Below are 63,948 nucleotides of genomic sequence, written 5' to 3' on the forward strand. Positions count from 1 at the left end.
CTGTCTACGGACGACGACGACGTGATATATAGCAATATACGAACGCAAATTTTTTGCGGTCGTATAAAAAGGGGTGAAAATTAAATGTTTACAGAATAACAGACCCCCACCCCCACACTCCAGACCCTTATAAATAAGTTTTAACCCAATTGTTACATGGTAATTTTTATGATTGTGAAAAAAAAAAAGTTAACAGATAACTCATTAAAGCATAATTTCACAAAGATGAATGAGATAAAATTCCACAGAAGTATTTGTGTGTGTCATTTTAACTCCAGTAGAAAACAGAAAGTCTTTTACAAATTATAAGGTACACAAAAACTTAATTGTTATAGTGAATATTAATATGACTTTATTATTTTTAAATAAGATGACAATAAACAAATGATTAAGAAATCAATTTAAAAATCTATGTTGAAATAGTCTACATTTATATAATTAACAAGATGTTTATCTGTTTTAAATAAATAAATCACTAAAGAATTTTTATATTTGACCATGGTAGTATCAAATTATGGCACAGGCCAATAACCTCAAATAAAATTAAAGTGTATAATCTTCAGAAGCTTTTATTTATTGTAATGCTTGTGTTTTAAATTGATGTTGACAAATTTATCTATTAGTTCCCAGAGTTTACAATTTTAACAGTTTGTCTAAATGAAATTAGTGTAGTTCAACACACTTGACTTATTTTTTTCATATTACTTATAATTGTTTCTCATATCTCGTATCTCGTTTCTCGTATCGCTGTATCTCGTATCTCGTATCTTGTATCTCTGTATTGCCTTTTACACCTTCCCGAACTTAATGCATTAATTCCCAGGGAAAGGCTATAGGGATAGCTTGAATAGGTCTTTCAAGCTTCATTAATATATGAAAAGGGTGGGAAATTTAAAACGGTCAGGGTTATTTCTAATTAAGTGTCTGATGCTAGTAGTATTTATCGTGTTGCGGTTAAAACCACATTTGTAAATGTGTCAGATGTTTCCGGCATTATTTGTAAATTTGCACCCATTTGACATCAAAAATAGACTGTAGGAATTCGCAAGTGTCGACAAGCTTTGTATTAAAAATGTTTTAAGAGGAAATGGCAATGTAGCGCAAATCAGATCATTATATAGGTGTAGGTCTCCATTTTGGTATATAAATATCTGGAAATATACATGGACATATATATCATGTTTAAACAAAAATATATATTAGGAAAGGGACAGGTTATAAGCAGATCCGGCTGGGTGGGGTTGGGGGTTGGGTGACCCGTCGCACCCCCCCCCCCCCCCCATTTCCTGAAGAAAAGGATTGATTATATAGGAAATCACTGAAGCATGACTACAGCCCCCCCCCCCTTTTTTAGGTCAGTCATTGCCCAAATCCCCTAATGAAAAGTTCTGGATCGCCACTGCAGGTATATGGAGTCTTAATGGCTGACATCTACCTCCAAATAAATGAACAAATTAAATTCAAGATTAAACGGCCTTTTGGGAATAACTCTTTTGAAATGCCTATTTATTTTGATATTTATAAACATCATATAATAATATTTCAATAAAATCTTACTCGCAATAGGGATTCCTTGAAAATAAAGAGAAATTGTCTTTTAAATGACAGCATGCAGAACATGTATCTATATACATGTATGTTTCTGTACGGCTTCGTTATCGTTCCGTAGCATACCACATCGTCTTGGTTATATGCATAATTGTGTAAATTATGTTTGCATTTTAACCCGTTTGGGTATTATGGTTTGCAAAAAAGATTATCAGCTAATTAAACTACTTATTTGGGTTTTTTGGGCCGCTAATTTGGGCTTAAAATTTATTTAAAAATTACCAACTTGACTGCCAAAAAAAATCTAAAAATGTATATATTATAGTCCAGGCAGGTTTCATATTAAAGAAAGCCCATAATCGAGTTCTTATCAATATTAAAGTCAAGCATCGAGTAAGAAAAGAGAAGATAAATGTTTAAGTATCGAGTTAACAAAGTAGGTTCACATTGTCGATCAGACTCAATCAACACTGATCGATGAAGCCACCAGAAGATTGATTTGACTCGTTCAACGAAAATTTTCGGGTGTCTATCTTGCTTGACACTGATTCAAATTTCTATGCGATAATCTTTGAAAGTCAATAAAATTCGAATAGGGATCAAGAAGTAGAATCCATGCACTAGATATTCGTCGGGAAATGTTAGTATATATATATAGAGAGAGATCAAGAAAGGTCATCATACAAATATTTGAGGTAAACGGACAGAAAGTCATAAATTTGATAGGACAAACTAACAGTCACACTTACAATCAGTCACGCCGTTGCCGAGGAGGCATTAATTTTTAACCTTGTCCGTTCGTACGTATACGTAAAAATGTACTAATCTTATCGGGGCCTTTAATAGCTGACTAGGCGGTATGGGCTTTGCTCATTGTTGAAGGTCGCATGATGACCTAAAGTTGTTAATGTCTGTGTCATTTTGGTCTCTTGTGGACAGTTGTCTCATAGGCAATCATACCACATCCTCTTTTTTATATTTAAAATACGTCCGTACGTTCAAAAAAATGTATCCGTTCTTTAACTTTAGTTTGCCTTAACCAAATGTAAGAATCTCACACACAATGCTTATCACCACATAACACATATCAAGTTTGAATTTTGGTCTCAATAATTTTCACCGTTCCAGAGTTATGCAAATATGCAAAATTGCTGAATATTTCGTCTCCTTTCTCTAACTCAAATTTGCCTCAACCAAATGTTATGAAGTTTAAAAATGCTTACTGCCACAAAACTCACATCAGGAACACACTTTTAATGTTCTTGATTTATGAGCCTTTATAACGTCTTATGCAAGCGGGGGGATTATCTGCATATGGCCCATGCACACATTCCCTATTAAATTTTTTTAATAAATGTTTTCTTTTTCAAAACAAAACTAAATTGTGACTATTTTGACAAGTGACTTTTTGTCCGTGACTTTTTGTCTAGTGACTTTCTGTTCTACATATTTTAATGGTCAGTACTTAATAAGCTTGACTTGATAAATAAATATATACGACGCTTGGAGCTCATGCCATTAATCTGCGTTTTATCTGTTTTCTAGATTTATTCGAACAATACTTCTTGATCACTGGCTGACTACTGCCACCATTACTATTAATAAATCCAAACCTGACCTTTATTCGACTCTACCAAACGCGATCGCCTTTTGATTCCTATACTTAACCATGCACATGCACGAGTACAAATGATCGCTACAAGACTCTATGAAAGATATCCACATAGATAGGAAGATGTGGTATGAGTGCCAATGAGACAACTCTGCATCCAAGTCACAATTTATAAAAGTAAACCATTATAGGTCAAGGTACGGTCTTCAACACGGGGCCTATGCCCACACCCAACAACAAGATATAAAGGTCGATAAAAATTACTGGTGTAAAACCATTCAAACGGGAAAAACCAACGGTCCAGGTCAGATCTATATAAAAACAAGAATGTGTCCTCAGTACACGAATGCCCCACTCGCACTATCATTTTCTATGTTCATTGGACCGTGAAATTGTAGTAAAATCTCTAATTTGGCATTAAAATTAGAAAGATCATATCACAAGGAACATGTGTACCAAGTTTGAAGTCGATTGGACTTCAACTTCATCAAAAACTACCTTGACCAAAAACTTTAACCTGAGGCGGGACAGACGGACGGACGAACGAACGAACGGACGGACGGACGAACGAACGGACGAACGAACGGACGAACGGACGCACAGACCAGAAAACATAATGCCCCTCTACTATCGTAGGTGGGGCATAAAAAACGATAAACGAGAAACACTCTTAATAAGCTTTCGATCGAGGTATAATATATATCTGTTATTAGGGGCTGAAGGGTCCTGCCAGTCCATTCCATTATTCAAAATATCCATTTCATTATTTAAAATTGGCTATTTTTCAATGTTCACGCGTAATTCGATATTTAAGTCCTTGGTTACTCCTGTAATATCCGTTGCAGAACATATTGACTATATACCTTTTGTTCCTCTTTTAATAAGCTTTCGATTGAGGTATAATATATATCTGTAATTAGGGGCTGAAGGGTCATAGCAGTCCATTCCATTATTCAAAATATCCATTTCATTATTCAAAATGGGCTAACATGTTTAACCCCGTCACATTATTTATGTACTTGTATGTGTCTGTCCCAAATCAGGAGCCTGTAATTTAGTGGTTGTCGTTTGTTTATGTGTTACATATTTGTTTTTCGTTCATTATTTTACATAAATAAGGCCGTTAGTTTTCTCGTTTGAATTGTTTTACAATGTCTTACTCGGGGCCTTAAATAGCTGACTATGCGGTATGGGCTTTGCTCATTGTTGAAGGCCGTACGGTGACCTATAGTTGTTAATGTCTGTGTCATTTTGGTCTTTTGTGGATATTTTTCTCATTGGCAATCATACCACATCTTCTTTTTTATATTTCCTCATTTTTACGTATGTTGTTGCATTTAGGTCCTCCGTAGAACCTCTTATGGTCATTGTAAATCAAAATATAGCTATAGTGTCAGTCAAATTTTTTTTATATTTATTTCACTATTCACCGCTTCGTTTTGAATAATGAAACATAAACCATTTCATTATTCATCATTAATTTTTTAATATAGTGAACTATGAATAATGGACGTACTTCAGCGCGGTTCATATATGATATATGGGTAGGCCCAAATTGAATGCTAACTTTTTTGGAATCTTTATAATGTTCATGTCGTGTTTTTGATACTTTTCGTATTTCATCGAGCACCCATAATATTTCATAATTGAAGGATGGCTAAAATATAGAAATAAGAAATATATTGTTTATTTTCAAATACCACAAATATCTGCCAAAGACCAAACGACGGGAAATTAAACAAACAAGTTGATAGACGGCCTTCAACAATGAGCAAAAGCCATAAAATGTAATAAATTGTTAGACAATTCAAACGAAGATCACCAACAGCCTTCGGTATGTTATGATAAAACATGATAAGACAGAAAGCAAAAAATCAGGTCCCTGAAAATTTGATTTTACCCTGAACACAGAGACTTTAATTTTACAGGTGACAAAATCACGTTGTTTTATACTTCGTGCTTAAGAAAAAAGATACATGCATGGCCCAGAAGCGGATTTAGAGGTTTTTTTTTAAGGTGGCAGCCCCCCCCCCCTCCCCCCAATTTTTGGTAAAACAAAAATGGTTGGTCAAACAGGGAATTGCCGTGGCATGATTGCAGCGGACCCCTCTTCGGCAGTCAGTGATCCTCCCACTTATAAAAAATTATAAATCCGCCACTGCATGCATGGTAAAACAGAAAATAAAAGTCAGGAATAAAAGACCAGTTTAAAAATCTTTGTTTTCTACTAACACTGGCTATATTTTAAAAAGAATATTAAAGATAATATCTTATTTGAAAACTATTTACTAGATAGTCTAGAGGATAGATTGATGTAGGTTTGTTTGAAATTGGTGAGAGAAAACAATGTTGCAGGGAGAATAAAGATTTTCATTGAACTATTTATTTCACTCTAAGTCTAAAGCCCTGATTTTACACATAATTTACAGTTTTATCTCAGCATGTTATCAGTAATCTGTTACATATATAAACTTTGTGGTCACACTTTCTCTATGGTTCACTAATTGTAACCAGATGTATGTTGACTAAGTAAACCTCAATGTTAAACTGTTTTTAACAGAAATTGTTTTGTATAATTGGTATGTCCCTGTCCTTCCACACGTTTCATTGTATTTTCTGCTCTCTCTGGTAAAAAATATGATGATTTTGAAAAAAAATCTGAGACTATTAGACCCCGTTTACACTGACAAATAAGATCGATCTTTGGTCCAGTGTAAACGAGTAAGATCGATCTTCAATCGGACTTAAAAAGTCTACCTCTAGGGGTGGTTTTAAAAAAATCGATCATATTTGAATCGATCTTTCTTTTTGTGTAAACGCTTAGATCGATCGCGATCGATCTTTTTTCAGGTGTTTGTTATATTAAGATAGGAAAATAAAAGTCAGACCGGTTCTTTTTATGTTGTAGTGTAAACGCACTGGATTAAATAAGATCGATCTTGCTTGTGCAATGTAAATGCGAACTGGTGTGAACGCGGCCCTTGTCTTTTTAAGATCGATTCAAATAAAGATCGATTCAGTTTCGTTGCCAGTGTAAACAGGGTCTTATACTAATAGTATAATAGTTCAGATAAAATTTATAATAAGAAAAAAATACAAGATTGATAATGAAAAAACGAATATTTATTTTACTACGATATACAACCTTCCCTGCATTTATCTGAAAGGATTTTAGTCCTCAACTTTATTTTCTATTCCTTGTATTTCTTAATCTAAAAAAAAAAACATACGATATAAAATGTATGGTAAAAAAAAAATTTAGATAAATTTCTCATTAACTTAATGACTTCCTATTTTTTAAAACTATTGTTGAAGTGAATTCAGGAAAAAACAAAGATGTACCATAAACAATTATTCCAGCATCGACAAAGGATCTATACATATATATATATATATATATTATTCTTATCATTTGTGTGCGTAAAAATTAACTCTTAAGTAGGCACGAGGTATGCATTGCCCTGCCTGTCTAGTTTGTTTAAATGATCAAACAAACTTTCAACTCCCTTTCACTATCAATTCCAAGTGTAATACGCAGCTGTATAGAAAACAAAAACTAACAGATCTTGGAAAAAGGGGGAGGGCTAAACAAAAATATTGTCCTTGATCTATGGATTCATTTTTTATTTATTTTAAATTTCAGATTTTGATTGAACTTAAACATACTTTGGAGTAAAGTAGTTTTGAGATTTTAGCTACCATTTATTTTACTTAAACTGCGGAGTCCTTGGGATTTTTCTGCTTGACAATTTCTTTTTGGCTTACGGTGATTCATCTTCTTGAATATTTTGTTTTCTTGGGAAAAAAGTTCTCCCTTGATGTCTTTAGAAAAGGTTTCAGGTCCAAAGATGCATTCAATTTCTCCTGATTATAATTTTGATAGACACCCTTGACCCTAAACAAGAAAATCTGGAATAGGTGCAAAATGAAGACTTGCTGACAAGAAACCTGTATTTGAAAGGCAATCTACTGTAACATTTTTTGCAAGTGTTTGAACGGTTTATTCAATTCCATTTCATTTTGAATATATTCATAAGTTAATATAAACTATACGAAGATTTCAATTGAACAATTTGTTTAACTTTAAAAATTATCAGAACTAATTAATCCATAAGTAAATTTGATAATTTCCAAGCTGGAAACGTTACAAGGTTTAAAGAAAATCCATAAAATAGGGTAACAAGAATTCTGATGATTTGTGACCATAACGAATCACCTTCACAATGTTATTCTATGAAACCCTACTATAGAAAATTCTAAAAGGTTCTATACGGGACTAGATACTAGCTTTTGATCATAAACAAGGTTCTATCCAAGTTTGGCAGAAATCAATGACAGTTTGAGAAGGTTATTATCATTTTTAAACCTTTTACCACAGAATGAATATTTGTGGAGGCCGCAGCCAACTACGACGGAATGTAGGATGGCTATGTATCTCTTTTGCGACAAAAGTTGCAGGCTCGACAAAAAGGGAGAAATATTAAAAACAAGAAAAATATCTGAAAAAAACTAAAGAAAATAAAACATAGTAAATTAACTAACATGAGATACAAAATTTCAAGGAATTCCATCAAGTAATATGGGAGAATATTACAGCACACACAACTATATAAATGTTAAAAAGTAAGCTTTGAAGTCCAAAGAGAATTTGAGCAAACTGGATTTTATGACAATATGCACATGTTGACTTTGTTTCATTTTAAGATAACAAATCCATATTTATTTAAGTACAAATGCAGTAACAGCAACACATGATTTACAGGTAAATTGTCGGTAGATCAAAGGATTTGGCATTCAAGAATAAACCGTTTGAACAACACATTAATGTGTCATTCCGCAGCTGACCATTTATTGGACTCCTTAATTCCTTTTTTTTTTGGCATTTCTAAAGATATCTTACATATGTCTTCCTATGTAAGTCAATAAAGGCATATTGCCAAATTCCATTTCTACAAATACTGAGGTAAATATGTCATTTGATAAAACTATAGGTATCATTTGCGCCAATAAAATAATTATCTAATTGCGCCAATTTTATATATTTTTATTTATATATAACAACTTAATGATTGACTAGGTACCAACAGCAAAAAATTCCTGACATTGTACACTGAAATTTCAAAAGCCTCGCATCCTAATAAAATTATACCGCTTTCTGGATCGTTACACAATACAAAGTCATCATCTTTGTTTGTAACAACACCAATATCATCCAATATTCTGTGAAATTCTATCTGCTTGATTTTTAGATTAAGCCGGACGCAGTTTTCTTCTCTCCCTATACATAGACTGACACACATATTTTAAATCTTTCTTTTCTAAATTTTCTTCTTCAATTTTGAAGATCTCTGAATTTATTATTTTTGAAGGTCGCTCTGACAACACATTGGTTGCTTTTCTTTTACACGCAGTTCTCAAAATTTGACGTTCTAATTCTGGACACTGATAATGAAAAAAATATATTTCTTTTTACAAATGAAAATATGGTATTTTATACTGCCAAAATCTGCTATGAAATTTTAATAATGCGAAAATGTATTTTATACTCGTGATAGTTGACTTGTATTTGCATTATAATTTTAAGAAAAATTGTTTTATAGTCTCTCAAAACTCTTTATAGAGTGGCTCTTGTTGTTAACTTGTGTTTTAAAAAGCTGTATATTTTATATGTAACAAGTGGCGAGACTTTAATAAAGTATTAGTCTTGTCTTGATATAGGTAAAACATGTACAGGTATGATATAGGTAAAATATATTAACAGGTAAATGTGGCGCAATTTCATTTCCTTTATTGGCGCAATTAATACCATCAAAATAAAAGAGAGTGGCGCAATTAATACCTTTTCAAAACTGCAATTGGCGCAAATTGATTCTGCCCATAAATCACATGGTGTAGCTTTTGGTGTCATTTCAACGTCGCGCACGCCCTTGTCAAAATCAATTTTATCAAAAGATAAACGAAAAATATTAATTACACCCCAAATGACTATCCCCCTTTCTCCCTTATAACAGTACAATGTGTTTATCAATTTCTTCTTTTCCAGCCTGCTCATTAATGCTTGACAATATCTGAACCTATGTCATTCTCCTTTCAAAAGTGTGTAATATTTGCTACTGTGCAAAACAATTAAAATTGCAATACCACATAATCCCTTTGCAGTTGACATAGAATAGATTAAAGTATAATTATAAATATTTTAATATATTTCTTTTTCCATATCAACTTCTGATATCAAACTTTCACATAGAATCGATTCTAAATTGGCTAGATTTGATTTAGTCAGTTCTATATAATATATAGAACAGTATTAAGAACTCTTTATCTTAAATGTAAATAAGTCTTATTAATAATAATATATACATATTGGGAAGCCAAGGTGGTCGAGTGGTATATATAGATATATACATATATACAACTCGTCTAAACATCAACCTAACAATGTTAGATCTGTAACTTTGCTTTCGCAAATTTTTTGTTCTTCCCTCGCCGGGATTCGAACCCATGCTACTGAGATATCGTGACACCAAATCGCCTGCACTGCAGCCGTCCCGCTAGACCACACGACCACCTGGGCTTCACAATGATAAAGCTTTCGGTGGCCGTGTGTTACCTTTCCTCGTCAGTTTTAATCTAGCGGCGTACTACAGTACATGATATAAGGCATAGATATGTTATTGTTACAGATATATAAGTACGTCTGAGTCAGTGACAGCTCTACAACAGATTTATCCATTGGATCACCAGCAATGATGGTGATACATGGCTGTGTACATTATTTTGGATCCTTTACTATAGATAATTGAGCTAATCTGTAACAATAACATCTCCATGCCTCATATACCATGTACTGTAGTACGCCGCTACATTAAAACTGACGAGGAAAGGTAACACACGGCCGCTGAAAGCTTTATTATTGTGAAGCCCAGGTGGTCGTGTGGTCTAGCGACACGGCTACAGTGCAGGCGATTTGGGCCACGATATGTCAGTAGCATGGGTTCGAATCCCGGCGATCCATGCTACTGAGATATCGTGGCACCAAATCGCGGGTGTTACCGGATGTTACCTTTCCTCGCCAGTTTTAATCTAGCATCGTACTACAGTACATGCTATAAAAGGCATAAAGATGTTATTTTTACAGATCAGCTAAATTATCTATATATATAGTGAAGGATCCTACAAATTAATGTAAGATACAGTCACAGAAATAATTATATTTACAAGTACGTCTGAACTAGTGACAATTTTACAACAGATGTATCTATCGGATCACCAGCAGTGATGGTGATACATGACTGTGTACATTCTGTATATACAACTCGTCTAAACATCAACCCAATAATGTTAGATCTGTAAATTTGCTTTCGCAATTTTTTTGTTCTTGTTATATATATATATATATATAGGGCAGAACAAACAAAAAATGCGAGAGTAAATTTACAGATCTAACAGTTCTACCTATTACAGTTTAATACAGTTCTATCTAAAACTGGTTCTGACAGTTCTACTAAGAACAGTTTTGGGGTAGAACTGTTCTAGGTAGAACTGTTCTAGGAGAGTTTACAACAGCTCTATGACAGATTATTCTGACAATTCTAACGAGAGATCATAAGTTATATCCACTGTATGATTCCAAAAGAAGATCCTGAATTTATTGTTTCATTTCTTTTTTTTTTTAAATCAGGTCGTCATTTTGCACTTTTTTTTTGAATGACTCAGAGGACATAAGAGAAAAAGGTAAGCACGTGTAACCTGCCCCAAACGTTAGATTGTGTTTACGATAGAAACAAAAAGAAAAAAAAATGTTAAAAAAACTTTACTTAATAAAACAGAATAAAAAAAGGTGGGTTACCCCAACCTTGATATCCTTTTCCCAGTCTAGGCGTATCAGTGCATGTTCATAGATCTCCGTTGTAGAAAAACATCTTCCTATATCTATTTGAAATACATCTAATTTGGGGTCCTCATTGCGGTCTGCTTTTAAATCATTTCGATTTCTTTCAGAAACAAATAGAATACAGAATTGTGAAAAATATAAAACTCAACTTTTGAACATGTTCAAGTTCAATATAACTACAGTCATTTTAAAAATGAATTATCTTAATTTAATTGTCATAGTGTTTCTGAAAAACTAATGCGCGCCAATGTAATTACGCAAACGTAAAAAAAAAACCAAGAAGTAATTGTAACAGGATGCTGTTACGAAGTCTCCCAAACAAAGCTCCCATAACTCGCCATTCCTATGGTACCATCCATTTACAAGTATTCAAACAGGAGGGGGTGGTAGTGAACACCAGGGACTTTACCTACATTTCATTATAGATTTGTTTTATCGTCCCATACAAGAATATATATGGTTTAGGGGTGGGGATCTCAATCATTTAAAAGTTGTGGGGTGGGGTGACCCCCATGGACTCTCCCTATACTTCATTTGATGTGCTTTATTCTTCCATTCAAGAATATATATGGTTTAGGGGTGGGGATCTTGACCGTTTACAAGTTTTCTATTAAGAGGGGGTGGGGTGACTCTCTAGGGACTTCCCTTTTATTTCATTTCACTTGTTTTATTGACCCCTACTAGAATATATATGGTTAAGGGGTGGGGATCTGGACTGTTACAAGATAATAGCACATTCTCAAATTGAACAGGGTGGGGATGACCCCAGGTACTTCCCTTTAATTTCATTTGATTTGTTTTATTGTCACATTCAAGAATGTATATGGTTTAGGGGTGGGGATCTGGACCGTTTACAAGTTCTCAAACAAGAGGGGGTGGGGTGACCCCCTAGGGACTTCTCTTTTATTTCATTGCATTTGTTTTATTGTTCCCTACAATGATATAGATGGTTAAGGGATGGGGATCTGGACCGTTTACTAGTTAATAGCACATTCTCAAATTGAATGGGGTGGGGGTGACCCACACATGACATTCCCATTAGTTTTATTTCATTTGTTTTATTGTCCTATTCAAGAATATATATATGGTTTAGGGGTGGGGATCTGGACCGTTTACAACATAATAGCACATTCTCAAATTGAATGGGGTGGGGTGACCCCCCGGGACTTCCTATTAGTTGCATTTGATTTGTTTTATTGTCCCATTCAAGAATATATGTGGTTTAGGGGTGGGGATCTGGGTCGTTTACAAGATAATAGCATATTCTCAAATTGAAGGGGCTGGGGATGACCCCCATGGGACTTGCCCTATGTTTTATGCAATTTGTTTTATTGTCCTTTGAGCATTTCTGAAGACTGCATGTGTCTATCACTTATAGTTTTCAAGTTATATTCTTTTGAAAATTTTAGAAAATAAAATCCCATAGGATTCTATTGTAAACCCCTCCCTTCTTTCTGCCCCCAAAATACCCCTAAATAGACCCCAATGCACAAACGAACAATAAATGGCTCATCTAGACATATTAGTCTAACATTCTATGAAACCCTAAGTTAATCTGACAAGCGGTTTTTGAGAAACGCTGCGGACAAGTTCATTTTTAAAGTGGCGGAAGAAGAGGAAGAAGAAGAAGAGGAAGAAGAAGAATAATAAAAATAATAAGAACTGAGCAAAAACAATAAGTCTCCAAACTTTGTTTGGGAGACTTAATAATCACAAAATGCGCGCAAATGAAATGCGTCCGCATAACTTCCACTTACGGTTGTACACACGGGTATCATTATTTGCGAAAGAGTCGTTAGCAAAATACGACGACTGGGGAAAAAATCCCGTTTACTTCGTGAATATTGTGAAATTTGCGCTAAAACAGCTTTTACTTTTTTTTAGTGTGCCCTTTTATACTAGTATGCGGCACATTTGGTTATTTTTTTTTTAAGAATTATCCATCCATCTGTAAAACTGTGTTGAATATATTAAAAGACAAATTTTAAAATGTATAATCTTAATCTTTATGTTTTTCCAATATAATGGGAGATAACTTATTTTTAAAATAAATATTTTCCTCTGAAACAGATATGATTGTTGACAAAAAGAGTTACATCCCATCATAAATATTATCAAAAAAGTAATACGATATTTATAATATCTGACATAGTGCACTGTATAGAAGTAAATTTCGTTTATATGATTATCATAAATGTCAAATGAAAGAAAAATGTCAAAATGTCAAAATATATTTAGTTTATAATAAGGGGGATAATCAAAACTGCTTGTTTCTAAAAATATATTCTATTTGTGTTGTTGATATGTACATATGTACTTCGATAAATACATGTTGTTTAAACTATTCATAACTGAATTATTCCTTATAAAAGACGATAAAAATCAATCAATGAAATTTAGCCATTATTCAAGCTCTTCTTATTTGTTGTGTTTGCATTTTCTGTTATTGGGATAAAAGATAACCACTGGAACGTCCATGGAAATCTGACGAAGACCTTTACCTACTTGAAAATCTCTAAAGGTTTGGGTATTTTCAAGATTTAAATATTGATTTACGTAAGTTGTAAATATTTTTCCAACGAAAGTTTCTTTTTTCTTCTTCTTCCTTTCGAACAATTATAATAAGCCCGATCGTAAAGTCGTCTTGTTTTCTTAATAACGTTGTCGCTCCATTTTATTTTGTACAACATGTATTCATATGACAGTAGTGAAGCCTTGTTGGCCCTTAAGAAGAAGAATTACTTCATCATTGAAATTAAACAAGAAACATAATATAAAAAAGAAGATGTGGTATGATTGCCAATGAGACAACTATCCATAAAAGACCAAAATCACACAGACATTTAATAACAACTATAGGTCACCGTTCGGCCTTCAACAATGAGCAAAGCCCATACCGCATAGTCAGCTATAAATGGCCCCGATAAAACAATGTAAAACACGTTACAAAAACTGGCATTAAATTTCAAATTTACCGAACAAAAATTGATCCGTATAAACTTGTTATTTAATCTAAATTAAATTTCAGTTAAATCGTCTGATATTAGTAGTTTCGATAAAAAATAAACGTATACCAAAACTGGCATTAAATTTCAAATTTACCGAACAAAATTGATCAGTATAAACTTGTTATTTAATCTAAATTAAATTTCAGTTAAATCGTCTGATATTAGTAGTTTTGATAAAAAATAAACGTATATTTAAACGAAAAATTTAACGGTGATAAACTAGATTTAAACCTTTTAAATAACAAATTTAAACTGCTATTATTTTTCAAATAAATGACAAGCTTAATAACCCATAAATCAGAATTAAACTTAAGAAAATAAGAAATTTAAAAAAATTATTAAACTTTCATAAACTACTAAAATAATTCTTCATAAATCAGACCTTAAATTCAAAACTAGAAATTTAATTTATGAATAAACTTTGTAAACGTATCATTTCATGCAGTGCCTATTGTTTGGATTTTAAACTAATAAAATTCTTATTCTTATTCTTACTCAACCAAGTGTTATTAAACTTATTCACAATACTTATTACCACAACACATAAAGTTTTTATTTGGGTGTCGTCAAATTTATATATCGTTCTAGGCCTATGCTCCTTTAAGGATGAAAAATGGCTGAATTTTGGGTTTCTGTTTTCTTGTATATGTTTGGGTAGCGTGACCGTCAATTTTACCTTTCTTGTATTATGTCCCTTTGTAACGTTAAATATAAAAAAAAAAAGAAGATGTGGTATGATTGCCAATGAGACAACTCTCCACAAGAGACCAAAATGACACAGAAATTAACATCTATATGTCACCGTACGGCCTTCAACAATGAGCAAAGCCCATACCGCATAGTCAGCTATATGTAAAGATGACAGTGTACAAACGGATAAGAAAAAGATGGTTATAACGTATAAAAAAGTACCTAAAACTTGGGTATTTTGAAAAAGGGGGAGGGGTTTATTAAAAGCGTCCTTCAGCTTGCCCTAAACAATATACATACTAGTTCAGTGATAATGAACGCCATACTAATTTCCAAATTGTACACAAGACACTAAAATTAAAAATAATACAAGACTAGCAAAGGCCAGAGGCTCCTGACTTGGGACAGGCGCAAAAATACCTCTAGCCAATGTAGAAAAGTAAACGCATAACAATACGCATTAAAATTCAGTTCAAGAGAAGTCCGAGTCTGATGTCAGAAGGTTTAACCGAAGAAAATAAACAAAATGACAATAATACATAAATAACAATGTATGAATAATGATGTATTCCACAAGTTTCCATTTTACTGACGTCTATGAAAAAAGGCAGGATGGTCAACTAGGCAAAAAAAGAAAAAAAAGAAAACAGCATGTCAATTTATGTAAAAAAAAAAACTAAAAAAAAACCGGTATACTAATAAAAAAGGCAGGATCGAAAAAAAGTGAAGAAATACAAAGACAGGACAGAGACTACGACTAAAAAAAATACAGGACAACATTTTTCATCCTAGCAACCCATATAATGCATTTCTTTGAACAAAAGAAAAGTACTCCGAACTCACAGTAATTTCATACTTTTAGTATTACAGAATTTGAACAAATATATACACATGGAAAAAGTATTGCAACACCTTGATTTTTTAAAACTTGCAAAATCAGTCTCTTATTTTGGATGGAATATTATAAAATATTTATGAAATAATATTGAAATGTAGTTAATGTTAACATTGGCTTTAAAACGAACAAAAAATGTATGAAAAAAAAAAACACAAAATTTTTATAACAAAATGAAGTGTTTTTTGTAAAAAAAAAAATGCATTTTACAACTTTTACTGTAGTCGAACTTTACAATGTCAGACATTTCAAAATTAATTTTTAAATGATTGTTCACATCATGTTTGATCGTTATACGCCAAAGAATTAGTACTTTGTGCGCAGCCTCCATTCAAACGGATAACCGCATCTTAACGTCTTCTGATTCCTACCATAAGTCGACTGATTTGTTGCTAAGCTAGCATGCAGCAACCATTCTTGACGAAAGGTATTGTTTATTTTATGACTTGTTTGAACTGGGATGTCCTTTCATCATGATCATGCACTTTACGACCAAATAGTGTCCCATTTATGCTCGATATGGTTCAAACTCGGACTAAGGAAGATAAACCGAATTCCATTGGAACAATGGATCTTTCTCCACGACGCTAATTTCCAACTTTGGCGAGCTCTGCACTATATTAAATACGGTATTCTGTGTGTCTGTTCGTAGGCAAAGATTCCCGAAATGGTATTCTCGCAAGATAACCTGTAGCGATGAGCCGATCTCGAACAGTTCTTGTTTAAAGGCTCCTGTATGGTCATCATTCTCTTTTTAGGATTGTAATGTTTGCAAAATTGGGTTTCCTTCTGGCCAACCTTTATTATGCTTTATTTTCCCTAGCAGATGTTATATGTGGTCTTCTTGACCTCGGAAGGTTTTTAACATCGTTTCTTGCCTGATTTTTATTCTCAAAACGACTTAGGCAGCAACCATTTGAATTTCTGGGGGGGGGGGGGGGGGGGGGCTATGGTTTTTTTTTTCTGGACAAATCTATTTTTTTCGCGACAAGTCGAAAACAATTTTTTTCTTTCAATTTTAGCATTACATATAGTGGCAGCTGAGGGTGAAACAAACAATCTTTTTTTCTCAGAATCAAAAACAAATTATTTTTTTCTCCAAAAACTGGAAACAAACTTTTTTTTCCCAGAAAATCAAATGGTTGCTGCCTTAGATCGACTTATAGTGAAATGGTGATGACCAATAATACGTGCAATTATCACAGCGACATACATGTACCTGCTTCCCTCGTGCTGGTTATCTGCCATCTTGCTGCAGTTATGAGTTGTGGATGACCAATTACAAGGTGTCAATAACATAAATTTATGAACTTGGTTATTTTAAGTGTTGAAAACAATGAAGATGAAAACATCTGTTTTGGTGTTTACGAGTACAGTAGCTGCATGTGCAGATAAGAACTGATAGAGTCGATATTTATTGATTAAAATCAGATGATGTTTAACTTGTTCTATTTCAACAAATTATTTAACAAAAAAATAAAAAGTGTTTTTTTAATTTGAATTTCAATTTGGAGTTGCAATACTTTATTCCATGTGTATATCCAGACTTAACTAATCGATCAGATCGGTAATCGAACACTAATCAATCATATTCGATCAGTACTCGATTGATGACTTGAAGTCATCGATCAGTAATCGATCAAACTCCTGAGAGAGTTACATACCTAAATGGCTGACTAAAAGTTCAATTTAGAAAACAATTATGAACCACGATACTGAACATCAGGTTCCTGACTTTTGGAGATTCCTTATCTTACGAAGCTTTTGTTTTTTTATTTCTCCATGACCTCATCTACATGTACATCGTTGAAATGCAAAGGGTCTAAGACCCATCACGCAAGTTCTAAGTAAGTCATTCAAATATGGTGCTCATTAAAAACATATTTGAAATTATAATTAAATGTTTGTTGCGTAATTTTTCTGTTCCATAAGATATGAGGTTGTTCTTGAATGCATCTGCATCTTCTATATTTAACAGTCGTATTGGTAAGGTATTGTAGTCTTTGATGGTACGAGGAAAGAAGCTGTATTTGTAGACAGGTGTTTGTTAGAGTTTGAAAGTCTTTAAATTTACTTCAGTGGTATTGTCGTGTTGTCCTGCCTTGTAAGTTGTTCTACATAATTTGGAATATGTATGGCTATGTTTCATGTAAAGCTTTATGAAACTAGCAAACTTAAGCCTTTTTTTATTTTCCCGTCTAGTCTCTAATGCTGGTAGTTGTAGCTCATTCAGTAGGCTAGCAACTGACCCAGATTATATACTGTATTGATGTTTGATGAAACTTGCTGATCTTATATGTGTCATTTCTATCTTTTTGATGTGGTTTTCCTGGTATGGATCCCATGCACTGCTTGAATATTCAAGTGATAATGAACGCCATACTAATCTCCAAATTGTACACAAATAACTAAAATTAAAAATAATAAAAGACTAACAAAGGCCAGAGGCTCCTGACTTAGGACATGCACAAAAATGTGACGGGGTTAAACATGTTTATGGGATCTAACCCCCCTCCCCCTAATACCTCTAGCCAATGTAGAAAAGTAAACGCATAACAATACGCATTAAAATTCAGTTCAAGAAAAGTCCGAGTCTGATGTCAGAAGGTGTAACCAAATAAAATAAACAAAATGACAATAATACATAAATAACAATGTATGAATAATGATGAGTTTCCATGTTACTGACGTCTATGAAACCGGTATATAATTTACTGGCAAGCTTTTGTCTCCCTTTTAAAAAGTTCTGCGATGTAGCTGTAATCCAATCGTTTTGGACAGCCCCTTCCTCATATGTTTTCTTAAATAATGTTGTTATGTATGGCGATCGAGATACTTGTAGCACATTCCTTTAGGTCTCTGTTTGGTATGTTATCTGGTCAATTTGCTTTTTTTCGGGTTGACTTTACTAAGAAGCTTTCTCACTCCTGCTACTGTTATCTCTAGATGGTCTATATCAGGCGATGGGCTGCCATTTAAGTTTGGTTGACCTAATGTATTTTCAGTAAAAACAGATACAAATTCATGGTTAAGGTCGGTTAGGTGGTATTGGTGTCTTCCTCCATCTTGGATTGTATAAAACAGAGAAACAAAGGTCCATATTTTCTATAAAGTTAGCAAAATGTGATGCAGGAATGCAGATATTTAATGTGAATTTTCATTTAAAAGAACCAATTTATAAGAATATAACTTACAAATATTAATATTTTTGCAAATGCTGATAAGTTTTGGTTGGTTTGATTTTTTTTTAAATTGGCATTTCAAGGGGAGGTAACTCTAAAACAGTGCATTTTCTGAAGGATTCTACATGAAATTTTCCTATTTTGTATTTTAGCCGGAAAAAACGTACGGGGACCCTATCTTTTCTTTTGATATTCTCAAAGAAATGTCTGAAAGCTATCTTTTCCTTAAGTATCTAACAATTCTCTCATTTTGTTTAGTTTCTAATCACAAAATGGTGTTTTTTCCTGTTTGCTGTCTTTCATTCGTTTGCCATTTGAAATAAGGGGTGCTATTCACCGGGAGTTTCTTTATTTGATTAAACATATTGTCAAAACTTTTTTCAAACAACAGCTGGGTGTTTTTTTTCTAACGGCCTCTTCATCTACTTCCAATAGTATATATAGTTTTGATGTGCTTCTTCTAATCTAGTTTTAACTGTTTTTTTCTCTCGGGAGCTTAAATACTTCCTAGTGTTTTTCATTATTGATCATTATTAGAACGTTTTGCCTTGTATTTCATGAATCGGCTTTATCTTAAAAAAAAATTAATAGTATTTTTGTCATGTGGATTGTTCACTTATTGTTATTAAATAACCCGCCGTGCTATTATTATTTAATCCACATAATTTAATGTTTGCTGGGCTATAGGCAGTAGAATTTTATGCATAATGCCATTTTTTGCCAACTATAAAAAAAAATCTTACCCTATATTACATAAATCCTTGATATAATGAATCAAACTCCGGACAGTGATCGTTTGCGTTCCAGAACTGTTTTCCTTTACTCCATTAGTGTAGAGTAGTATTCGGGCCCGTATGCGGATCGGAACTGGAACTGCCCATTTGTTTTGTATCGAATCCCTATCTTCGCCGTTATTGTTGTTCGCCTGACATAGGAGGAACTTACAGATAATTTAGGTAGGGGATCTGGAACGATAACGTTGGTTTTTTTCCCTCCACCTATATTATCCCTGTAAAGAAAAAGTAAGTAAATGAGAAGACAATGATTTATAATATTTTTACAAACCGGAGTGAATAATATGTTTATAACGGTAAAGCCAAACAAGATAGTACTCACTTGTACACACTTTTATTAACTAACAAAGTACATTATTGCCAAAAATGACTGTTTATTATAACCCTAACCATGCGCGTAGCTACGTGTACGTCAAAACGCCCGGGCGTACACTTGAATTTTGAAAATAAAACAAATTATCGACATAGAATTAGAAAAACTGGTCAAAAGCACATCAGCCTTGTGCTTTTGTTTTCATTGGATTGTCATTTTGAATAAAAAGGGACTAAATTTACTCAAAATAGATCATTTAATATATTTGATTAAGGTTTATGTACCCTTCTGTAGCCATTTTTGTACGAACTTTTCACAAACTTCAATTGTATCAAAACTACAGATATAATGAATAATAGAGATAGGCCATTTTGTACATATTCCAAGGGGAAACTTGATGCAAAGCATTATTTTTTACTGTTCCATTGCATTTAATAGAAAAAGAGGACTTTGTGGCAAATAAATCAAGATTTTTATAGAAAATCCACAGCCTTTATCCTTGTACTCTCATATTTGGCAATTTGATGACTGATAGATATAGGATTATTGCATGCAGTGCTAGCATTGATTTCCTTCAAACAAGTTCATAAATGTAGTTATTGGTTAAGACAAGTATAAATATGGCAAAAATCAAGTACACCTTTTAGGGTGCGCTCGACTTTAGTGATTCAGCACGAGGTGTTTTGGAATTTACAGGTTACTTAGAACTTTTTGTAAAAAATAAACACTAGCACATCATAGAAAATCAAGTGAGTAATTTATGTTTCAAATTTTATAACAAAAATCTCTGTATTAAAGGCTGTGGATTTTCTATAAAAATCTTGATTTATTTGCCACAAAGTCCTCTTTTTCTATCAAATGCAATAAAACAGTAAAAGATAATGCTTTGCATCAAGTTTCCCCTTGGAACATGTACTAAATGGCCTATCTCTATTATTTATTATATCTTTAGTTTTGATACAATTGAGGTTTGAAAAATTCGTACTAAAATGGCTACAGAAGGGTACATAAACCTTAAATCTTTTGTAAAAGTCTGAATCCACTATGAATTCTAGTACTTTTCTTATATTCAAAGCAATTCACTAGCTGCTCAGATTCAGTATGCTGTTTGTATTTTTGTCGAGCCTGTGATTTATGTCTCAAAAGTGAGACAAAGCGATGTCAATTTTTAGGGGAGTATTCAGAGCAATATAATAATGCAATTATATTTTTAATTTTCCCGCATTTTAAGGACAAAATGTATTTCTTTCTACAATTAGTAAGTGGAAATATGAAAATGCCGAAGAAGCTTTTTCTATGACTAATGTCTAAAGCTAAAATTTTGAAAACATTTGTTTTCGTTCATTTTTCTGTTCTTTTCTGATAGACAGATAGCCAGACTCGTCTTTACACAAAAAATTGTTTTACATGCTCAGTTCATAAACCTTTATAGATTGTGGTGAAATATTCCATATCTAGAAAAAAATATAGTTCTAAAGAAAATTTAAAGATTTTTTTAAATCCCTTTAAACATGTTCAATGTTAAAGGAATGATAAATTGATTCACTTTTTGTGGGAAGAAGTCCTAGGTGTTCCAGAATTTTTTTTATATTGCACCTCTTAGAAATATTTTTTTGTGTTCATTAAAAGGTGCTTTTGTCGATTGTATGCTCACTCATGGCACCCGTTAAACTTATTTAAAAGTAGTATTGGTTTGGACATTTTCTCTAAAACCAATGACCATAAGGCTAGCTTTCAGTTTAAGGCGATGAGTATTAAGTTAACATATTACAAAATTTAACCAAAACAAATAAACCATTTAGATTCAAAAGTATGTTGTTATCAATGATTTTTTACTGACAGGAATCATTACGGTATCTCATTCTCGATAGCTTTCGGGGGCTTCGTCCCTTTCGAACCCACTACCAGCAGCTGCTTTAACATTTAGCGGTTGGCACCTCTCATATCCCTCGCCAAGGTTCGGGCGTACACGTAAAAATGACCCAGCTACGCCACTGCTAACTGGGCTTAATATACAGACAAACGGCTGGGCATTAATACACAGCAATTACAGAAAAACAGGGCCATTATAGAAAAACAGGGCCATTACAAAAAAACAGGACCATTAGAGAAAAAAAACAGGGCCATTACCACAGAAAAACAGACTGAGTGTTAATCAAATATAATGAGTTTAACATGGTCGCTGATTTTCAAATATAGGGATCACTGTTCATCCAGTTTTTCAACACATAATGTCTGTCAACTTTTAAGTGCTTTATGATGGTGAAGTACAAATTATTATTTTTCCAACTACACTGTCATTAAAAGAGTAGAGAGTACATCAAGATGACAGCAAAACATACACTTTTGTTCAGTTAGTTAATAAATGTATTAAGAAATGGGTGTTTTTATCATGGCCCTGTTATATGTCCTCGGTCAGCAATGGTCAGTAATAATGGTCTCGGATGTCTGTTATAGCCCTCGGCATTGCCTCGGGCCATTACAGACTTCCTTGACCATTATTACAGACCTTGGACATACATAACAGGGCCATTATAAAAACACCCATGCATTAAATACTATAATACAAAAAAAAATGTAATATTTACTATTTGGAGATGGTAAATTGTAAATAACCCACTCAACACTATGACAGAGAGAAACATATTATATGTATTTATATGTATTTATATGTATTTATCATGTATTTATATGTATTTATATGTATTTATCATGTATTTATATGCATTTATCATGTTTATATTTTACTGGTTATGATTGCAAGCAAGACTATTTTTTTCTGGCATGTCAGGGGCAGCATCATAATTATTTTGATTTCTTTGACCTGTATTCTTGATTTTTATTAAGTTATCACGATAGTTATTAAATCCAAATAATTATGACGTCTGAAAAGGTTACTTGTACTTATGTTTTTCTGTGACAGCTTCTCAGAAAAAAAAATAACCATGCCAGACGTCATATTTATTTGGACTAAGGTCGAAGTACAGCCTTCAGTCATGTCAACACTGAGCCCGGTAAATAATGTTGACATTTACACAGACCAGCATTCTTGTCCTTATGAATAAAGAAGATGTGAGGTATACATCAATGGGGCCGGGCAGTAAGCATATGATAAATGTATGCTTCTTATACATATTGTATATCATGTACATGTATATCATGATAAACATAAAAAATTTATATGTCATATATAGTATTGAAGTAGAACTACCCAAACATGTACATGTTTTATTATACAGTACTGTTATAGAATTGAAGTAGAATTACCCTAACACGTAGATGTCATATAGTATTGAGGTAGAACTACGGTAACATGTAGATGCCATATTTAAGTATTGAAGTAGAACTTATCTGACATGTAGAATGGTAGATGTCCACTCCTATCATGCCTATATCATGTATATAGTGTTGAAGTAGAACTACCCCAACACGTAGATGTCATATAGAGAAGAAGTAGATTTGCCCTATGCACATGATACACATGTAGATGCATAAATGCGAAATATGTTGTGATACACCAAAACAGTGTATACAACATAGATATTTTATATGTAATTTATTGGGGAGGTTTAAAATGGTTTTACATGTAGCCCTAACTTTTTTTTTGTTTCTTACAGAGATAAACCTTTTTATAAGGATGAATGTGGTAGATGATCAATCTTTGGTATTCTACACAGCCATGTAAGAACAGAGGATAGTAATAAACTGCAGGAATGGGATGTTTGTGTTAGAAAAAGTAGAGACTTAAAGCGACACCTGAGAATGGAAACTGCTGAAAAATGTCAAAAATGTGATTTGTGTGAGAGAGAATTTTCTAGAGATAGTGAGCTAAAGATACACATGAGAACACATACAGGTGATAAACCTTATTACTGTGGTGAATGTGGTAAGGGGTTTAGTAATATTAGTAATTTACAGGATCACATGAGGACACATTCAACCGAAAAACCTAATTTCTGTGATGTATGTGGTAAAGAATTTAGTAGGGTTGGACTATTACAAATTCACATGAGAATACATACAGGTGATAAACCTTATATCTGTGATGTATGTGGTAAACGGTTTATTAAGCATAGTAGTTTACAGAGTCATATGAGAACACATACAGGTGATAAACCTTATGACTGTGGTGTATGTGGTAAAGGGTTTAGTCAACAAAGTAATTTACAGAAACACATGAGAATACATTACGATGAGAAACCTTATGACTGTAATGTATGTGGTAAATGGTTTAGTCACCTTAGTAGTTTACAGAGACACAAGAGAATTCATACAGGAGATAAACCTTATGACTGTAATGTATGCGGTAAAGGGTTTAGTTGTCATGGTAATTTACAGATTCACATGAGAACACATACAGGTGATAAACCTCATGACTGTGATGTATGTGGTAAACGGTTTAGTCAGCTTGGTGCTTTACAGAGACACATGAGAACACATACAGGAGACAAACCTTATGAATGTGATGCATGTGGTAAACGGTTTAGTGAGCAAGGCACTTTACACAAACACTCGAGAATACATACAGGTTATAAACCGCATGAATGTGATGTATGTGGTAAAAGGTTTAGTGATCCTGGTAATTTCAAGAAACATATAAAAATACATACAGGTAAAACATGTAAACCTGACGTTTGAAATGGCAAAGAATTTAGTCAATTTAGTAGTTTAAAAGGAAGTATGAGCATACATACCATGCAATTTACTTTATGACAGTGGTGTATATGGCACAGAGTTTGGTCAGCATTGTAATTTACTTATTGACATGAGAACACATACATCTTATTAAGTTCACGACTATGGTGTATGCATGTATGTGGTAACGTTAAGCTAAATTTTTAATATAAAGAAACACATGAAAACACGTACCTTGTACATGCGATAAACGTCATCAGTGTTGATGTATTTGGTAAACAGTGATAAAGGTTTCAGTTTACTAAATGTGATTTACAGGGACACACGAGAACACACACAGACTATAAACATTAGCAGATCCAGGGGGGGGGTGTCTGGGGGTTGGAACCCCCCTCTTTTTTTTTGAAAAAAAAGTTTGTTTCCAGTTTTTTGAGAGAAAAAATAATTTGTTTTTGATTCTGAGAAAAAAAAAATTGTTTGTTTCACCCTCAGCTGCCACTATATGTAATGCTAAAATTGAAAGAAAAAAATTGTTTTCGACTTGTCGCGAAAAAAATAAATTGTTTTTCGTCACAGGCGGGGAAAAAATTTGTCCAGAAAAAAGACCATAGCCCCCCCCCCCCCCCGAAAATCAAATGGTTACTGCCTAATGTATGTGGTACAGGGTTTTGTTGGCATTGTCATTTACATATTAGCATGAAAACATTGAAACTAATAAATACGTTATAATACATGGACAATTTACAAAGACAGATGAGAACACATACTAGTGATAATTTACACAGACATACGAAAACACATACCAGTGATAATTTACACAGACATACGAGAACACATACCAGTGATAATTTACACAGACATATGAGAATACATACCATTGATAATTTACACAGACATACGAAAACACATACCAGTGATAATTTACATAGACACATGCTAACACATACTTGTGATAATTAACATAAACACACGAGAACACATACTAGTGTTGATTTACGTTAACATGTTTTAGAACACATATTAGTGATAACTTATATAGACAAATGAGAACATATACTAATAAATAAGTGATATATCTTCCGTTGAAACATGATAAACTTACATGTATATAGACACATGAGAACACATATATGTTGATAATTAACCGACACATGAGAACACATACTAGTGATAATCAGGGTTTCCTCTGGATCAATTATTTTTTTCGCCACCTCTTTCGCCAAAACAATATATTTTTCGCCACTTTATTTACTCATATATGGCCAACTAAAATTAATTAGTAGATTTTCATCCAAATTTTTGAAAATAATGGGGCGGGTGGGAGGATTTTATTTTTTAAATTTTATTTCATATGAAACCCTTTTGTGACGAGTTCTTCGTATATGCAAGTGTAATAATAAGCTTATATCATGTATACACAAGTATGAGGAATCTTACATAATATTTCAAATCCTTAAATAAATATATCTAATTGCGGCTTTAAAAACTTTTAAACAACAAAAACGTGTGAGAAATACTCTCTTCAGTTAGACTACCTACACAAAATGTATTTGGGTTTCTAAACAATGGTTTGTATTACCATAAAATGAAGCAAATGCATTGGTATGCAACACAATTATTATGAGTACAGAATAAAATGAAAGCTCAGAGAGTGTTGAAAACACGGGGGGGTCTCTTCCTATATAAAGGTATATACATATGTGCCGCTGGAATGGGTCCCTTTTTTGATCTGTCAAATATATCAATGGGGTGCAATTTTACCGAGGAAATATATCAATAGGTAGTAATTGACCGATATAGGTACTATTTGAGCTGATAAATATATGAATGGGTTATGATTTCGCTGTGAAATATATGTATAGGTAGGGATTTCACAATTATTCAATATATGAATGGGGGGGGTTAAATCCTAGCTGCACACCTGTACCCAAAATCCTATGTTGAGACCACCCCCGTGGTTGAAAATAATAGGGTTGGTACTTTATATGCAAGATGAAAATATAATTATCATGTAAAACATGAACTTAATAATTAAAAAAAAGTTGTTGTTTAATGAGTCTTTTTGGCTGTATTGTGACATTTGCTGTTTGTCAACATAAAAAGACAGCCATGGGTAAAATCAAAGGGCTTGCATAAATAAAATGCGTGTGTTAGTCGACTTTTTAAATAATAATAAACGGTCATAAATCTGACAAGTTCGTGCTTGTGTTTCAATATCTATAATTCAGTCATGTTTTCTGTATCAATGGTTTCCACGAATCTTGTGCTTTGGGTATCATTTACAGTTTAAATTTCCTGAGACAAAGTCATTGCATAAATAAAAAAAGTCCGCAGTTTTCTAATCACAGAAATTTGTGACATACCGCGATTTGCAGTCTTGGAAACAGCGTTTTTCTCGTAACACCAATATTTCATGTCATTCTCGTTATCAATCTTTACTCTCGGAAGATGATGTTGTCATCATAGAACAGCGGAAAGGTAGACTTAATCATTTTGGTTAGATTACTCGAAGTACAAAACCGAAATTTGAAACAGGAAGCATTGAATGAAACGAAATTTTAACGGTTACCGGTAACGGTAATGAACAAAATCCGGAAATCGTAAATTTTATAAAATAAAAAAATTCGGGGCGGGGCGATTTCAGAGGGGCGGGCGGGGATGAAAATCTATCAATTAATTTTAATTGGCCTATGTATGTAAATTATCTAATCACAATTTACATACGTATATGAGACCCATATTAGCATGATTAGAAAATCAAATATATTTCATTTATCTAGAATAATAGAATACTTGACTGTAAATAAACTTTTTGTAAATATCTGTTTTTGATTGTATTGTGATGTGTGTGTGGTCTCAGGAGAGATATATATTTTGTAAAATATATAATTGTTTAGCCTAGCTCTTTAAATAAAATAAAGAATTAATGCTATTGTTATTTATTTATTTTTTAAGTGTATGAGATGTCGTCCCGGTATTTTACTATGTAATAGCATAAATTGATTGACCAGTGAATGTTTCGTCAATTTCATCATGTTCATCAGTACGAAGTCCATTTTGGTCGAATGTCGCAGTATACAGGAATGACATATGTATTACTATCAGGCGGCACTCTTAACTATTTGAATAGAGCTTTATATTTCAGATGGTAGAAGACCTGAATGCTTCATATCTTACGAAGATTCCGTCTGTCATAATTATGGTCACATTTTCATGGTTCAGTCATGTCAGGAACTGACCAGTGATCAAGGTTGAAGTTACGTGATTAGGTCATTTTCTCAAATACTGTAAGCAGTCGAACTATATATGCAGTGTATGGAAATACTGTAATAGGTAAATGGCAGTCTACTCTAGCGGGTTTCATCTGAAACTGACCTTATTTTCATAATTCATTGGTCAGTGTATATTTAGTTTTTTTGTATTTTGGTCTTTTTTTTAAGTACGATAAGCAACAATTCAACTAAAAATGGTGTACTGAATGACTGTAAGGTGTGCATACCTGTTTGGCAGGCATTATCTGACCTTGAACTCATTTTCATGTCCATTGATTGATCAATAAATAATTTTCGTAATTTTGTCAGTCTATTAGAGAGGGGGGGCAAGGGGGGTCCCAATAACAGCAAAACAGCAAATGGATTTGGCTCATAACAGATAACAAGGAATTAAAATGGACAAAAACAGATAACAGTAAATGAAATATTAAAATAATTCGGTCTTTGACAAATCAGTATTTCTTATTACCAAGGACGTATAACTAACATATATACGTCCTTGTTATTACGGATATAATCCTTTGTAATGCATTCCATTTTCTATGACTATGTTTTAAGTATTAATTTATGTATCTACTGTAGAATGTGTTTAAATTACTGCTCAATATATTATAATATTTTTTATACGCTCGTTTACGGAACGTATTATGGTATACTGTTGTCCGTCTGTTATCAACATGTCGGACATTAACTAAAAAACTCTTTAACCAATTTGCATTAAACTTTGGAAAATTGTTTAAATCTATTGACCTGAGCTCCCTGTTTTTTTTGTTTTATTTTATAAATTTTAGATTTTAAGTTTCTAGGTAATGGGTTTTTATTCAATAAAATTGGTGTTTGTTTCAGTTTTCTGATAATATCTCAAAAATGCTTTCACAAAGCAAGGAATTTTGGTGAATTGTTTATATCTATTAACATGAGGTCACTTTCAATTTTTATAAATTTTAGATTTGAAGTTTCCAAGTTAACGGGTTTTATTAATTAAAAAGGGGGGATTTTCCAGTTTTCAGACATTAACACAAAAATGTTTTCAGCAGTTCTCATGAAACTTTGCTGAAATGTTTATATCTATTGTTGTAAACTCCATTTGATTTTTATTAAATTTAGATTTTATGTTATTGAGTTGAGGGATTTTATTCATTAGAAAAAGGTGATATTTTCTAGTTTTCAAAAATAACTCAAAAATGCTTTCATCAGTTCTCATTTGGTTCATCATCAGTTGGTGTATTGCTTATATATATTGACTGAAGCTCCCTTTGTTGCTAATAAAAAAAATGACCTAAAAGAGTTTGAATATTCTGACTTTTTCTAAATGACCATTTAATGAGGTGTGTGAATTTTTCTTAATAAGACTATGAGGCAAAGTGGTATATAGGGTAGCAAAATCAAAAGCACCAATTATAAGCATGCAATTTATCAAGTACTTCGAACGAATTTTGACACTCCAAAAGCAATTTATTCCACTATTTTCAAAGGCCTTATTTGAACAATTTTTTATCAGCTGAGGTTTTTGATTGTACATTGTACCAAGTGTACTAGTAAGTAGAATACATAGTTTAGTATGTATACAATGGCTTGAAACGAAAGAAATCTTTGTAATGAGTTATGTGCAGCTTCGGACCCAAGTACATGATTGGAACTTTCATTGTACAATGCATTTGGTTCTGCTTTGAAAAGAATCACAGATCTGAGTCTATGTACCATATTATATAAAAGGTTAACTGGTTGTTAGGACCTAGTCCTTAATTGAGATCCTTGTCAGATATTCCTGGCCATATGTTTTCCTTTTTGTCATATTAAGAATTGTTTTATTTATTATGTTCGTACGGGAAACAAAGAACATTATTCTCATACAAAAAATTAAGATAATTCTAAATACACATTCATAAAAAAATGGAATTTATTACAAAGGATAATCATTAGATATACTTGAATTGGCCTGGACCTCACTTCTGTGATGGGTAAATGTTAATCGAATCCTTCTCTGAAACGGGACAAACATATTAGTAGTGGTAGACCCCAATGTCCAATGATCTTCAATTTATACCGAATATTGACTGTCAAAAAAAGTTGCTAACATTCCAATTTTCAATAACAGTTAACAGCAAATACATTATCACAATAACAGATAACAAAAAAACTAAAAGCCCAATAACAGCTAACAAAGAATAAGACAATAACAGCTAACAGCAAACATATTTTCAAAATAACAGATAACAAAGAATTAAATTGCCCCATAACAGTTAAACCCCTTGCCCCCCCTCATTAGATACTATAATCAACAAGTCAACTATATATCATGTATATGGTGTATTGAATGATTGTATGGTTTACATGCATTTCTTGCCAGTATCACATGACCTTGACCCCATTCTCATGATTCTTTGGTCAATTTTAGGATTTTGTCAGTTTTTCAAGTACTATTAGTATTAGATAAACTATGTTCAGTGTATACAATAAGTATATACATGAAGTTCTAGGCAGTATCTTCTGACCTTGATCTCATTCTCATGGTTCATTAGCGGATGTTTTTGTGTTACGATCTTTTTTTCAAATTCTTGTAGTAATAGATCAGCTGTATATGGGGAATGAAATAATTGTAAGGGTGAACATGTCTGTCTGGCATGTATTATCTGACATTAATGACCTCATTTTCATTGGTAAACGATACATTTTGGTAATTTTGTCAGTCTATCAGATACTTTAACAGTATCAGCAACATGTCAACTATATTTGACGTATTGAAGGATTGTAAGGTTTACACGTCTGCCTTGTCTGTGTTAGGCAGCAACCATTTGATTTTCTGGGGGGGGGGGGCTATGGTTTTTAGCTCACCTGGCCCGAAGGGCCAAGTGAGCTTTTCTCATCACTTGGCGTCCGGCGTCCGTCGTCGTCGTCGTCCGTCGTCGTCCTGCGTCCGGCGTTAACTTTTACAAAAATCTTCTCCTCTGAAACTACTGGGCCAAATTTAACCAAACTTGGCCACAATCATCATTGGGGTATCTAGTTTAAAAATTGTGTCCGGTGACCCCGCCAACTAACCAAGATGGCCGCCATGGCTATAAATAGAACATAGGGGTAAAATGCAGTTTTTGGCTTATAACTCAAAAACCAAAGCATTTAGGGCAAATCTGACATGGGGTAATATTGTTAATCAGGTTAAGATCTATCTGCCCTGAAATTTTCAGATGAATCTGACATTCCGTTGTTAGGTTGCTGCCCCTGAATTGGTAATTTTAAGGAAATTTTGTTGTTTTTGGTTATTATCTTGAATATTATTTCAGATAGAGATAAACTGTAAAAAGCAATAATGTTCAGCAAAGTAAGATCTACAAATAAGTCAACATGACCAAAATGATCAGTTGACCACTTTAGGAGTTATTGCCCTTTATAGTCAATTTTTAACCATTTTTCGTAAATCTTAGTAATCTTTTAGAAAAATCTTCTCCTCTGAAACTGCTGGGCCAAATTATTTGAAACTTGGCCACAATCATCATTGGGGTATCTAGTTTAAAAATTGTGTCCGGTGACCCCGCCAACTAACCAAGATGACCGCCATGGCTATAAATAGAACATAGGGGTAAAATGCAGTTTTTGGCTTATAACTCAAAAACCAAAGCATTTAGAGCAAATCTGACATGGGTAAAATTGTTAATCAGGTGAAGATCTATCTGCCCTGAAATTTTCAGATGAATTGGACAACCTGTTTTTGGGTTGCGGCCCCTGAATTGGTAATTTTAAGGAAATTTTGCTGTTTTTGGTTATTATATTGAATATTATTATAGATATAGGTAAACTGTAAACAGCAATAATGTTCAGCAAGGTCAGATTTACAAATAAGTCAACATGACCAAAATGGTCAGTTGACCTCTTTAGGAGTTATTGCCCTTTAAAGTCAATTTTTAACCATTTTTCGTAAATTTTATATATCTTTTACTAAAATCTTCTTCTCTGAAACTGCTGTGCCAAATTGATCCAAACTTGGCCACAATCATCTTTGGGGTTTCTTGTTTAAAAAATGTGTCCGGTGACCTGGCCATCAAACCAAGATGGCCGCCACGGCTAAAAATAGAACATAGGGGTAAAATGCAGTTTTTGGCTTATAACTCAAAAACCAAATAATTTAGAGAAAATCTGACATGAAGTAAAATTGTTAATCAGGTCAAGATCTATCTGCCCTGAAATTTTCAGATGAATTGGACAACCTGTTTTTGGGTTGCGGCCCCTGAATTGGTAATTTTAAGGAAATTTTGCTGTTTTATATTGAATATTATTATAGATATAGGTAAACTGTAAACAGCAATAATGTTCAGCAAAGTAAGATCTACAAATAAGTCAACATGAACGAAATCGTCAATTGACCCCTGTAGGAGTTATTGACCTTTGTAGTCAATTTTCAATCTGCTTCCTTTGTTTAATATTCACATAGACCAAGGTGAGCGACACAGGCTCTTTAGAGCCTCTAGTTTTTCTGGACAAATTTGTTTTTTCGCCTGTGGCGAAAAACAATCTATTTTTTTCGCGACAAGTCGAAAGCAATTTTTTTCTTTCAATTTTAGCATTACATATAGTGGCAGCTGAGGGTGAAACAAACAATTTTTTTTCTCAGAATCAAAAACAAATTATTTTTTTCTCCAAAAACTGGAAACAAACTTTTTTTTCCAAAAATAAACCATAGCCCCCCCCCCCCCCCCCCCCGAAAATCAAATGGTTGCTGCCTTATCTGACCATGACCTCATTATCATAAAACATTGATAATGTTAAGCTTATGTGATATTTGTGGTAAAACCTTCATGTTAAAGACTTTCAACATTACGTCTCTTAACAACTCTCTTACACACAGAAACATACTTCGACCATACATAATGATCATATATAACAATTGTACAATGTATGTTCATGTGACAAGAGCAGACCGGTGTGTTCGATAACTTAGGAGTTTAAAAATACGCATTGTTTGGGAAAGTATAGCATGTTAAGAAATTTTCGGAACACTCAGAAAATTGGTGACCCGGAAAATCTCCTTAAGATATACAATTATCGTTTAGAAATAACTTTTAATCAGTATGCCACCGGTTTTGTTTTATCAACTTACTTGATTCTCTTATAAATAATAACTCGAATAAATCAGCGCCCTCTATTCACTACTGTTCTCGAGGAGTGATCGTAATATATTGACTGGATTATTCGGGTTATCATATATACGTTACAGTGAGTTTGTATAATCAGGGATTTTGTAGATCTATATCAAAAGTAGTGAAAACTAGTTTAAACTAGATATACAGAAACAAAAGTATCATATCATATTTACATTTTATAATATTTGTCGTCTCGTCAAGTTGGTATACTCACAGTGGGTATACTACTGTTTTGATCAAGTGCGGACACCCCAACTCAACCCCCAAAGAAAGACAAATATATTTGTGCATAAGATATGGTTTATCATTTGAAATGTACCTCTCATAAAAGGATTTACAATATATGTCGCAAAATATTGACCACACAACGTGGTATCCTGCACAGGATTTTTAAAACACACGGTTGACTGCTGTACCGTGCCCCCTTTTTGACATTTTTACCTATAATGACTTTTTGTTTTGTTCACACATCGTTGTGAATATAATGGAATTTTATGTCACTGTCATACAAGTGAGAGGTTAAGCTAGCTTTGAAACCAGGTTTAATCCATTATTTCTCCTTTTTGAATTTTCCTCGGAGTTCAGTATTTTTGTGACTTTACTTATACAAGAATTCTGTTTGAGGTTGCTGATTTCCTTTTTTAGTACCTTCAAATATTTGTGAATTTCTTTTAGATGCGTCACCAAAATCTAATTTGATATGTGAAGAACAAGTTTTTTTTAAATGTGGATGTTTTGGTAAAAGCAGATGTGAATCAAATAGAATCAAAAAGATGTGCCTGTAGAAAAGCAGGGAAATGTGCTAGAGTTGATGCATTTTAATGTTTTGAGGTTATCATTTTCATATATTACATCTATTGGGCTTAACATTTTACATTTATGTTTAGTAGGATGTTTTGATATGATTTAATATAAAAAATAATTTTACCGTATTCTGGCAATTTCTTTATAAATAAAACCTGGGACTATCACACTAGTTAGTTAATAAAATAGTCCCAGATAAAACTAATTCTTCATTTCAGTTATTATGTATAATCCCTGATGGTTTTTTCTAGTATCTATATAATCCCGGAAAATTTTAGTGATTATATATAATCCCTAAACTAACTAGTGATTCTACATAATCCCTGATAGTTTTAGGGATTCTATATAATTACTGTTTATACAAATTCACTGTGACATTTATATACGAAGAGTGAATTTTCCTTTGTCTTCTTCCGGCTAAGCTACACGGTAACAGTTTTTATTTTTATTTTATCTTGTTTTTTGTTAATTGTCTTTCTTTCTAAGTTGGAACAGTATATCGAAGACGCAATGTTTCACAAATGTTTAATGTACATTATTATTACATAGACCTGGGAACAGTATATCTAACATATATATTTTCCTGCATAGACTCAGACACTAGTCAATTTAGGAGTGCACCTATTGAAAACGGCGATTCGTATCCATTGAGGAGGTGTCCCATAGCAGTGGAAGGAAATACACATTGAAGAAGATAACGTTGGTCTCTTCCCCACAACTTATATATTCTCCCTTCAAAAACAAAGTAAGTTTATGGTGAGAAGAATTAGATGATGATTTATCTTTAATTATACTTTTTACAAACTGAAGTGACAAATATATGGGTAGGCCTAATTCTGTTCATAACGTGAAAACTATGAAGAGGCTAGCGCGCTGTTATCTGTTTGTTCAGACTGAAATTTGTCATGTAAGACGGTAAATAACATGTTGTGTTTCAAGTCATGGCATGGTAAGGCTATTTATTTTTGTTCTGGGACGCGTTCCTACGTAAAAAAATTTAAAACAGCCTTACCAGACGTCATTATTATTTGGACTATGGTTATATTTATAGTCTAAATAATTATGACCAACGTACATGACGTATAAAAGTTTGGTTGGTAATAGACAACTTTCGAGGTCGATGCATTTCCATCAAAAACTCTGGTTTTAGTGAACGTCATTTGTGCGTTTAGGGGCGTCGTCACTTCCATTCCAATGTTGAGCGAGTGGTTGGAAAACTATAATTCTATATTGTACGAATTATACGACAAATTGAATTCTCAAAATTGACAATCAGCATTGATGTCATTAGGGAATTGTCATTAAGTACCTACAGAACAACCATTATTTCTAGTTTATCCTTAGTCCAAATAATTATGACGTCTTGAAAGGCTATTATAATTTTTTTCTTTGACGCCTTACTTCGACGCGTCAAAGAAAAATATATAATAGCCTTTCAGCAGGGAGGATTCCAGGTGTTTTCAAATGGGTCCCTTGAACATCAAATTGGGAATTTTAATCCCAATTGGGAATCTTTTATGCATAAAATCTAAGACGAAATCATATCATTTTCTTGTAAAAACGGAAAATGTATATTAAGTTTAACCTCTTAGACTACACTGATTTAAGAAGTTGTAACATTTTGAATAATTATGGATGGGCTACTGATTATGATATATATGATTCTGACCTCATAGATATGATCACCAGATTACTTGAAAGTTATTGGATTGGGACCAGGGAAGTGGTATTACATGAATATCACTGCACATGATGCACTAGTCCAAATGATTATTACGTCTTGAAAGGCTATTATATTTTTTTTCTTCAACGCCTTACTTCGAAGTAACCTAAGCATATTACATATACATAAACATAATATACCAGCTAACATAAATCTATGGCAAGCTGTTTTACTATTTAATCAAATGTCAAGATATCTCGTGTAATATATAAGATATCCCATTTAATATATAAGATATCTTCTATAGTTTCATTTACATAAGATGTCTTATATATCATATGAGATATCTTAAATATTATATAAAATATTCAGGGATGATTCCACTATGTAGATTAGGGCCGCTGAGCGGCCCTTAAATTGGCCAGCGGCCCCAAAAAAATGTACATGAAAATGAATTCCCAATTCAGGAAAATAAAATAAAAATCGATATTTCCGGAAAAGTTTCTGTCACAGATTAAGGCAACTATAATTTTTCATAGTTTGTTGTCAAAACGTTTTAAAATTCGGATGAGAATGCTGTTTACGATCGCATCTTAGTAACAACGATTTAATTATGTCAACATGTGGGAAACAATTTTAGCAGCCGAATACAACGGATTAATACATTATGGGAGTATTGGTTCTTGTAAAAGCAGATCGCCCAGCAGGTTGATAAAAATGGGTGTCAAAGCAGACCTCGGCAGAGAGCAAATTCAAATTTTGATATAACATTGATGGATAAGGTTTAATGGACGCCGATCTCGTAAAAGCAGATCGCCCAGCAGAGCCGGTTATATAATATGATGAAAACTTGTTTTGTAAAAGAAATTATTTCCTCAAAAGACAAAAGTTTGAGCGTTTTTTGAAAATAATGTTGATGATAGACCATTCATGAAACACGATGTCATCATTATTGAACTATTTCAAAAGTTTTGAAGATGATCCAAATAATTTTAAAGAACACTGGTTCAATGCTTTAAATATCTTATCAATTAAGTATATGAACTTTTGTAATTGCTTTTCTGAATTCGACAATTGACCAGTTCAATTTGAAATCCATTTGAATTAAGGTAAATTTATAGAGATGACCTGCTGTTGAAAAAATACCCGATGAATGATTTTTTTCAGTGGTTTATGTTAGCTGAAATATATGTTTCTTTTAATAGACCTAGGTAACTATAGCTAATAAAATTAACGGTACCAATTTTCCTGCACCAGATGCGCATTTCGACAATACATGTCTCTTCAGTGATGCTCGTGGCCAAAATATTTGAAATCCAAAGCTTATATAAAAGATGAAGAGCTATAATCCAAAAGGTCCAAAAAGTATAGCCAAATCCGTGAAAAGAATCAGAGCTTTGCATGAGGGAGATACATTCCTTAATTTATAATAATTTCTATCATTTTGTAACAGTAAATTTTAATAACACAAACAATCCGTATTTTCATGCCAGTACCGAAGTACTGGCTACTGGGGTGGTGATACCCTGGGGGATTAATAGACCACCAGCCGAGGCATCGACCCAGTGGTAGTATTAAAATTAACGGTACCAATTTTCCTGCACCAGATGATAGACTAGTGCATCATGTTCAATGATATTCATGTAATAACAGTAGCCCATCCAGAATTATTTAAAATGTTACAACTTACATGAACATCAGTGTACAGGTTAAACTTAATAATATACATTTTCCGTTTTTCAGGAAAATAATGTTATTTCGTCTTAGATTTTATGATTAAAAAATTCCCAATTAGAATAAAAATTCCCAATTTGATGTTCAAGGGACCCATTTGAAAACACCTGGAATCATCCCTGAATATCTCATGTTTATTAGAGATCTCTGAAAGTATATGAAATATCTTATAAATATCTAATTTACAAGATATCTTTTATAATTTACAAGATATCTTATATACATGTATATAGTTGAAAAGACATCTCATATAGTTTCTAAGATATCTTATATAGTTTATTGGATATCTTATAAAGAAAATTATATAAGATATCTTATAAAGAAAATTATATAAGATATCTTATAAACTTAAATTTTATAAGATATATCATTTACTTTTAAAGATATCTCCTAAAGTTATTAAGATATCTTTCATATAAGATATCTTATAAACAATACATATAGTTTATAAAATATCTTATATGGTTAATAAGATATCTTTCATATAAGATATATCTTAAAAACAATACATATAGTTTATAAAATATCTTATATAGTTAATAAGATATCTCATATAGTTTATAAGATATCTTATATAATCTATAAGATATGTTATATCAACTATTAGATATCTCTTATATTTTAAAAATTTCAAATTTTATAAACTTTATAAGATATCTTATTTAATCTGTAAGATATTTCATATAATATATAAACTATACAAGATATCTTGAAATTAAATGAAATAGCAAAATGGCTTGCTATATATAAACCAATGAAAAAATCATCCATTTGGTATTTTTTCAACAGGTCATCTTTATAAGTTTACCTTGATTAAAATGGATTTAAAATTTAACTGGTCCATTGTCGTATTCAGTGAGACATGTGAGACAAAGTCCTAAACTTTTTCGAAAATACCGATTTTTATTTTATTTTCATAAATTGGGGCCGCTAGCCGATTTCAGGGCCGCCAAGCGGCCCTAAACTATATAGTGGAATCATCCCTGAGGTCTCAGACAGGGTATATACTGTGACATTCCCGGCTTAGAGTTTATATCCCCTGAGCTGAAGGTGAAGGAGATATAAGTCCTTAGCTGGTAATAGCATATATTACGGATTACCCCTGACTAATGTTATTTTCCAGTGCAGGTATTTGTTAAACATTCACAACGCAGCATGTACATTCATAACATGCATGTTTATTGTTTCTTTAATATTTTGAGTAATCCATTCAAATGCACCTTTTTTATATTGACAATTTTTTTTCCGTTTCAATAAAGTTTTTAGATATCATATTTTGTGTTTGTATGTGTGTGTGGCTTTGTTTTTTACAAGACATATATTGAAAAACCCAACCTGATATGTTCGGCATATATGTGAAGGATTTCTAATTTGTTGTGAGCATAATTTTATCGTGTATATAATAATTTATAATAACACTTTTAACATTAAATTTAAGTATTGAAAGTGTACAGACGACCCCCTCTATCAGGTAAATGACGTCATAAAGGGGCGTATAATTGACGAGTTTTTTTCCGGTGACGGTGTAGCTGTGTTTCTGTTACCACACCCTTCACGTTATCATATATATCTGATTGTTTTCCTGCCCTATTCACATACTTTTAAACTTGAACAGGTGACCGGAACATTTTGAGGTCTATCGTCCTCTGTTGCCCCATTCTCCAGATATTGAACTATTTTTCATTATTTTTCCAGACACGTTTTTAGTGTGGCTTAATATTTACTGAAATATGGTTCAGCAACTTCACATTAATTAGAAATGTTGCTGTTAACAGTCCCTCAGATTGTCTCTTCTAAAAAAAATATGCAGACAGGTTAGACATATCTCTAAGTCAACAGTCTATTTACTATAGATAACATGGATAAGAATGTGGTCCGAGACCACACTTATTTCGTTGTGCATTTCTTTTAGAATATAAATGAAAATTAAAAAGATCCCACCTGCGCTTTCTCAATGAAATTTTTACAGTGTGCTGTACTACTTTTGGAACAAATTATATCAAAATTACAGAAAACTTCATCGGCTCTAACTCAAAATATGGACAATTTTATGTTTAGGGCGTCTTGAAATCTTTTGACAGCTTCCGAAGTGCTAATTTTTAACCTTTTTCAGCTGGACCAAATCACTACTTTCCTTTAAAATTCTGGACCCAAATTTTTTTACAGTGTAATTTCACCCCCCTACTTGCAATTTGAGGCATTAAACATGAAGAAATGAATTTGGAAGGGGTATAAAAATTAATGGCAAATAACCCACTGTCAACACTATGGACTATGAACAACGAAAATCAAGGGACGACAATAGTGGTCTCGGACCATGTGTGGCATGCATGCCAATGTGACAATTCTCAATCAAAGTGACAATGTATAAAAAGTTAACAATCATAGGTCAAAGTACAGCTTTCAATACCATGAACTCAGAGTTTGTAAAGTAGGTTGAGATAAACCAACATTGTTTTCCTTATGAACAAATAAGTTGTGAGGTATACTTCGATGAGGCAGTACATCATATGAAATTCTTGTACATGATGTATATAGTATGGAAGAATGTTATATGTGTAAATTGCAGAAAGGTGTCAAAAGGTTTATATTTTCCTTATTTTTCTTTGTTCCTTACAGTTATACAAGAACACACATACTGGAGAAAAAATTACCAGTAAGATGTTAGAGGGAGAAGAGGATTTAGTCACAATCAATTGTTCTTTACAGAGACATGTAAACACACAGATAGATAATATACTTCATGAATGTGCAGAATGTGGTAAACGGTTTAGTCAGCTTGGAAATTTAAAGAAACACATGCTAACACATACAGGTGAAAAACCTCATGGCTGTGATATATGTGGTAACCGGTTTAGTCAGCTTAGTGATTTACAAATGCACATCAGAACACACACAGGTGATAAACCTCATGGCTGTGGTGTATGTGGTAAACGGTTTATTCAGCTTAGTAGTTTAAAAATTCACATGAGAATACATACAGGGGAGAAACCTCATGACTGTGATGTATGTGGTAAACGGTTTAGTGAGCTTGGTAATTTACAGAGACACACGAGAACACATACAGGTGAAAAACCTCATGGCTGTGATATATGTGGTAAACGGTTCAGTCGGCTTGGTGACTTACAAAATCACATGAGAACACATACCGGTGACAAACCTCATGACTGTAATGTATGTGGTAAAGGATTTATTCAGCGTATTACTTTACAGAGACACATGAGAATACATACAGGCGATAAACCTCATGAATGTGGTGTATGTGGTAAAGGGTTTAGTCAACATGGTAGTTTACAGAGTCACATGAGAACTCATACAGTTGCCAAACCACATGACTGTGGTGTATATGGCAAACGGCTAAGTCATCACGTGAGCTTAGAGGGACACATTTGAATACATACACTATACATGAAATGAAACTCATAAACGAGATGTATGCAGGTAGTTGTGAGTCCAATGAGAGTTGCAATTGACATACTAGATACATGAGACCATGCCCTAGCGATTTTTGCGATAAATCTTATTTTTGTTTTAAATAATGTATAATTTTGAAGAAGTGACCTACATAGGATCTACCCTTATGACAAACAACATGAAAATTGTTTTCAGAAGAAATGCATTAAGGAGGCACATTAAAACACTTATGGTACTTTCATAATGGTGTAAGTGTGTAATGGTTCAATGACAATGATAACTTCCAGAGACAAGTGAACACATATAAATGTGGTGTAAGTGTGCAATGGTTGTATGACAGCCATAATTTACAGAGACAAGTTAACATATATAAATGTGGTGTAAGTGCTTATACAACTGATCAATGACAACAGAACTCTTACAGATTGATATATTGTTTGTTTGTTGTTAAACGTCCAGTGGCTCATATTTCATGCATCGTTAGGACGGAAGTAAAATGACCATTCTCAGATCCGGACATCCGGGTCATTCAGTAATCAAATTATCTCCCCTGAATTGTTGTCATACGTTACAGAAAGTGAAACAATAAATTAAGGTGGTACCTAACACTACAGGGAGATAACTCTTTAAAATCAACAGAATGTTTTAATGACGTTGTGTTCATTAGGGAATATTAAGCTTCTCAATGACCATACGTTACAGAAAGTGAAACAATAAATTAAATCATATGTTTCATGACTAAACAATCAAACTATAGTTTATCCTGACATGTGCAGAACTGCAAAATATTAGAGCAAAAAAATGGTTCTCGGAAGTTTTGTAATAAAGAAAACAAGTTCTGATTTGAGCAACAGAACAAATCAATTCAAAGTTTTATTGCCATATAAACTATACAGTTTGTGACATATAACAACAAAAACAAATAAAGACAATAACTAAGTAACTCAATATATATACACAAATTCAGGTAAATATTAAAGGGTCCCCTGTCCTCGGTTCCATTGACTTTTTTTATAAAGGATCCTAGTTTATTCACTTGTGTTGGTGTTGATGGGTTAAGTATATATATAACTTTGTCATTGTCAGTGAGATTAGCAAATGAATTACTTTCTCTGTTAATGCAATTAAAATATGTTAATCTAATATTTGAATTATGAGAACAATTTATTAAGAAATGTTTCAACATACTATATTATATTTTTCTCTCAAACTAATCTTCCAGCGATTTTTTTTTATAGCGACCCCTAATCCGTATGCTTTCATTTGATACATACATTATCGAAATATTTTACTTTAAAGACAAAGTTATATATACAGCTATGTCGAGAAATTATTTTGTATCACATTATAAACCTCCGTCTAACCGGGTCCGAATCAGGGGTTGTTTACTTATACCTATTTTAGAACCAAATTTGTAACATGAAGATTGACTTCAGCTTTTAATTTGATTTTATTATGTATTTCTAGCCAAAAATACACATGAAGCTTTGATTGTCCAAACACTATATGAACTGGTTATAACATATATACTATATTAAAACGTTTACTCCCGCTGCAATTATTTACACCTGCCCTTAGGGAGCTACCATTTGATTTTTATGGGGGGGGGGCTAGATTGAAAAATTTTGTCCTGCATTTTTTTTTAGCTGTAATCTCTGTCCTGCCTTTTTATTTTTCACTCTGTTTGGTCCTGCTTTTTTTTTTTTAGTTTATCCTGACTTTTTTTTACCTAAATTGTTGTCCTGACTTTTTTTTTTTGGCAATTGTCTCATCCTGCCTTTTTTTTTTACTCAAAACTCCTGTCCTGCCTATTTTTTTCAAATTTCATAACTACAATCTCCTTCGCTTTCATGCATGTGACCTACCGAATTAAACTATTTACCGGCTTTGCTATAAATTAGCAACACCACGTGTGCCACATTATGGAGCAAGATCTGCTTACCCTTCTGGAGCACCTGAGATCACACCTAGTTTTTGTTAGGGTTCGTGTTGCTTATTCTTTAGTTTTCTATGTTGTTTCATGTGTACTATTGTTTGTCTGTTTGTCGTTTTCATTTTTAGCCATGGCGTTGTCAGTTTATTTTCGATTTATGAGTTTGACTGTCCCTCTGGTATCATTCGTCCCTCGATCTTTATCTTTTAAAAAGCAATGGGAAAACCCTGAAAATTGAACAGACGCTAAACTAAATACACAAAGACAAGTATGCACCTAATTGATAGTCTACACATTTTATTTTACAATCATCTTTGACAATTTGGACAAGTTGTCGTCAATTGGCAATCCTCGAGTGAATACGCTACTTTCCTTCTATAAAGTTGTATAGATGCCCGGAATCGACCGAGTATAGACGAGTGAATCCTATGGCAAGCCGTTCTCGTTAAAACTATGTTTAAACCATTTTTCGAAAAATTTACACACTGAGAATTACAACAAAACACAGTGAGATTTAAAAACTTCAAAAAATACACTGAGAATTAAAAATTACACACTGAGATTTCATAAAGACGCACTGAGATTACAAAAATTAAAAACACACACTGAGAATTGAAAATTACACACTGAGATTTCAAAAAGACACACTGAGAATAAATAAACTGAAAACACAAACTGAGAATTTGAAATTACACACTGAGAATTTAAAATTACACACTGAGATGTGTGCGAAATCGACCGAGATTAGACGAGTGAAATTGTGGAATAGTGTTTTTTTTTAAATTAATATAATCAATAATTTTTGACAATCGTACAAGTAACCTTCGATCAAATTGACGTATTGTAAATAAAACAACAACAGAAGTGACCACTGACAAACATTTAAGCGACCATTATTTCAATTAAGCTCAAACATGTAGCCTGCAGGCAATAAACAGTATTGTACAGAACAAGGATGATTAAACTATAAAAAAAAATACTGTCAAAATTAAGTTCACGTTCACATCGAAACCTAAACGATAACGGAACCTGCTTGACCGTTGTGAACATTTAAACATTTGGTCATTCAATACTAGTAGTTGATTTTTTCGTAATATATTATTATTTTATTTTACTACGTTTCAACTGGAGACAGTCCTTAACAACATGATGTATGGTGTAGAGGGTTTAGTTATTCTCGACGATACTCCACAGAAACATGAAAGAACACATACTGGGGATAAACTACAAAAATGTGATGTTTGTTCGAGAGAATCTGTTCAATGCAATGACTTAAAGAGACACACGATAACACATACTGGTGATAAATCTCATGACTGTGATGTATGTGGTAAAGGATTTGGTCAGCATGGTGGTTTAAAGAGACACATGAGAACACATACAGAGAAGAAACCTCATGACTGTGATGTATGTGGTAAACAGTTTAATCAGCATGGTAGTTTAAAGAGACACATGAGAACACATACAGAGAAGAAATCTCATGACTGTGATGTATGTGGTAAACAGTTTAATCAGCATGGTAGTTTAAAGAGACACATGAGAACACATACAGAGAAGAAATCTCATGACTGTGATGTATGTGGTAAACAGTTTAATCAGCATGGTAGTTTAAAGAGACACATGAGAACACATACAGAGAAGAAATCTCATGACTGTGATGTATGTGGTAAACAGTTTAGTCAGCATGGTGGTTTAAAGAGACACATGAGAATACATACAGGGGATAAACCTCATGACTGTGATGTATGTGGTAAACGGTTTAGTCGACATGGTAGTTTACAAATACACATGAGAATACATACAGGCGATAAACCTCATAACTGTGATGTATGTGGTAAACGGTTTAGTCGACATGATAGTTTACAAATACACATGAGAATACATACAGGCGATAAACCTCATAACTGTGATGTATGTGGTAAACGGTTTAGTCGACATGATAATTTACAAATACACATGAGAATACATACAGGTGATAAACCTTATAACTGTGACTTATGTTGTAAACGGTTCAGTCAGCTTGGATACTTAAAAAATCACATGAGAACACATACCGGTGACAAACCTCATGACTGTAATGTATGTGGTAAAAGGTTTATTCAGCGTATTACTTTACAGAGACACATGAGAATACATACAGGCGATAAACCTTATGACTGTGATGTATGTGGTAAAGGATTTCGTCACCTTGGTAATTTACAAACTCACATGAGAACACATACAGGGGAGAAACCTCATGAATGTGGTGTATGTGGTAAAGGGTTTAGTCAACATGGTAGTTTACAGAGTCACATGAGAACTCATACAGGTGATAAACCTTATAACTGTGACTTATGTTGTAAACGGTTCAGGTGGCTTGGTTACTTTAAAAATCACATGAGAACACATACCGGTGACAAACCTCATGACTGTAATGTATGTGGTAAAAGGTTTATTCAGCGTATTACTTTACAGAGACACATGAGAATACATACAGGCGATAAACCTCATGAATGTGGTGTATGTGGTAAAGGGTTTACTCAACATGGTAGTTTACAGAGTCACATGAGAACTCATACAAGTGCCAAACCATATGACTGTGGTGTATATGGCAAACGGTTAAGTCATCATGTTAGCTTAGAGGGACACATATGAATACATACGTGCAATACAACTCATAAACGAGATATATGCAGGCAGTTGTGAGTTCAGTGAGAGTTGTAATTGACATACTAGATACATGAGAACATGCTCTAGTGATTTTTGCGATAAATCTTATTTTTGTTTTAAATAATGTATAATTTTGAAGAAGTGAACTACAGAGGATCTACCCTTATGACAAACAACACGAAAATTGTTTTCAGAAGAAATGCATTAAAGAGGCACATTAAAACACTGACTTACTGGAAATAATCATATATAATATGATGTATTTAGTAGTGGGTTTGATGATAATATAAACTTAAAGATATGATAGAACATTTATTGGTGATAAACCTTATAATTTAGGTATACATGAACTTAACATGCATTAAAATACTGACCTACAGGACACATACAAACACAAACTGGATATAAGCATTAAATGTAATGTACGTGATAAATTTGTTCATGTCCCCGTTGTAGCCGTAAGGTTTATCGTTGTTTGTCTGTCCATCCGTGCATTAAACAAACAATAATGCAAAATATTCAATCTTAAATCTTTATTCTCATTAAACCATATACATAGATATAGAGAAGACAATTATTTACAATATTTACAACAAGACAGAACAAACAAAACAGTTGCTAAGACAATATATGAAGTCCATTTTAGCCAGGATCACATACACCTGTGTTAATAATCTTTATGAATTTACATTATATAACCAAATTTTGATTTGTTTTTGAAGTCTTAATCTGTTTGTATTTAACAATATTTGCATTTTTTAAATAATAATGTGACAGACAATGTTTTCTGTTTTCTTCAAAGTATTTACATTTTAATATATAATGCGATTCATCACAAATATCATTTTTGTTGCATAGAAGACAAATTCTATTGTTTTTAACTACTAGTATATTGTTCCATCTACCCTGTTCAATAGGGATCTTGTGATTTGTGGTCCTAAATCTACACAAATCAATAGACAGTTTGTTCCCAAGAATTTCAAAATAACCTTCTTTTCCAAAAAAATCTTAAAAAGTTCAACTGGTTAAAATATGCATAAGAATATCCAATAGGATCAATATCCTGAATAGACATAATGTTGAACGAAAAATACATACAGAAACCCCAGGGCCACTTCAATACTTTAAAGACAACTTTCGAGTTCGATGCATTTCCGTCAAAAACTCTGGACGTCATTTGTGCGTTTAGGGGCGTCGTCAATTCCATTCCAATGTTGAGCGAGTGGTTGGAAAACTATAATTCTATATTGTACGAATAATTCGGCAAATTTAATTCTCAAAATTGACAATCGGCACTGCTGGCATTAGAGAATTGTCATTAAGTACCTACAGAACAACCATTCTTATTTCTAGTTTATCCTGCACAATAACGATCACTAAGACGCTTGATGAACGTTAATAGTGCAAGGCTACAGACGACCCCCTCTATCTGGTAAATGACGTCATAAAGGCGCGTATAATTGACGAGTTTTTTCCGGTGACGGATGAACTCGAAAGGGGTCTATTGATAGGGGTGTAGCTGTGTTTCTGTTACCACACCCTTCACGTTAGGCCATAATAAATAATAGGTTTGTTTGCCCAAACGCTACCTACCCAGAAAAAAGCTGCCTACTCAAATTCTTTTATTGTCCTGATTTGAAGAAGTTTTTTTTTAATCAAATAGGCATGAAGACTAATAAACATCTGATACTTCAATTTCTTTTTTTTGAAAAAAAAAAGAAAATGCCTACCTACCTACCCACTGTCTCAACCTTTGGGTAGGGTTTGGGCAAACCAAAATATTTTTAAGTGTGGCCTTATCATATATATCTGATTGTTTTCCTGACCTATTCACATACTTTCAAGCTTGAACAGTTTACCTATTCCAGGGGCACATCCCTATCACCTTGTATATAGGAAGTTGAACCCCTGAGATAGAAACACCCCACACCCACCCACAAAGATGATAAAATGTAAATAGTCAATATTTGGATTATCCCTTCTTTGTTTATTTTTTTTTGGTTCAAAATACTGAAAAATAACATATATTAAACATATCTAACATTGGTGCCGAAATAACTACATATCGGGTGCCGACTTAACCAGGTGTCAAATAAATTAGGTGCCGATTTGACTATACCCGGTGACGATTTGACTAGAATTCCTGTCAGTTGTCCGCCACATTATAGGTATATAGATATTCAACTCCACTCCTCCAGTGTGATTGCAACCTAGGTCAATCATGGTCCAGTAACTGAATTTATTGTGGTATTTTCTATAAAGAAGCATATCAGTTTGACAACAGTGAACTATCTTCAACTTGAGGTCCTATCCCTACTTCATGGTTCAGCAACTTCACATTAATTAGAAATGTTGCTGTTAACAGTCCATCAGATTGTCTCTTCTAAAAAAAATATGCAGACAGGTTAGACATATCTCTGAGTCAACAGTCTATTTACTATTATAGATAACATGGATAAGAATGTGGTCCGAGACCACACTTATTTCGTTGTGCATTTCTTTTAGAATATAAATCAAAATTAAAAAGATCCCACCTGCGCTTTCTCAATGAAATTTTTACAGTGTGCTGTACTACTTTTGGGACAAATTATATCAAAATTACAGAAAACTTCATCGGCTCTAACTCAAAATATGGACAATGTTATGTTTAGGGCGTCTTGAAATCTTTTGACAGCTTCCGAAGTGCTAATTTTTAACCTTTTTTAGCTGGACCAAATCACTGCTTTCTTTTAAAATTCGGGACCCAATTTTTTTTACAATATAATTTAACCCCCAACTTGCAATATGAGGCATTAAACATGAAGAAATGAATTTGGAAGGGGTATAAAAATTAACGGCAAATAACCCACTGTCAACACTAGGGACTATGAACAACGAAAATCAAGATCAAGGGACGACAGTAGTGGTCTCGGAACATGTGTGGCATGCATGTAGATGCAGAGGCGGATTTAGGGGGGGGGGGGCAGGGTGCCTGGACCCCCCCCTTTTTTGGGGAAAAATTGGTTGCGCTTATATAGGGAATCACTGAAGCGTGACTGGAGCGACCCCTCTTAGGTCAGTCAGTGGGCCCCCACTTATGAAAATTTCTGGATCCGCCACTGAGATGTGACAATTCTCAATCAACATGATCAAAGTGACAATGTATAAAAAGTTAACAATCATAGGTCAAAGTACAGCTTTCAATACCATGAACTCAGAGTTTGTAAAGTAGGTTGATATATACCAACATTGTTTTCCTTTTGAACAAATAAGTTGTGAGGTATACTTCGATGAGGCAGTACATCATATGAAATTCTTGTACATGATGTATATAGTATGGAAGAATGTTATATGTGTAAATTGCAGAAAGGTGTCAAAAAGTTTATATTTTCTTTATTTTTCTTTGTTCCTTACAGTTATACAAGAACACACATACTGGAGAAAAAATTACCAATAAGATGTTAGAGGGAGAAGAGGATTTAGTCACAATCAATTGTTCTTTACAGAGACATGTAAACACACAGATAGATAATATACTTCATGAATGTGCAGAATGTGGACAACAGTTTAGTCAGCTTGGAAATTTAAAGAGACACATGCTAACACATACAGGTGAAAAACCTCATGGCTGTGATATATGTGGTAACCGGTTTAGTCAGCTTAGTGATTTACAAATGCACATCAGAACACACACAGGTGATAAACCTCATGGCTGTGGTGTATGTGGTAAACGGTTTATTCGGCTTAGTAGTTTAAAAATTCACATGAGAATACATACAGGTGATAAACCTCATGACTGTGATGTATGTGGTAAACAGTTTAGTGAGCTTGGCAATTTACAGAGACACACGAGAACACATACAGGTGAAAAACCTCATGGCTGTGATATATGTGGTAAACGGTTCAGTCGGCTTGGTGACTTACAAAATCACATGAGAACACATACCGGTGACAAACCATATGACTGTAATGTATGTGGTAAAAGGTTTAGTCAGCGTATTACTTTACAGAGACACATGAGAATACATACAGGCGATAAACCTCATGAATGTGGTGTATGTGGTAAAGGGTTTGGTCAACATGGTAGTTTACAGAGACACAGGAGAACTCATACAGGTGCCAAACCACATAACTGTGGTGTATATGGCAAACGGCCAAGTCATCACGTTAGCTTAGAGGAACACATTTGAATACATACATAAAATAAAATTCATAAACGAGATGTATGCAGGTAGTTGTGAGTCCAATGAGAGTTGCAATTGACATACTAGATACATGAGACCATGTCCTAGCGATTTTTTCGAAAAATCTTATTTTTGTTTTAAATAATGTATAATTTTGAAGAAGTGACCTACATAGGATCTACCCTTATGACAAACAACATGAAAATTGTTTTCAGAAGAAATGCATTAAAGAGGCACATTAAAACACTTATGGTACTTTCATAATGGTGTAAGTGTGTAATGGTTCAATGACAATGATAACTTTTAGAGACAAGTGAACACATATAAATGTAGTGTAATTGTGCAATGGTTGTATGACAGCCATAATTTACAGAGACAAATTAACATATATAAATGTGGTGTAAGTGCTTATATAACTGATCAATGCCAATAGAACTCTTACAGATTGATATATTGTTTGTTTGTTGTTAAACGTCCAGTGGCTCATATTTCATGCATCGTTAGGACGGAAGTAAAATGACCATTCTCAGATCCGGACATCCGGGTCATTCAGTAATCAAATTATCTCCCCTGAATTGTTGTCATACGTTACAGAAAGTGAAACAATAAATTAAGGTGGTACCTAACACTACAGGGAGATAACTCTTTAAAATCAACAGAATGTTTTAATGACGTTGTGTTCATTAGGGAATATTAAGCTTCTCAATGACCATACGTTACAGAAAGTGAAACAATAAATTAAATCATATGTTTCATGTCTAAACAATAAAACTATAGTTTATCCTGACATGTGCAGAACTGCAAAATATTAGAGCAAAAAAAAATGGTTCTCGGAAGTTTTGTAATAAAGAAAACAAGTTCTGATTTGAGCAACAGAACAAATCAATTCAAAGTTTTATTGCCATATAAACTATACAGTTTGTGACATATAACAACAACAAAAACAAATAAAGACAATAACTAAGTAACTCAATATATATACACAAATTCAGGTAAATATTAAAGGGTCCCCTGTCCTCGGTTCCATTGACTTTTTTTATAAAGGATCCTAGTTTATTCACTTGTGTTGGTGTTGATGGGTTAAGTATATATATAACTTTGTCATTGTCAGTGAGATTAGCAAATGAATTACTTTCTCTGTTAATGCAATTAAAATATGTTAATCTAATATTTGAATTATGAGAACAATTTATTAAGAAATGTTTCAACATACTATATTATATTTTTCTCTCAAACTAATCTTCCAGCGATTTTTTTTTATAGCGACCCCTAATCCGTATGCTTTCATTTGATACATACATTATCGAAATATTTTACTTTAAAGACAAAGTTATATATACAGCTATGTCGAGAAATTATTTTGTATCACATTATAAACCTCCGTCTAACCGGGTCCGAATCAGGGGTTGTTTACTTATACCTATTTTAGAACCAAATTTGTAACATGAAGATTGACTTCAGCTTTTAATTTGATTTTATTATGTATTTCTAGCCAAAAATACACATGAAGCTTTGATTGTCCAAACACTATATGAACTGGTTATAACATATATACTATATTAAAACGTTTACTCCCGCTGCAATTATTTACACCTGCCCTTAGGGAGCTACCATTTGATTTTTAGGGGGGGGGCGGGCTAGGATGAAAAATTTTGTCCTGCATTTTTTTTAGCTGTAATCTCTGTCCTTCCTTTTTATTTTTCACTCTGTTTGGTCCTGCTTTTTTTTTTTTTAGTTTATCCTGACTTTTTTTTACCTAAATTGTTGTCCTGACTTTTTTTTTTGGCAATTGTCTCATCCTGCCTTTTTTTTTTACTCAAAACTCCTGTCCTGCCTATTTTTTTCAAATGTCATAACTACAATCTCCTTCGCTTTCATGCATGTGACCTACCGAATTAAACTATTTACCGGCTTTGCTATAAATTAGCAACACCACGTGTGCCACATTATGGAGCAAGATCTGCTTACCCTTCTGGAGCACCTGAGATCACACCTAGTTTTTGTTAGGGTTCGTGTTGCTTATTCTTTAGTTTTCTATGTTGTTTCATGTGTACTATTGTTTGTCTGTTTGTCGTTTTCATTTTTAGCCATGGCGTTGTCAGTTTATTTTCGATTTATGAGTTTGACTGTCCCTCTGGTATCATTCGTCCCTCGATCTTTATCTTTTAAAAAGCAATGGGAAAACCCTGAAAATTGAACAGACGCTAAACTAAATACACAAAGACAAGTATGCACCTAATTGATAGTCTACACATTTTATTTTACAATCATCTTTGACAATTTGGACAAGTTGTCGTCAATTGGCAATCCTCGAGTGAATACGCTACTTTCCTTCTATAAAGTTGTATAGATGCCCGGAATCGACCGAGTATAGACGAGTGAATCCTATGGCAAGCCGTTCTCGTTAAAACTATGTTTAAACCATTTTTCGAAAAATTTACACACTGAGAATTACAACAAAACACAGTGAGATTTAAAAACTTAAAAAAATACACTGAGAATTAAAAATTACACACTGAGATTTCATAAAGACGCACTGAGATTACAAAAATTAAAAACACACACTGAGAATTGAAAATTACACACTGAGATTTCAAAAAGACACACTGAGAATAAATAAACTGAAAACACAAACTGAGAATTTGAAATTACACACTGAGAATTTAAAATTACACACTGAGATGTGTGCGAAATCGACCGAGATTAGACGAGTGAAATTGTCGAATAGTGTTTTTTTTTAAATTAATATAATCAATAATTTTTGACAATCGTACAAGTAACCTTCGATCAAATTGACGTATTGTAAATAAAACAACAACAGAAGTGACCACTGACAAACATTTAAGCGACCATTATTTCAATTAAGCTCAAACATGTAGCCTGCAGGCAATAAACAGTATTGTACAGAACAAGGATGATTAAACTATAAAAAAAAATACTGTCAAAATTAAGTTCACGTTCACATCGAAACCTAAACGATAACGGAACCTGCTTGACCGTTGTGAACATTTAAACATTTGGTCATTCAATACTAGTAGTTGATTTTTTCGTAATATATTATTATTTTATTTTACTACGTTTCAACTGGAGACAGTCCTTAACAACATGATGTATGGTGTAGAGGGTTTAGTTATTCTCGACGATACTCCACAGAAACATGAAAGAACACATACTGGGGATAAACTACAAAAATGTGATGTTTGTTCGAGAGAATCTGTTCAATGCAATGACTTAAAGAGACACACGATAACACATACTGGTGATAAATCTCATGACTGTGATGTATGTGGTAAAGGATTTGGTCAGCATGGTGGTTTAAAGAGACACATGAGAACACATACAGAGAAGAAACCTCATGACTGTGATGTATGTGGTAAACAGTTTAATCAGCATGGTAGTTTAAAGAGACACATGAGAACACATACAGAGAAGAAATCTCATGACTGTGATGTATGTGGTAAACAGTTTAATCAGCATGTTAGTTTAAAGAGACACATGAGAACACATACAGAGAAGAAATCTCATGACTGTGATGTATGTGGTAAACAGTTTAATCAGCATGGTAGTTTAAAGAGACACATGAGAACACATACAGAGAAGAAATCTCATGACTGTGATGTATGTGGTAAACAGTTTAGTCAGCATGGTGGTTTAAAGAGACACATGAGAATACATACAGGGGATAAACCTCATGACTGTGATGTATGTGGTAAACGGTTTAGTCGACATGGTAGTTTACAAATACACATGAGAATACATACAGGCGATAAACCTCATAACTGTGATGTATGTGGTAAACGGTTTAGTCGACATGATAGTTTACAAATACACATGAGAATACATACAGGCGATAAACCTCATAACTGTGATGTATGTGGTAAACGGTTTAGTCGACATGATAATTTACAAATACACATGAGAATACATACAGGTGATAAACCTTATAACTGTGACTTATGTTGTAAACGGTTCAGTCAGCTTGGTTACTTAAAAAATCACATGAGAACACATACCGGTGACAAACCTCATGACTGTAATGTATGTGGTAAAAGGTTTATTCAGCGTATTACTTTACAGAGACACATGAGAATACATACAGGCGATAAACCTTATGACTGTGATGTATGTGGTAAAGGATTTCGTCACCTTGGTAATTTACAAACTCACATGAGAACACATACAGGGGAGAAACCTCATGAATGTGGTGTATGTGGTAAAGGGTTTAGTCAACATGGTAGTTTACAGAGTCACATGAGAACTCATACAGGTGATAAACCTTATAACTGTGACTTATGTTGTAAACGGTTCAGGTGGCTTGGTTACTTTAAAAATCACATGAGAACACATACCGGTGACAAACCTCATGACTGTAATGTATGTGGTAAAAGGTTTATTCAGCGTATTACTTTACAGAGACACATGAGAATACATACAGGCGATAAACCTCATGAATGTGGTGTATGTGGTAAAGGGTTTACTCAACATGGTAGTTTACAGAGTCACATGAGAACTCATACAAGTGCCAAACCACATGACTGTGGTGTATATGGCAAACGGTTAAGTCATCATGTTAGCTTAGAGGGACACATTTGAATACATACGTGCAATACAACTCATAAACGAGATATATGCAGGCAGTTGTGAGTTCAGTGAGAGTTGTAATTGACATACTAGATACATGAGAACATGCTCTAGTGATTTTTGCGATAAATCTTATTTTTGTTTTAAATAATGTATAATTTTGAAGAAGTGAACTACAGAGGATCTACCCTTATAACAAACAACACGAAAATTGTTTTCAGAAGAAATGCATTAAAGAGGCACATTAAAACACTGACTTACTGGAAATAATCATATATAATATGATATAGTAGTGGGTTTGATGATAATATAAACTTAAAGATATGATAGAACATTTATTGGTGATAAACCTTATAATTTAGGTATACATGAACTTAACATGCATTAAAATACTGACCTACAGGACACATACAAACACAAACTGGATATAAGCATTAAATGTAATGTACGTGATAAATTTGTTCATGTCCCCGTTGTAGCCGTAAGGTGTATCGTTGTTTGTCTGTCCATCCGTGCATCCCGATATTTGTCTGTCCGTCCGTACGTCCCGATATTTGTCCGTCCGTTCGTACATCGCTATATTTGTCTGTCCACCCGTACGTCCCGATATTTGTCCGTCCGTTCGTTCGTCCCGATATTTGTCTGTCCACCCGTACGTCCCGATATTTGTCCGTTCATTCGTACGTCCCGATATTTGTTTCCGCTCTCGCTCTCTTTGTAAGTCTCAACCAAATTCAATGCTACATGTTTGTATTGTTTAATGTATATAGTTTTGTCATTAATATGCTTGTCTATCTGTCTGTCTGTCTGTTTATTTGTTTTGTTTTGATTTTATATTAATTTGTTTGGTTTAGTAACAATCCTATTGTTAGATTTTAAACTAATAAAATTCTTATTCTTATTCAACCAAATGTTATTAAACTTTTCACAATACTTATTACCACAACACACAGATAAAGTTTTAATTTGGGTGTCGTTAAATTTTATATACCGTTCTAGGGCCCTAGCTCCTTTAAAGATAAAAAATGGCTGAATTTTTGGTTTCTGTTTTCTTGTATAGGCTTGGGTAGCGTGACCGTCAATTTGACTTTTCTTGTATCATGTCCCTTTATAACGTTAAATATAAAAAAGAAGATGTGGTAGGTTTGCCAATGAGACAACTCTCCATTATAGACTAAAACGACACAGAAATAAACAACTATAGGTCACCGTACGGCCTCCAACAATGAGCAAAGCCTATACCGCATAGTCAGCTATATGTCTGTTCACAAAATATTGAATTTTTTGAAATACTAAGGCTTTTCTACCTCAGGCATAGATTACCTTAGCTGTATTTGGCAAAACTTTTAGGAATTTTGGTCCTCAATGCTCTTCAATTTCGTACTTTATTTGGCTTTTTTAACTTTTTTGGATTCGAGCGTCACTGATGAGTCTTTTGTAGACGAAACGTGCGTCTGGCGTATATACTAAATTTAGTCATGATATCTATGATGAGATTATTATCAAGATGACAGTGTACAAACAGATAAAAAAAGATGGTAATAAAGTATAAAAAAAAAGATGCATGGTTATATAATAAAGTATAAAAAAGTACCTTAAACTTAAAAGCAAATTCAAAAAGAGGGAAGTCGATAAAAACTGACAAAATAAAATGTAAATTTTATCTTCTTCCGACCAAAAGTAAAACCCTCCGCGTGTTTTTTGGTTTTTTTTTTTTTTGCTTGTGGCACCGATTAGTGCGCAGACTCGTATGATCATAACTTGAACTATTATGTGACTATTCTGTTCTCGAACGTAGCCCCTGTATTTTCGTGGTCCATCTTTCTTATTTATTTTTAGTTTTCAGTGTTATTAATATTAGTCTTAATGCTTGTCGTTTCTTGTTTTATCTGTTCCCGGGTTTGTCTTTTGTTTATTTTTCATCTGTTTTCTCTTAGTGCTGCATTCTATTTGTAATTTAGTAATTTTATTTTAAACTTGATCATGAGTTTTATTTTATTTAAGACTTTTTACAACTTAATAGTACTTTAAATTGTATCCCAGTTAGGAGCTAAATCAAGTTGTAATTGAAATGTGTTATAAAAACTTACTTGACATAGTTATATCTATGATAATCAGCCCCCTCTTGACTTGATTAAAAAAAAACGAAACATATAATTTACGGGTATAAAAGATTAAAGTTCTGCAGGCCGAAACACAAAAAAAAAACAAAAAAAAAAAAAAAAATAGCAGCCGCATACAATAAAACTATGTGAATTACATTTTTGATTTATCCTACATATTTTTCTTTTGTTGTCCCTAAAAAGTTACACTGTATCTTAACATTGAGACCAACATATTATTAAAAACCAAAATTTGCGTTTTCAGATTAAGAAAGGGTCTTGGAAACGCCCAGAAAAGCATGATTTCGCATCATTTGTTCGATAGCTAATTGATCCTAATTATGGCCTACAGCGGCTCCCTTTTATCCCTTGGTAAATTTTTTAGCCTCTCTCCGCTCGGCATAAAAATGTTTGGCAATACTTTTAAAAGAGGCTAGTTACAGCCAAAATTGAATACCATGTATGTATGCAATACATGTAATCATGCAAATGCAGTTGGGAATTCGGAAGATTCATTTCTGCTGATGATGATGATTAATTCTAATAAAGTGGTACACTATAACTCTCCTATACATTTATTATTTTAGTGAATTCAAAAATTGTATGTTTTCAAATATTATAAATATAGTTGTGAAAATGAATAATCAATCCCATGTTTTAAAGAAAATGAAAAATCTTGTTTCAACAATGCAGAAAATAAATAATCTGTTCTCTTTGTTTTCAAAAAATAAAAAACCGATCCAAAAACAAATCCTCCTTCATCCCCCACCCCCACCCCCACTCCCCGCATATCAAATGGTCGTCCCCTAAGGCCGGATGGTACCTGTTCTGAGAAGCATGTGACGATTTTAAACTTGTAAAAACACATTTATCCTTTAACTTTTCATTTGAAGTTTTTGTAGAACAGAGTTATATAATATTTACGCTTGAAAAACACTTTATTTTGAAATAACTATCGTCTTCACATATTCTAGAAATCCATGTAAACATAGCCGATAAATTGTACGTCGAGTATAGTTAATAACTACGTTTTTTTTTTACTGTACGGGGAATAGAATCATTGCGACAATGCTTACTGATATGAAATATTATAAATTAAGTAGCTTGTAATCGCAACAACCCGAGGACACATCATTGATTGATCATTAGTTCATCAATTCTTGTAGATGTGAAAAATAAAGTAGCGTCAAAGATGTGTTTGTTTTTTTGTTGTTTTTTGTTGTTGTTGCTTCGGGGTTACTATATCCGGTGGTAGTACAACAGAATAATTATTGTGACTATTTGATACTTTTTTGTCTTTCATATGAATTAATGTGACTGTCATTTATGGTTAAAGGCTATGCAATGTCATTTATGGTTAAAGGCTATGTAATGTCATTTATGGTTAAAGGCTATGTAATGTCATTTATGGTTAAAGGCTATGTAATGTCATTTATGGTTAAAGGCTATGCAATGTCATTTATGGTTAAAGGCTATGTAATGTCATTTATGGTTAAAGGCTATGTAATGTCATTTATGGTTAAAGGCTATGCAATGTCATTTATGGTTAAAGGCTATGCAATGTCATTTATGGTTAAAGGCTATGTAATGTCATTTATGGTTAAAGGCTATGTAATGTCTTTTATGGTTAAAGGCTATGCAATGTCATTTATGGTTAAAGGCTATGCAATGTCATTTATGGTTAAAGGCTATGCAATGTCATTTATGGTTAAAGGCTATGTAATGTCATTTATGGTTAAAGGCTATGTAATGTCATTTATGGTTAAAGGCTATGTAATGTCATTTATGGTTAAAGGCTATGTAATGTCATTTTGATCAGCGTATAGCTACAAATTTGTCAAATCATTGAGAAATGTCTGTTTTCAATATATTACAACAGTTAAAACTATTGGTTGAGAATATATAGCATACAGTCAGACACGTGATACAGATATACAGATGTATATATGTTGTGTACAAGTTGTAATGTTGTACAAATTATAATTTGTACAGATTTTTTGTGCAAGTTATCAGTGTTTTATGACCTACTGAACACAAATGGATGATGCAAGTACAGAGTCTTTTGCTTCACATATTTCTGTCATATTTTCACAACTTCATGAAAAGTCTAATACTGAGCACTGATACAGAAACATTATAAGACCACACAAAGATTTTGTATGGAGATGAATATGGTATAAGGAAAAAATTTAAATTAGAATTTAAACCATTCAGGTATCCTCATTTCCAGTTTGAAGACAAGGAGAATAGCACTCAATGTTAGGTTGAAGTATAATATTTTGAATTTAAAACATTACACTGGTACATTTTATAAGATACACCTGTATAACCTGTTGCAAGAAGTTAGGTGTCAAAAAACTTATAACAAAAACCCTGTACAAACTCACATATTGTACACAACATATATATATATCTATAATACTAAAACAAGTTGCTTTCTTTAAAAAAAGAAATGCAATCGTAAACCCAAATGCTTGTTTGGTATTAAATATTAGATAATTGTTTACTTAAGATGTATTGTTTTATATAATTATTGTGGTATAAGAATTAAAAACTGACATTGATTGTTTACTTAATGAAATTACAATTCAATGTGGGTTGATATATTTTCGCTAAAGCTGTGATCACACATTCACGATTTTTACTGCCGTCCTTGACAGGACCATTCCCAATTAAAATTTGTCAAAAGTCTGATCAAGATCCTGTGAATCGTGGAAGGAATTTCAAACTTTAATTAATTAATCACGACAACAATCAGATATTGTTCAGGAAGCGTCGATATTCAACCGTTGCCAAGAGAATTTTCCCCCTATAATCCCGTTCTCAATCCGCTTCTAATCCGATTTGTATCTTTCGCAAAGTAAAATTCGACCGAATTGGTCACAACTGCATCCCGATTCTACCGAATGTAATCCGACAGAGATCAGACAGTGACCAGACAGTGAACCGACGCTGACAGAAGTTATCCGTTCGAAAACTGTCGACATACTCGGGATGATCAGGTTCTGTCGGAACGGAATTCTATCACGATCCTCTCCATCTCATTGCAAACGTCTTTGTCTGGTCTCAGTCGTATTGTATTCTGTAATTGTCGGGACTCTGAGGTGGGTATCATTGGCGAATTTCGTATTAATAACAGGACTGTTCCGGAACGATTTCGGCAAAGACGGTTTGAAATCGACTAGATCTGGATGCAATCTGGACTCAATCGGCAGAAAAACATCAATGAAAAATTTCTCCAGATCATTCCCGTTCCACAGGACACCGTCCAGAAAACACAGAACAATGTTTGAATTTTTATCCGATACAACAGAATCTGCCACGACATAGTCACGCTTGTCATCCGGCTAGACAAAGTCGGCTGAGTTTCCCCGAATGTTACGGGACGCACCTAAATGTCGGGGTGCTTCGCCGAACTATCAAGACCATTCCCGACCCGTAGCCTTTCTGTTACGAATTTAAACGACTGCGTTCAGACAATGATAGGACATTCCAGATAATTGAGGATAGTAATCCGACTTTTTCACTTTTCGTGTCTTATTGCTGTCTGATCTCAAACGGGAGCAATAATCGGCAATGTGTGATCCCCGCATTAAGGAATCATTGCCCACGACCAAGGAATATTTGTTTCTTCTCTCTCCCGAAAGACAATATGCTGAGTCAACCACTGGATGTTCCATTTTAAGGTGCTGGTTTTTTATAAGAGTTATTTTTTTAGGCTAAAGTTCAATTACAAATGTGAAGAAATGTAATTAATTGATGATTACTTGTGTTCAAGAAATGCAGTACGTGAACCTGTAAATAGCTACATGGTGTTTTTTTTTTTATTATAAAATTTGATATGTTCATGGTTATTTGAACAATGGCTTGATATTGATCATTATTAATATCTTTACACCTGCTCTGCAAGATTTTAGTAATGCTTAGGGTAGTAAGCATTGGCAATTTTAAGTTGTGTGCTTTCTGCTCTTAAAAGTTTTAGATGTCAAAACGATTTTGTTAAAAACAAAATTTTATTAAAAATTTGAAGATATTTTCTGAATGTTCCAAGTAAGAAGCATGTTGTTTGGTGGTTGTCTTTTTTTGGTGCAGTTCATATTTGCTTTTTGTTTCTGGTTTGAAGTTAGCAGTTACATGTATAGTATACATGTAACTGCTAACTTTTACTACACTGTGTCTAACACTTCATGGAGAGTTGTCTAATTGTTTTTCCTGCCATATTTTTAAGATATTCCCTCTGACATTTGACTTATTCATTAGAATAATCTATATAATAATACATGTATATATTGAAATTGAACTGAAGTTGCCTTGTTAATTTTTCTATATTGACCCATCTTTTTCTCTCTTGCTGGATATTTTTATACTGTTCATTTGGGGGTACTGTGTAGCCTACACTGATCAGTGAGATGGCTCAAAATCCCCTTGCACTATTTTACATTGTCGTACTTAATATATATTAAAACCGAAAATTCATCATCTGATCGTCTTCAAGAAATAATAATTATTTATTTTTATTTTTACGAACATTTTGAAGAGCCTTTAAAATTACCATAGGAACATATAGTTAGATAATCTGTTCCCTGACCATATATGATAGAAATTATTATTGGTTATCTCTGTCTACATCTATCATCACTCGGTGTCTATAAAAACATTTGATATCTTAACGTCGATCCTGTTAAGTCTGCTAAAATTGCATGCATGATTAATTTTAAGGTTATTAATCGTTATTAAAGCGGCACATTTAATTTGTTATGTCATTGCTTGTTTACATGAAATCTTATCTCATGAATTAACACAGCTGGTAACCAGGTTTCAACGTTTGACTCTTCTCTAATTAAAATAATTATTACGGATATATGTAAGGTAAATATTAGCAGCTTGCAATTGCGTGCAAGGAAGTATTCAAATGCTCATTAACATAGCTTGTGTCATGATAAATTTTGCATCTCTATAGCAACTCATGATGCTAATGCTTATTCAACAGGTCAATTGATATGCTATTGCGCATGTATATGAAAGGTGGCAATAGAAAGGACAGATGTATTCCGAATAACATCCGGTGTTCTGAAAGACTACATATATCGTCCAATATATACTGCGTGAACCCCTGAGCAATTACGAGGTCCAATTTGTCAGACGTCATCGGGTAAAAACGACAAATCAAAGAATTCAACTCTATATATAACTAATATAGGACAATGGTGTAGATTAAAAATTACACCACTCCAGACCCTTTTGTTTTCAGCATAATTAATATTGCCAATAATTAACAAGTTCCGGGTCGAATCCGATACCGATACAAATAGTATATTCAGCTATTACCTTATCTGTACGTTCCGCATTTGACAGGCGCACCACCAAACGGTGTATTTAGGATTTTGCTATATACACGGGTCATAATCAAAGGACTGACACTACTAAATTCAATCATTGTCAAATTGTTCCCTATTGTAGTTTTATTCAGCAAGACTTTCTAAGATAACTAATATAGGACAATGCTGTTGATTAAAAAATACTCCATTCCTGGATAGCCAGGACCTTTTGTTTTCCAAATAATTAATATTTCCAATAACTGATAAGTTCCAGGTCGACGGGTTCAAACAGAAAGATTTTAAAGCAGAGAAAACTGTGTATCTTATAATCGACATGACTTATCAGATGACAATACCAATTACTAAAATAAGGCTTAGGCATAGTTATATACTTTAATTCAGTCACGGACCCGCGATATCACGGGTGTTAGATCTGTAAATTTGCTTTCGCAAATTTTTGGTTCTTCCCTCGCCGGGATTCGAACCCATGCTACTGTGATATCGTGACACCGAATCGCCTGCACTGCAGCCGTCCCGCTAGACCACACGACCACCTGGACTCTCAAAAAAGAGCTTTCGCTGGCCGTGTGTTACCTTTCCTTGTCAGTTTTAATCTAGCGGCGTACTACAGTACATGATATATAAGGCATGAAGATGTTATTGTTACAGATCAGCTAAATTATCTATAGTAAAGGATCCTACAAATTAATTTAATATACAGTCACAGAAAATAATTATATTTATAAGTACGTCTGAGTCAGTGACAACTCTACAACAGATGTATCCATCGGATCGTCATCAATGATGGTGATACATGGCTGTGTACATAATGTATATATATTATATCAGGCAGGTAGGAGTCATAATTGTTACCGTATAATACTGTTAGACCGAATCTTCCACAAATTAAGGAATACCTCATAATGTAATGCTGATTTTGTCCATTTTTACTATCTAGGTTTGAGTTTAAAAAATGAGTAAACGTAAATGTGTTGTTCCCACATTGATGTCTTCACGACTTAACTGTTTTTTTTATTTTGTTGGTTTTTTTTATTGTACCATTAGAAGATTATGTACTCATTAAGCACTATGTATATAGAAGACCACTTTGTCACATAATTCAAATAATATTCATTATATAAATTTGTGTCGAGCTTGCGACATTTTTGTCACAAAAGCGAGTCATACCGATCTTATAGATTCCGGCGTTGGTGTCATTAAGAGTCAGTATGTTGTTATATATTATTTTATTCTGGTATCACCTAAGTTGGACAAAGGTATACAGAAAAACATATTAGTTTACATTACATTGCATATATGTACATTTGTTGAGGAAGCATTAAATATGAGTTTTTTTACAACGGTATGATCAGTATAGCCGACAGGTTAACATCAGAGAGAATCCAGTTTGTCATTTATAATTCTAATAAATTGGCACAGTTTTCGAAGTTTAGATTTCTGTTTTTGGTTCATAATAGCATTAAATTTTAAAACATTAAAGTTCGTTAGGTATTTCTTGTCAATATATAAGTAGTGTTCTATCTGTCAAGAGACTGCTGCATTCCATTACATAGTGGTATTCGTCACCTATAGCAACTCTGCACAACGGACACTTTCTCTGTTGTTGATGTTTTTCAGACATTAATGACTTTATCAAACCTTTATGGAAATTTATGAAATTTAGACAGACGGTTGTTTGAGAATAAAATACAGTATCCAGAGAACGAGAATATACAATTTTCAGACAAGTTTTCACGCTAATATGGGGCAATTAAACTAGAGGCTCTTAAGAGCCTGTGTCACTCACCTTGGTCAATGTGCATATTAAACAAAGGAAACAGATGGATTCATGACAAAATTGTATTTTGTGATGGTGATGTGTTTGTAGATCATACTTTACTGATCATTCTTGCTACTTACAATTTTCTCTATCAGTAATGCTCTTGGCCCTTTAGTTACAGAGGAAAACATTTTGTAAAAACATACCTAAATTTACCAAATTAATGAAAATTGTTAAAAATTGACTATAAAGGGCAATAATTCCTTAAGAGGTCAACTGACCAATTTGGTCATTTAGACTTATTTGTAGATCATAAATTGCTGAACATTATTATTGTTTACAGTTTATCTCTATCTATAATAGTATTCAAGATAATAACCAAAAACGGCTAAATTTCTTTAAAAATTACCAATTTTGGGGTCAGCAACCCAACAACCAGTTGTCCAATTCATCTGAAAATATCAGGGCAGATAGATATTTACTAGATGAACAAGTTAACCCCTTGTAAGATTTGCTTTAAATGCTTTGGTTTCAGACTTATAAGCCAAAATTTACATTTTACACATACGTTCTATTTTTAGCCATGGCGGCCGGGTCACCACACACAATTTTTAACTAGATACCTTAATAATGATTGTGGCTTAGTTTGGTTAAATTTGGTCCAGTAGTTTCAGAGGAGAAGATTTTTGTAAAAGATTACAAAAATTTACGAAAAATTGGTAAAAAATGACTATTAAGGGCAATACCTCCTTAAGGGGTCAACTGACCATTTTGATCATGTTGACTTATTTGTATATCTTACTTTGCTGAACATTATCGCTGTTTA

The 63,948-nt window shown here is 33.3% G+C and overlaps 5 protein-coding genes across 5 annotated transcripts; all 5 read left to right on the forward strand.

Moving 5' to 3' along the window:
• The first annotated feature begins 19,731 nt into the window (after positions 1-19,731).
• On the forward strand, positions 19,732-25,139 carry LOC143051703 (uncharacterized). Its single transcript, XM_076224615.1, has 2 exons — positions 19,732-19,851; positions 23,554-25,139. The coding sequence occupies exon 2, from the start codon at positions 23,699-23,701 to the stop codon at positions 24,572-24,574; it is 876 nt and encodes a 291-aa protein (XP_076080730.1). The 5' UTR covers positions 19,732-19,851; positions 23,554-23,698; the 3' UTR covers positions 24,575-25,139.
• Positions 25,140-34,523: 9,384 nt separating this feature from the next.
• Positions 34,524-41,025, forward strand: LOC143051705 (uncharacterized). The gene is made up of 2 exons (XM_076224619.1): positions 34,524-34,609; positions 39,802-41,025. Exon 2 carries the CDS (start codon positions 39,844-39,846, stop codon positions 40,573-40,575), a length of 732 nt encoding a protein of 243 aa, XP_076080734.1. The 5' UTR covers positions 34,524-34,609; positions 39,802-39,843; the 3' UTR covers positions 40,576-41,025.
• Positions 41,026-43,392: 2,367 nt separating this feature from the next.
• Positions 43,393-45,690, forward strand: LOC143051682 (uncharacterized). The gene has a single exon (XM_076224591.1). The coding sequence runs from the start codon at positions 43,676-43,678 to the stop codon at positions 45,161-45,163; it is 1,488 nt and encodes a 495-aa protein (XP_076080706.1). The 5' UTR covers positions 43,393-43,675; the 3' UTR covers positions 45,164-45,690.
• Positions 45,691-48,575: 2,885 nt separating this feature from the next.
• On the forward strand, positions 48,576-50,919 carry LOC143051706 (uncharacterized). Its single transcript, XM_076224620.1, has one exon. The coding sequence runs from the start codon at positions 48,616-48,618 to the stop codon at positions 49,345-49,347; it is 732 nt and encodes a 243-aa protein (XP_076080735.1). The 5' UTR covers positions 48,576-48,615; the 3' UTR covers positions 49,348-50,919.
• Positions 50,920-52,829: 1,910 nt separating this feature from the next.
• LOC143051694 (uncharacterized) lies at positions 52,830-54,741 on the forward strand. Its single transcript, XM_076224605.1, has one exon. It carries the CDS (start codon positions 52,837-52,839, stop codon positions 53,932-53,934), a length of 1,098 nt encoding a protein of 365 aa, XP_076080720.1. The 5' UTR covers positions 52,830-52,836; the 3' UTR covers positions 53,935-54,741.
• Positions 54,742-63,948: the final 9,207 nt, after the last annotated feature.

This window comes from Mytilus galloprovincialis, chromosome 11 (assembly GCF_965363235.1).
Source record: "Mytilus galloprovincialis chromosome 11, xbMytGall1.hap1.1, whole genome shotgun sequence".
Taxonomy (NCBI): domain Eukaryota; kingdom Metazoa; phylum Mollusca; class Bivalvia; order Mytilida; family Mytilidae; genus Mytilus; species Mytilus galloprovincialis.

Excerpts from the sequence above, each read along its gene's own strand:
- LOC143051706 (XM_076224620.1), top strand. The coding sequence starts at position 48,616 with ATGTTAGAGGGAGAAGAGGATTTAGTCACAATCAATTGTTCTTTACAG.
- LOC143051694 (XM_076224605.1), top strand. The coding sequence starts at position 52,837 with ATGAGAACACATACAGAGAAGAAATCTCATGACTGTGATGTATGTGGT.
- LOC143051705 (XM_076224619.1), top strand. The coding sequence starts at position 39,844 with ATGTTAGAGGGAGAAGAGGATTTAGTCACAATCAATTGTTCTTTACAG.
- LOC143051682 (XM_076224591.1), top strand. The coding sequence starts at position 43,676 with ATGATGTATGGTGTAGAGGGTTTAGTTATTCTCGACGATACTCCACAG.
- LOC143051703 (XM_076224615.1), top strand. The coding sequence starts at position 23,699 with ATGGAAACTGCTGAAAAATGTCAAAAATGTGATTTGTGTGAGAGAGAA.